Source organism: Schistocerca americana, chromosome 4 (genome assembly GCF_021461395.2).
Source record: "Schistocerca americana isolate TAMUIC-IGC-003095 chromosome 4, iqSchAmer2.1, whole genome shotgun sequence".
In the NCBI taxonomy this organism is placed as follows: domain Eukaryota; kingdom Metazoa; phylum Arthropoda; class Insecta; order Orthoptera; family Acrididae; genus Schistocerca; species Schistocerca americana.
Genome location: NC_060122.1, coordinates 27793621 through 27865709, shown reverse-complemented (window position 1 = coordinate 27865709; position 72089 = coordinate 27793621). Strand labels below are relative to the sequence as shown.

Sequence of the window (72089 nt, the reverse complement as noted above, 5' to 3'; positions counted from 1 at the left end):
AATGACGTTTTGCCATTCGTGCACCCAGGTTCGTCGTTGAGTACCCCATCGCAGGCACTCCTCTGTCTGTGATTCAGTGTCAAGGGTAACCATAGTCATGGTCTCCGAACGGATAGTCCATGTTGCTGAAAACGTCGTCGAACTGTTCGTGCAGATGGTTGTTGTCTTGCAAACGTCCCCATCTGTTGATTCAGGGATCGAGACGTGGCTACACGTGGCCACGCGGATAAGATGCCTGTCATCTCGACTGCTAGTGATACGAGGCCATTGGGATCCAGCACGGCGTTCCGTATTACCCTCCTGAACCCTCCGAATCCATATTCTGCTAACAGTCATTGGATCTTGACCAACGCGAGCAGCAATGTCGCGATACGATAAACCGCAATCGCGATAGGCTACAATCCGACCTTTATCAAAGTCGGAAACGTGATGGTACGTATTTCACCTCCTTACACGAGGCATCACAATAACGTTTCACCAGGCAACGCCGGTCAACTGCTGTTTGTGTATGAGAAATCGGTTGGAAACTTTCCACATGTCAGCACGTTGCAGGTGTCGCCACCGGTGTCAACCTTGTGTGAATGCTCTGAAAAGCTAGTCATTTGCATATCACAGCATCTTCTTCCTGGCAGCAAAATTTCGCGTCTGTAGCACGTCATCTTCGTGGTGTAGCAATTTTAATGGCCAGCAGTGTATGCTTTAGACGATAAAATAGATACATTGCCATGTAACCTCTTCTTCATTATCACTGACCTCAAAATCAGGAATCTCTTCTTCTTTTTCCACTTTAAAAGGAGAATAGTATAACTCAGGTTTTTACGTACCATTTCAGCTATGTCCCCAACAATATAAATCCTTACAGGTTTTTTGTTGCTGTTTTCTGAGTTGTCTGTCTGTAATGTATAAAATTAAATTTTAATAATAAATACTTTTTTCTGAATAAATGGAGCCCCTACTCAGGGAGCTCAATAATGCCAGCAATTCTAATTTGCTTAAAAAATATTAGTGAGCTACAGGTAAATATTTTGTATAACATTATTGGATATGAATGTTTCAGTACTACATATGGGGAGAAAATTTCTATGGAGCTTAATAATGAGTTTAAGGTTCGTTTACGAGATAGATACTTCAAATTAATAACTGACTGGGTTATCATTTTTTTGCAGATAGGCAGGTTAAACTGGGATAAAATGGAATGTATAAAATCTAAAAATTGTAGTAGTAACGTTTGTGAGCTAGAATTTTTAGTGAGAATTCCATTAAAATTTTTACCTTGCGTACCTTGTCTGAAGAGAAAAATTTGTATGGAATCTCACAAGGAGTGAGCATCTTCCTGGAATTACTAAAAATATTATGAAATGAAATATAAAAAATATAAAAGTAAATAAATATAAAATAAAAATATGATCCCTAAAATTGATCATTTCCCCATTTATTTACTTATTTATTTTTCTTAGGATTAAGGCGACTGAGGTGGGTGACTGGAAAGGAAGTAGAATCCTTTTGTAGGTTCTGGGTTATTTTTGTATAAAAAAGACATAAATCACGAAACTCTCACAGAATTCGAGGGATTTTGTGATTTATGGAGACTTTTTCCTTAGAGTAAAATGAGCTAGTACCTACAAAAGGATAGTAGTCTCCAAATCTATCTTCAAGCTGATGGCAGTCTTCAAATTAGAAAATGCAGTTTTGGCTTCTCGATTCCTTTGATTATTCTTTGATTGGGTTTGCCTTGTCTGAATTTGTTCAGTGGCGCAGCTAGGAGAGGGTGTGTTAAAGACGAAGTGGCGATAATACTTCGTGACACCAAAGAACTGTTGTAGTTTCTTGATTGTTGTAGGTCATGGGAAATCAAGTATTATGTCTACCTCCTCATCTGATCACTGAATTCCTTGAGCATTAATAGTATAGCCAAGAAATTGACACTCTGCTGCCCCAAGACGCATTGGAATAGATTAATAATGAGGCGATACTCACACGGACGGGTAAAGAGTCGTTGTAGATGTGACAAGTGCACAGCTTCTGAACGGGAGATATATACACAGCAACAATCCAAGTCGTGTGTAGCCTCGTCCATAAATCTTTGGAAAGTCTGAGCAGCGTTACGTAGCCCGAAAGGCTTGTGAGTGAACTCAAACGACCAGTGCACACAGCTTTCGTTTAGTAATGATGATGATGTTTGGTTCTTGGGAAGCTCAACGGCGTTGTCGTCAGCTCCCATACAAAGTCCTAATTTTTTCACAGTCCAATTTTTTTCACAGTCCAATCTAGCCATTGTCACGAATTATGAGGATGATGATGAAATGATGAGTACCGAAGCAGGGAATCGAACCTGGGACCCCCGTGATCCAGAGCCAGCAATGCCAGCCACTAGACCACGAGCTGCAGACTGTCGTCTAATGCTACAGATATTTGCTAAAAAGGTCTAACGAGGTCCAGCATAGAAAATATGCTCCTACCGTAGACATTGGACTTGAAATCTGTGGTTCTTTTTCAGTACCAAATGGAAGGGGGAGATCCCAGCTGCTGCTTGACAGATGGTAGATCCCTTGCATGAGCATGGGTGTGAATTCCTAATGAGCCACTTTCAGTTTCTGTAACATTAAACGACAAGTTCCAGTATAAAGGGGTGGCTCTGGTGTGATCAAAATGTAGAACACTATGAGAGTGGTGCATGAGAGATAATGTGTGGGCTTGACATGATCTCATGGAACCATTTCAAAAGTTCGATAAATGGAGAATCTCCAGTCATCTCCCAGATACCAACATCTTACACATAACATACTAGTCGTCTGCTAATGTCCAGCAGACACCAATGCCGAAGGTTGGGCACGATCTATAAAACGATAGCAGATCTGCTCCCAGTATATGATGTGTGATGTCTGCTACAACAAACTGCCACTGAAGCCTGCATCGTGGCACTGGGTTTAACATCAATGTAGTACAAACACATGTAGCTATTGTAGGGCTGCATTGAATGTGTAACCAGCACATTTAAAGGTGGCAAATGGGCGTACAGGTAGACTGATACGTCTGGACCCGGGTTTACTAAGAACTGCAATTTCATACCTTGATCTACGATAAACAATCGACGGATGTCGTTCGGAGCACAGTGGCCGTCATCAAAAGCTCCTGTTTGTTTTCCTGCTCGGAATGTGGGCTTCACTTCCATGCCTCAGACCCAACATGATTTCGTAGGCATAGGTGAGAAGCTGCGTTTCCCGGGCGAGCGATAGCGACGACATCGGTGAATGTTGCTCTGAGTTCACAGTGCAAAGACTTGCGAGGTTAAGTTCAGTGATATGAGCTTGTAACGCAGCAATTTTGCTGTCTGCAGTTGTGGGCTAACTGCTGCAACACTCACAGATGGATACATTTCAAATATTCTACCGGCGATTTGCGCTAGTGCATCAAGTCCGCCGACACAGACATTTAAAATCTTTCACCCGCCAGGTGGTAGGCGTGATAGCCAAATGTTTTGCAGAATGACATCGCTTATTGTGTTGCCAAAGTACGTAAACGGCCCAGCAGCTGTAATTGCATGCGGTCACCCAGATCTTCGACCCGAAGTCATTTTTCTAGTCTCATCGCCTCAGACAGCGAAAGTCGTGTGATTAGGGCGTACTTAACTGCCGGATATCGGTCCGAATTTGGCTTGACTGCGGAATATTCTACACCACCAGGGCCATTTTTTCACTGAGTGCTGCCACAACATAAATATATCCTGTATAGTCTCCAGTGACCTGGGCTAGGACAAACACAGCACAGAATTTTGCTCCCAGAACGGTGGTGGTTTTACTGCGACGCGGTTTATCAATGCACCTGCAGGTGCATCTGCAGCTAACACAGGAACTCGATCTGCCGTCGTAGTAGCACTGCAGAATCAATAGACTACAGACGCCCGGCGCAGCTGCCTTGGAGCGCGGAAGACGAGCGATGTTGTTGACACAACTGTACTCTGTGTGACATGGGGCAGTAAGGAGTGAAGACGTGTGTTGAATTTAACGTCTGTGACCGTCGTGTATCACATCGGAGTCACCAACTGTTGCAGGTTAGCAAATCTCACTTTATTAGCTTTGAAACAACCTGTAACAGAAAATGACATTCAAGTGATAGAGTAAACAAAACAACAGCATAATATACCAGGAAGAAGAAAAGTAAATGTAGATCATAGGGGGTAACACTCATTTCACAACACTTTCTACAAAGGTGACGTCAATTTGACGTCACACGCCACATCGACGATTGCATGATTGACTATAGAGCTTCGACAATGAAGAATATGAATGTTGCTGCTCCTCAGTTCACTCACAGTAATTTAAGCTATCCTCTTAGGTTCTTGCCTAACCGCACACTCAGATGTGACACATATTCGGAAATAAACAGCCCAGTATTTGTGAGAAGGATGAATATGATTCTTATTGCAGCTCGTTTCAGTTGCAGCAATTTTAACTGGCCTCTTAGGTTCCTACCTAACCACACACTCGGAAATTGCTAAATATTTATTTCATCCTTCGTTCTCAAATCAGATAGAATGTCAATAACATCAAATATTGCAGAACATACATGTATTACATTCATAAGAGAATACCAGAATGCCTTACCAACGGTAACATGAAAAAAATCTGCATGGGAAGAGAGAGGCCACGACATAATCTCTTACGCTAGTCCTTTGTTATATAATATCTGTCTCCTGCCTTGGTTATCAAGGTGACTCTTGAAGGTTTATATCGTTGATGTATTGTAAGTGACACTTAATGATAATAGTGACAAGTTTGTGATAAATTTTCAGTGCTCCTTTACCTTGAAATGGCATACTTCACATTATAATACAAACTATTTCATCCTCAATTTGTAAGTTATTGATTATAACAACTCACTCCTGAGAGAACAGTCTTCTATGATGGCATTAAATGTCGATGAATCATTATTTGAAATTTAATTAATGCAATAAATATAATAAATTATTCCAAGAATGATGTGTTTTTATAAATCTCTAATACATGTGCATGAAGTCTTGTGAGAAGCCTGTACTGAACGCTAACAAAAGCTGATAACCGATTATGAGGTCACTGATATTGTGTGTGATGCCAAAGTGATATCACATTTAAAGGAAGTGTTACAAAAGGAATGTTCCCTGATCGTAGGCTGAGCCAAAGATGATCTTGCACAGAACCTCCACTTGTACATAGCACTACACCATATACACACACTGTACACTAGCTTGTGTACACTTCAGTGGAATTCAATTCGTTTCAGCAAAAGTATTTCTTCCACAAGTCCATTGGATTTCTTCTATCACCTTTAGAAATCGGTATAGCTCATTTTGGCATGGTTTGGGTACACAACCTGTTATAGAAAAATTGAATATGACTAGCACAGATTTACTTAAGATCAATTTATTCATGATATGCAAATTACAAATTACTGAGGTCATTTATAAAAATCGAGGATATGTTTTAATATGAATAGTGTGTGGGTTACTTTCCATTTTGTGATGAAGGTCTTCAAGTGTATAAATCAAATAGATTAGAAAGTTAAAAAGAGTTCTTCAGTGTTGTGATAGGAATCTGATTTCAGTCTACACACTACTTTTAATCATTGACTAGTATTAAGGTAACACAGTATCATTTGCATTTTGCTGTAACACTGTGTATTCTCAAAGTATTGTAACTAAGACTATGATCTTGATGAGTTTCATCTTATAGCACAACTATCAATAGTAGTAAGGCATTTTGATTTTTGTATAATGAAAACAATTTTTGCTGTGGTCATTTAATGTAAATGTTCCAATTAACTGGAAATAGAATATTTATTTTTCACTTCAAGGATTTAAGGCTCTACTTGACTCAAAATAAAATCTCATGGAGACTTAATAGTGTTTTCAATGTATTGTACAATATTATATTTGTGACAGTAATGCGAGATATTTCTTTTGAATTATTTTTAATTATTTTTTCCATTTTCTCATTATTGTTGGTTACTCATTCCTGTGATGTGCAGTGCACTATACCATTTATTGAATTGACTGTCAGTGCTGTTATTTATTTTTAATTAAGCAGTGAACAACCATTCATACAAAGAGTGCATGCTCATGCACACAACAGTCAGTCATTTAAACATTCTGCCATTCCTCCAAGTATGAAATTTCCATGCAATGTGCTCATCAGTATTTAAGTATGGGTACTTCTAACCGTGTAATAAGAAGAATAAATTACCAAGATCCTCACATTTAATTGATGGTCCAGTAACTCTTATATGATACAAGGTCATGGAATTGAGAAAAATGCCTTTCATTCTGGAAAGTTGAACTGCAGCCACAGTAAAAATTTCAAGCTCAGAGCATCTCTGGCATTCACTGGTGATAAATTATTACCCTGATGTCTCTCAAAAAGCAAGCAACAATTCTTCAAGGGCCAGTTGCACAATTACAGGCTATATGATGCTAACTATAGGTTAACTTGTAGTTCGCGTTGTATGACGCCATTTTATTCCCCAGTTATTTACTCCGGGAACAGTATTAATGTCCAGTTGAGTTATCAACAACTGAAGAGCACTCTGGGGATTTTCGGATACATCATTTCATATTCACTTATGTTAGTCGCCGTCTGCGGAAATAGTGTGTCAAACATGAGTGATAAGCGTTCCACATCACAGAGCTACTCGCTTGTGGGTACTTTGAGGCTCCTAGATGCTGCAAGTGGTTTCAAGAGTGTACTAGAAAACACGAAAACTGCTCCACTCTCATTCAATGAAAATATGAGTACAAAACATTTAACTAAATTGGTAGGATGTTTATAGGCATAAGAATACAAAAATCTGCCTTGATATTAATGAAAGGCTCAGGTATTTGTTGTTTGACCAGTAAGAGATTTTTGTAGATTTCCGAATGAAGTTCGGGAAAAAATGTGCAACGTTAGAAAGATGCAGAGAGCAGCTATGACAGATGTATAATTTTTTTAAAGAAAGAAACACGTAAGTATGATGCTCAGAAAATGTAACAGATGTAACAGATTGGTGGCACCCAATACATGGAATGTAAGTTCCAAATTGTGTACAATGAAATACATGATTTGATAAAACTGTCAACAGAAGGACGTCATAGACAGTTCGATTCAGATGCAACTTTTCTACACCTGATAGTATTCCATGAAATATAGCTGTATGGTAGATGGTGAATTGTAAGTGAGAAGATAATATTGAAGCGGCTGTGAAATGTGGTTTGCTTTTTAGTTTCTCCAAGAAACTGTGACAACACAGACAACATGAAGATTGATTTGACTGAAAATTCTGAGAGGCATTACTGGTTAGCTTGTTCTTGTATTTGTCTTAGGATGATTACTTTGTTACAGCAGTAACGTGTGTTCTACAAAGCTGCCCTTGCTGGATTATTGAACACTATTTGTGCATTTTGTTTTGCAGTTCTTGGGCAAATATAAATCCTGTTTCTATAATGTGGCGATTATTAATGATATTGAGGATGTATATGAAGACTAAGATGCTAACATTTACAATAATCAACCATTGTTTTATTACAGTCCAGGGGAATAAATGTACCAATGGTACATATCTAACTGGAGGTTATTGTTATTGTATCTCATCCAAATAGTTTGAGGAACAGTAGACCTTCACTGTGTTCTACCTTACGTTCTATAGTTGTCTCAGCATATAACGGTCAGTTTCGTTTTCAGAATAAAAATACCTGCTCCCAAATGTGAAAGAACTACCAGAATTGCAGATGGTGCTGCTTCAAAAGTTGCTTGACAAGAACCAGAGAGGGGAGGACGTGCTGTATTGTTAACAAATGAGCATAAAGCTCAACATTAGGATCAGAAAATAAAAAATTAAAACAAATGATTTCAGAATAAAAATATATTAATCCATATATATTTGTTTATTTTATTTTCATATAATTACATCAGAGAAGTGAAATAATTAAAAAAACTCTCTCTTGTGCATATTTTCCAGTGTCATTAACACCCTTTTAGTAATCCTGTTGGCTGTCCCCTTGCCAGTACCAATGATGTCTCCAGTCGAAAGAAGAAAATCACCAGAGGCGAAATTTGAGTGCTCATAATAGTTGGTCCATTGGTGGAATAGTGTGATCTCTGAAAGAAAGAAAAGAATGCCATGAGACAGTTCAAGAAAAATTTAAAAACGTAGGTTCCCAGCCACGCCTTCCACTGTTATGATTATGTAGATTCCATAACCAAACATCCCTGTTAGCTAACGACAAGTACCTATGTTCTTATAACACAAAGAAAACAATTACTTTATGGTAAATATGGATGTGATCATGTGGATAATGCTAATAACTGAGAAATACAACAGCTGTCTGCTGTAGCTCTGTTAAAAATCTTATTTTCCTGTTAATTTTACCATGTTAAACTTAGCTTGAGTAAGCACAAATAATTTACATGTTCATGAGAATAATGCTGGATGGTGGATAATTTTGTTGTTCTGAAGCAGTTACTAAAAGACAGTAAGTTGTCATCAAAGGGAGGTAAGAGTGACAAATATTTTCTGCTGTAGATGAGACTGAATGAACTCAGAACATTACCGTACTATTAAACTTTTTTTACATTAAACAATCATAATAAGCCACCAATTTCAGAAGAAATGGTACTTCATACAAGTACAATAAAGGATAGTTGAATTTAAGTTACCTTAAACTAGCTGAAATTTGACATAAAGGAGGACACTGAAAATAACTTGATATTCAACAAAGTTAAAAATTTAACATTCCAGGCACTCTTTCCTCATGCTGCAGCTATGCAGCTTCAATAACTAAATTCCTATTCTGCTCTTATAACATACACATACAGCTATTATTTTACGGCAAGTCTCAGTGGGCTTATGAGGATAATACCAATAACTGAGGAACACAATAGCTGGTGAAGCCTCACATACACTTTTTTTTTTAAAAAAAAGAAAGAAACAATTTTATGTTTCGTCTTAGTCTTACTGTGTTAGACTTGGCATGAGTAATCACAAATAGTTCACAGGTTTTAGTGAATAATGTTAGGTGGGAGACAATGTTGCTGCTCTGAACCATTAACGGGTCTGTGATCCTTAGATTTTTACTAAAAGGCGGAAAGTTGTTATGATCCTACTACGGTGTCTAGAAAAAGGGGTATTCCCAATGGAAAACGGAGACGAACAATATTTTCTGGTACTGACATAATGGGGGTGAATTTTTTTATTTTTTTATTTGTTTATTCCTGTTACATGGATCCAGTATACAAAAGAATTGCATGGATATGGAATTAGTCACAATATAAATTAACGCAGTAGCCTACTTTTATATGCTAACAAATGTAAATTGAATTGGTGTATTGTATGTTAATAGTAGTAAACAGCATGTTAATAGTTACAGGCTTAAGCATTTTCTATCATAAAACTGAGGTATAAAACGATAAAATAATAAATTACAATTTTCCATTTTACAAACTGTACATTAGCAGTGCCAACTGCATGAACACGAATTCCCATACTGGTGTAAGATGTATTAAGTTACAAAGTGGCAATACCAAATATTACAAGTAAAGTATTACATCCAAGTTACAATGTTACATTAAAGAATTGATTATGAAAGTTAAACGCTTTTTCCAAAAGATATTCCTTCAATTTACTCTTCAATTTTGGCATTTCACTGGTAAGATTTTTTTGTCTCAGATGGAAGTGCATTAAACACCTTTATGCTTGAGTAGTATACTCCCATTTGTATCAGACTCAAGTTTTTTCTGTCAACATGAAAGTCATGTTTTGTTCTTGTGTCATAGTCATGATAAGAAGTATTGGTTTTGTACATGTGTAGGTTCTTAGCTGAAAAGCACATAAGGGATAGGATATATTGTGAGGTCATTGTTAATATTTTGTGTGTTTTAAAAAGATTTCTACATGAATGATTCCTGTTAGCTCCACATATAATTCTAATTCCTCTTTTCTGAGTTACAAATACTTTATTTGCCATTGGTTGGTTACCTCAGAATATTAAGCCATAGGATAAAAATTAAGGGAAATAGCCAAAATAAGCAGCATTAACAGCATCACCATTATCAGCTGTTGCTATAATACGTAGAGCACAAGTTGCTGAACTACGTCTTTTTCTAAAGTCCCAAATATGGCAAGACCAATTTAATTTATGGTCAATGTGGAGATCTACAAATTTTGTTGCATAAACTTGACGTACATCTTGATCATCACAGCTTAGACTTATGTCATCCTGTACTTTGTGAGGCCCATGGAAATGTATGAACTGGGTTTTTTTTAGATTTAAACTGGTTCCCTACAGTTTTCTAAAAACGCTTGGCATCATGAAAAATCGATGTTTTGTCTAAAACAGAAAAAGCTGTTAGTACAAACAGTACACATAACAGGTGTGGTTTCTCGATTTGTTTAAATCTATTATAACGCTGTCTGCTAAATAAAACTAAACAGTCATTTCCACTGCTGCAGCGAAAATAACAGATGTCAGATAAACAAGACAATTTTTGCACGAAACGTCATTTTAATGTGCTTGATTTACACATATAACACGATGGAATTCGCAAAGTACTGTAATTAAATTTATATTACTACAAACAAACAGTATTATTTAAGAAAACAGAGAAATAGCTCCCTTGTCCGTCATATGCTCCAGTTTCACATGTAATAGATTGAAAAGACGACCTATGGCTTCCTTTCGCAAGCGAAATATGGATATCAATTCGGGATTGGCGTCATTCCACTTTCTTCTCCTTCCTCACTCTCGTGAACAGTTCAGCTAAAATTTCGTCATCACTGTCTGCATCTGTCACTATTCCTGCTGTCTTGATATGATTTTTTTATTTATGCCTGTTGGTTCCATATTCTACAAAGGGTGTATTCGTAATATAGGGCAAGTCAAATAATACAAGATCATGTGAGCATTATATATATCAAGCAAATACTAATTTTCTATAAACGATTGGTTGCAAACAGTATTACAACCTGCATTTTACTGGTGTAATTTCAAGTGAATATTTAAAACAGCAGAGTGAATAGAAGTACACACTTTTATCCCAGTACCACAAATAAATAAATAAAGTTACATTTTTCATTATGATTTAAATTAAAATACAAAATTTTTATTTTCATCACATAAATAAGTTCAAGTTACTTAACAGTGTAGAAAATATAGTAGTACACATTTTAACCTACGGTATAAATAAATTTCCATTTTATCATTATAATTTATGTTAAGAATTCACAATTTTGTCTTCATGATGATATAGTAAAGATTTTCTTTTAACAGTGGTTTTTTAATCTAAGTGTATTCCTGTATTTTTGCTCGTGTAGTTGGCTTATTACTCTAGGAATTCGTTCATCTTATAAAAAGAACGTTTTTAGTTTCCCTTTGAATGTGTGGAAGTTATTAATTTCCTATTTTATATTGATGAGGGGCATGTTTGTTATGGGTGCAGGGCCTAGGTGGAAATTTTTCGTTTGTCTGTGTTATGCTTCTGAATGTTACAATTGTTCTCGAATAATTCCTTGTTGCTGGTTACAAACTTCATCAGTGAGTATACTTAAATTGATTTGCAATAGTAAATATCCTGCTAATCTTAAAGAGACCTCTGTGGGATATTCTGTTAGAGACCCCCACATATTAACCTGAATGATCATTTGGGTAGTCTGAAGACTACTTCAACTCCTGAAGCATTTCCCCAGAAGATAATGTCATAGGAGACTACAGAATCCACAACAGGCTGATTTCATTTTAATCTGTCTTTGAGGGAAGCAGGTTACAAGATGTTTGAGAAATAATTCCAGGAATGAATTGAATTTCTCGTTCATTGTGTCTACCTGGTGCGCTTCTTCCCATTGTTCGTGGTGTAAACTGTTTCTAAACAAGCTAGTAGATTACATATTTATTATTCTAATATGTTTAACCTTGGTATGACCACTTACTGTTTTTCTATTGGCGAATTTTAAGGTTCACAATTGATCATCGTGATCAGAGAGGCCATTTAATATGGCTTGTGTTTTTAGGTCACTGTAAATTGTGGAGTTCTTATTCCCCAGTTAAGCTCGCTAATAGGCCAGAAATCGACGGTTAAGTTATCCCGCGTTAATTCTCCAGTTAGGTGTTATTCCAGATTCTCACAACGCATTTCTCGCGCTATTCCGAGATTGGAGCTTAACTGGCTGTCATGCGGAGTTGTACAACTGGCCGTAAGTAAACTAATAAGTCTTTAGAGATATTAAAATAGGCTGAATCATTGACTGATCAGAGGTTCTTCTCAATAGTATAAAGTTTGGTTACAAAACTAAGTATTAGTACAGGGAATGCTAAATTTACAACAGTTCTGGCCCTGACCAACTCTAGGAATTAGAACAGAGCATAGCTGTTGAAATAAGAAGTTATTTCCCAAGGTACTCACAGGAAATGTAAACGGTTGACTTTTGTATACAGGAAGAGATGCTGCCCAGTTGGTATTCAAACTTAGGTTCATTCAATCGAAGATGTTTTATGGATTAGATTTCTTCCCCTGCCGATTAGTCTACGATCAGTGTGTTTCAGGCTACCGAAAGATTTCTACGAGAAATTCATTTTCGCACTCAATATTTGTACGGGCGTCTTCATTTAATTAATGTTTCTGTAAGATCTAGGACTAAAATATGTAGAACAATATTTATGCCCGCACGAATTATTTCGGTTGATGCCATCTAGAAAACGATGCCAGTAGAAATACTTATTACACACGTGGAAACTGGCTTCTGATGTCATGGCATGTGCAAGTTTTCATTGCCAGTGGTGGCCCAGTTTCACAGTATGGCGACAAATCATGTCTTTTTTTGTATGTTGGTGCTACTGTCGGAACCTGACAATAATATTATTGTTTACATAGTAGTGAGTGTTACGTGTTTAGAGGTATGTTTGGATTCATGTCGTTCATGTAGATCGTTAATTTCCCGCAAAATGTAAATCAGACCATACGATGAGATATCTCTTATCGTTGACGTTGTTTGTAAGTAAACCGTTGTTCTCATATTTTTTCAAGCGTTTACAGATAAGAATCAGATTCATCTTGGAGACTGCTCTGAACTGTACATAATCAAGAATACAGAATGTTTACGCTACTGAGCAGGAGATCACTGAAATGTTTTCAACTTACCGCATTGAACAATAGAACATTTACTGAATCATTTTCCAAATCAAGAGGAAATGTTTATGCTGTAGAAAATCTTACGCAACGTGGGCTTCTGAAGGTGCAAGGAGTTGATGTTCACAACTTTTTGCAAGGACTAATAACAAATGATATCCGTCATTTAGAAAGTATGAATTCTATTTACACGTTGTTTCTGAACGTAAAAGGACGTGTTATGTGTGATACAATAATTTATAAAACTAGAGAAGAAAATGTTCTTTTGATTGAATGTGATTCGTCTTACATTCATTTACTTCAAAAACATCTTAAGTTATACAGAGTACGCAGGAAAATCGACATAGATGTTGCTGACGATAAATTGAAAGTATGGGTTTTTTATAGACCGATTGATGAATTAGATTTCTCACAAGGGAAAGTTTCGTATGCCAAGGATATCGTATCACCTGAAACTCTTGGACTTTACAGTCATCGTGATGATGTGATCATATGTCGCGATCCAAGAGTAGCGGCACTGGGATATCGTGTTGTTGCCCCCGTAGATGAAATTGTTCGTGATACTTTTGCAAAAGAATTAGGTGGTGGTTCATTATATGATGGATTCTTGAATTACAGAGTCCACAGATACGTTTTAGGAATAGGAGAAGGCATATGTGACCTACCACCTGGAGTGTCTTTCCCTTTGGAAGCAAATAGTGATTATCTGCATGGTGTAAGCTTTCACAAAGGTTGCTATATAGGACAAGAACTTACAGCACGAACGCACCATACTGGTGTTGTTAGGAAACGCTTGATGCCAGTGTTTTTTAGGTCCAAACCAGAAATAGAAATACCATCTGATGCACCTATACAGCTACTAGACTCTTCCAAAAAATCAGTCGGTAAATTGAGGGCCGTGGAAGGTAAAGTTGGCCTGGGGCTGTTGAGAGTAACAGAAGCCATAGCAGCAAAAAATATTACTGTGATGGGCATTATAGGAGAGACTTGCAAACCACAGTGGTGGCCACAGGAAGCTCCGAAGGATCGCCTTGCTGTGAGCCGGGAAGCATGAGTGAGTTTTGAAAAATGTTGTTGTATGTATATTTTGTTATATATTTGATTTTTCCTGTTTGCTCGATTGTAACCTTCAATTTTAATGGTGTTCAGTAATGCCCTACAATGGTGTTATACAGTTTGCTGAAAACTGCTCCTTTGGAAGTAAAACATCTGTTTTATCATCTTACTGAGAAGTTGTTCTCCCCTCATTTTCTTAATATTGCAGTAAGTATTGTGAAAACTGTCAGAGAATAAAGTTTATATACTTACTGCAAGAACTGAGGTCTATTTAGAGGGTTGTTAATGGTTCAAACAACAGTTTTCAGTCAACATGCCATTGTGGATTGACACACATTGCAATACATTGATGAGTATTTGCATCTGAAACTGGCAATAGCTCAAAACCGGCTAGTTGTGCGTGTTCCAGTAAATCAAACAGCCTAATGCCAAACATAATTTTCCACAAAAATCGGCTTGATTGCTGAAAATACCAGCTTTTATATCAGAAATAATGTAATATACGAACAGGTTCCTAGCTTTTAGTGATTTAATGACCTTTGTAATCACCTTAATGGTTGTGTGTTTGTAACTAATTTCTGTTGTTGGATACACAGTGTCTGTTGAGTACTTTCATGTGCTTGCATTTAATTTTAATTTCTGTGGTTACTGCCACTTTTTAGAAGAATTACATATTTAAATGTTTCATAATTTCTGTCACAGTTTGTAAATGTATCTTATTTAACAACACTCAAATTCATTTTTAATTTGCTCTTATATTGTTTAATACTTAGTGCATAGTGTATGACTTATACTTTCTTTAATAACAGGCTATTCTAGCAATATGTAGTTTCAACTCTCAGTTACAATCTAGCCTCTAAATTATCATTCTCTCATTATGACAAAAAATAATATAGTATCAGATGTTCCATTTTCTCATCCTGTTCCTGCCCATTTTTTTCACAACTGTCTTAAGAAAGAGCATGATTCAGAATGACGTGGGAATGTCAATGTCTCTGGATGGTTATTCTTGCAGGACTGGTTGTTTTGTACTTTTGGCTGTCCCCTTGTAGCAGGCTTCAAAGTCCCTACTGAACACTTTCAGCTCTGGGGAAGCAACATATACCCAAACTATAAAGCAAAGCAAACATAAAACATCTCAAATATATTCTCACTCCTCTCCCACCTGGAACATTTCACATCGTCGTCAGTGCAACCTCATTCAATACCGTAACACAAATGGCCTCTTAGCCACCTGACTGGCTCCCGAACTTCATGCTTACCCAAAACTGCTTCACATCTGTGGATCAGAGTTACAAACATATAAGAGGTTTAGCTGCAGGAACCAGGATGGCCTCAACTTGCTCATGGATTTTGTGGAAGAGAGATTCATCAGTACCCAGAGGCTGAGCCCTCTGGTTCGGTATAGATTTATCGTTGTAATCATTTTGTGTTGGGAACTCTGGTGAAGAAACCCTTTGCTTTGTGCAGTAGTTCAGTTCCTTTTCACAATTGAAATTCAACTTGTCCTTTTCCAAACACAAAGTGACCTTCCTTAGCACCGACTGCAGAAAGACAGCTAAAACATTCTTCATAAGGATAATGCATACTACACAAGCAAAGATTACTTAGATGATTCAGAGTAGTGGTTCATCCTGCCACATTAAAATTATTGATCAAAGAAAATCATGTGCGAAGATCTATAGAACATGATAATAATATCTTGTCATTTCTCTTCTTCTTCTTCTTCTTCTTCTTCTTCTTCTTCTTGCATTATGGCCTCTGTAGGGCCATGGGTAGCCCCTTCATGGACTGCATTTTCCTTTTCTTCTCCCAGAACCTCTTCATTCTTTCTCTTCCACTCTTCTTCCGAGACCTTCAGTGTCCTTTTCTCCTGTCGGCTCCACTGGTGACACTCTAATCTTTTCCTGTATTCTTCTCTGTCGTTGATCTCTGGCATATTGGTCAGTGTATATTTGTTCCTCCAATTTTCCTTTCCTTCGACCTTGATCCGCAATTCCAACCAGTCCTCCCGAAGTTCAACAAACCACTTGGTTCCTTTCTTTCCCCTTGTCCTCCCTGTTGTTTCCCACTCTCTCTTTGTCATTCTGTCCATACTCATTCTAACTACATGTCCAGCAAACCTTGCCCTTTTGAGTGTGATTTCCCCAGATATTGTTCTCATGTTCCTGTACAACTCTTCCCTATGTCTTTGCATCCACCTTTTTTGGGACCTAGTATATTTCTCTCTTCTTTCTCTAGTTGTTCTGGCCATTTATTCCTAGTCTCATCATCTCAGCAGCATATAATACTGCATTCCTCACTGTTGCCTTGTAGTGGCTTACCTTTGCCTCTGTGGATATATTCTTTTTATTGTATATCTCTCTCGTCATACAGGAGGCTGACCCCATCTTCTTTATCCTCTCTGTTATTCCCTCCTTGCTCCTGTTCCTTCCTTTTATAAATATCTTGTCATTTACTTACATTGGGTTGGGGGGGGGGGGGGGGAGGGTTGTCTTCAGTGTGATTACACTATTTATCCACTAACAGTCAGAAAAAAAACAGGAATTTCTACTGAGCTAAACATGTCATTCATCATTAGGTGATGCTAACTCTGTTTTAGGCAGATCAAGAGGGGTACATGAAGACATGCACAGGTCATAGTTGCATATTTATGGGCCTGAGTCTGTTTTCTGAACAGACTATAGTTAGTGCAAAGGGCATAGCAACATGTTTGTGCTCCAGGAGTCATCAAAGGGTGGTTTTGGTGTGTGCACTGATGAAGTGAAAACATATATTTTATTATATGTTATTTGGAGCAGATTGTGTGTAAATTAAAGAACATTTAGGGACAAACCGACTGAGGCAGTGCAGTTGTTAAGAAAGTGGCATTGTATTCAGGAGGATGGAGTTTGCTCTGTACAGCCCTCCTCATTTAGGTTTCCCGTATTTTCCCTAAATCATTTCATTTAAATGTCTGGCTGGTTCCTTCACAGTGGCCTTGGCCAATCACCTGTCCTCTCCTCATAAATGCGTACCTATATATTCTGGGTGTATGCATATTTTGAGCAATTTATTTTCATTGTATAATGATGAGAAATCATATGTCTAAGTAAGATTATCCTTGATGGATAAATAAATGAAATTGAATCTCATTGGTACTTACCACTGAACTTCAGTCAGTGTAGAACCAGACAATAAGCAACACTTCCTCAAAATTGCCTGTTACCTTCCCTTCAACATCAAATACTCCCTCTACTACAACCTAGGCATTCGTGACGAATGCATTTACTCCAACGCCAAGACCCTTAATACCTATACCAGCCACCTGTTTCACGTGTTTGTCTTGAGCAACTGTTTCGTGGACCCTGTGTTCTCCTGCTTTCCCTTTCCAACAAATACAGCTTCAGCTTCTAGAAGCACGCCCCCACCCCCATTCCTTTTTCACCCAGTACCACACAGACCCCAGGTGCCTCAATATATTGACCTGCGGAAGCTGTGAGTTTCTCACATGTAACCTGGAAAATAATAAATTATGTCTTTCCAGTACCATCCACTTCCACCTTCATAACATTCTTATCGAACTGTACGACATTACTATCCCTGCAATCATTTATGCTGTAAAACCTTCTTCCTGCACTCAACCACTCCAATCCCACTGTCATGAAAGGCAGAACAACATGTGATGCCTCACACCTGCTTTAACATGTATTCACTGCGTAGCTATTGATGTAGGAGTGACCATTAGTAAGCTGATTTGAGTGTGCAAAACAACAAATAGTCACAAAAGAGCTGTAAGCCTTAGAGTAGGCTCCTCCAATGCTGCCTCTTGGGGACAGATGCCTGTAGGCACCCATCAACTCAGCCTCATACAGGCACAGGTAATGTAGACTATCTGCAAGGTAGATCTGTTGCATGCTTTCTGCACTTGCATAAGCTACTTCACTGTCCCTGCCCTTAAGTGTTCAGCAAGGGCAGTAATATTATGTACGAGATCAAGTTTCTGAGATTAGTATGTTGTTACTGATGAAGACAATGGAGGATGTCATCGAAGGTTGAGGCTTTACTCATATTTGACCCGATGTGGATCAGTTGATACTGTATTGATACAGGATGTTGGTATCATCCCATGGCATAATTATGTTTTGGTGTACATTGTCATATTTTCAAAAACAGTGAGAAAACAGAATGTTAAATATTTACAGATTTGTTTTTCCTACTCGTCTGCATTAGCTAACATTTTTCTACACTTAGAGGTAGCAGCCATTCATCATACCAGCTAGAAACTTGGTCTAAGTTATCTTGTATCCACCTACAGTCACTCAATGATGACACCTTCCTGTTCACCACAACACTATCAGCAAACAACCACAGAATGCTACTTACTATGTCTGCCATATCATTTATGTATATAGAAGATAAAGGGTGGTCCTATCCTCCTCCTGTGGGGCACTTATGGCAATGCTCTCGCCTCTGATGAACACTCGCCATCGAAGACAACATGCTGGCTTCTGTTACTTAAGAAGTCTTCTAGCCACTCACACATCTGGGAGGCTATTCTGTATACTCATACCTTCGTTAACTGTTCGCAGTGGGGTACCTTGTCAAATACTTTTCAGAAATGTAAAAATATGGGATCTGCATGCTGTCTTTCATCCATAGCTCACAGCATATCATGAGAAAAGAGCAAGCTGAGTTTCGCATAAGTGATGTTTCCTAAAACCGTGATGATTCGTGGAGAGAAGCTTTTCCATCTCTATGAAATTTTTATATTCGAACAGGGAGTATGTTGACAAATTCTGCAGCAAACCAGTGTTAAGGCTATTGGTCTGTTCTTGTATCCTTCTTATATACAGGAGTCACCTGTGCTTTTTTTCCAGTTGCTTGGAACCTTGTCATGGACGAGAGATTCATGATAAATCCAAGATAAGTAAGGGGCGAATGCTGTGGATTACTCTTTGTAAAACCGAATTTGGATTGTGTCTGTACCTGGTGACTGACTTGTTTTCAACTCTTTCATTTGCTGTTAATTTCTTGTAATAAGTTTCCACAGCATCTATAAATTTTTTGAATGAAGTCATCTTGCTTGCAGATGTCAGTATTTAATTTTACAGTTGCAATTTTGGCATTAAGCCATTTTCAGAACTAAGATATTGATGTGAATAAGTTTATATTACACAGAGATAACAATGTAATAGGCAAATGAAAGAACAACTTTGTCTGGGGTGCATATTTACATGTCCTCCATCCAGGAGTCTGAGGGACGGTCGGATGAATGTGTGTGTGTACGATTGCCCAGTGTGAACGATTCCTTAAACTTGAATTTTAAAACTTCCTCTTTCCTTTTGCTGTCTTCCACTGCCCCATCAGACTGTTCAAAAAGTGACTGAATTAGACCCACTTAGTGATTTTATGTAGGACCAGAATTGTCTCATGTTCTTGGCAATATATTTTGCTAAGTTATGACAATGATAGTAGTTGTACACTTAACACATTAATCTTTTTACAACTGCATGACTCTCTGCTATTGCCTGTTGTCACTAGCATGTTCTCTTTTGAACCCATAGTGCAATGGGTTTGCTTCCTTAGTATTTACTGAATTTCGCTTAAAACCACGGTGGGTCTTTTCTGTCCTTAATCCACTTATTTGACACATATTTCTCCAGAGCACGATTTACAATCCATGTAAGCTTTGCCCGTAATTCATGCGTGGCCATCATACTTTAACTGAATATCAATTCATTGTCTGAGTGGGATGCTAGCAACTGCTTATCTGCTCCTTCTAGCAGAAGTACTTAACTGCTTCTGTGCTAGCTACAGTTAGTCTCATCTTACCTTCATGATCCTTACAGTAGTGATATGTCTGGGGCAGCAATAACCACGCAATTGAATGCCCCGCAAACCAAATAGCATCACCATTATCATCAGTGATATGTCTGGAGCTGAAGAATAGCTCTTCAATCCTCACTTAATATAAATTCTTCAAATTTTGTAAGTTGGCTTTTAAGGGATAATTGACATCTTATCTTCAAGCTCCTGCCGGTTCAGGTTTTTCCACATTTCCAAGACATTCTTCAATGAGTCGGACAAACTTGTGACCATTCTTGCCACTCTTCTTTGTATATGTTCAGTAACCTCTGTTTGTGCTATTTGCTATGGGTCCCACACACTTGTGCAGTATTTTAAGACTGGGTGCAAAAGTGATTTGTAAGCCATCTCTGTGCAGCCTGCCTGCATTCTCCCAGTGTCCTCTCAATGAACTCAAGTCTGGCACTTGCCTTACCTATGACTGAACCTATGTGGTCATTCCATTTTGTATATATACAAAGTGTTACACAGCTGTGTGTATGAGTTGGCTGATCCCTTTTGTATTGTTGTCATAGGATACTACATTTTAGTGTTTTGTAAAGCACACAGTTTCAAATTTGTGATTATTAGGTCACAGCAAAACTGTGAAAAAGTTTGAGATTACTGTTAATAGTTTCTGGCAAGTCATGAATATACAGCACACCTGAGGCAACAAGTTTCATACGATACCCCATATAATCACACTTTTCAGAAGTCTAAAAGTATTGCATTCACCTGACTGACCTGATCTATTACTTTCAGGATGTCATTTGAGAAAAGTATAAGTTGGTTTTCCCATTATCAGTGTTTTCACAATCCCTGCTGTTTGACATGGAGGAGGTGATTCTGTTAGAGGTTGTGTGAATTCAAAATGTGTTCCGCACTTCAAAAACCAGTAGATGTCAATGACATTGGGTGGTACTTTTGTAGATCACTTCTGCTACCATTGTTGCAAACAAATATAACTTGTGTTTCTTCCAGTCATTAGGCACAGTTTTCCATTTAATGAATCTATGATATATTGTGGTTAAAATGCATGCTAATTGAGCTGCATATTCTGTGTACAATCTGATGAGGGTTACATTGAGCCCTGGAGTCTACTTTAATTTTCGCAATTTGAACTGTATCTCAAAGCTATGAACACTACTTCTTATATCACTCATCTTTGCAGTTCCGCAGGAAGTGAATTGGGGGAGTACTTCTGTACCTCCCTTAGTAAAGGAACATTTGAAAAGACTGTACACCATTTCTACTTTTACTTTGCTATCTTCAGTTTCAGTTCCTGTGTCACACATGAATGTGAAACCTTTGGTTTCATTGACATCCTTTATGTGTGACTTCGGTATCTTTGGGTTTTGTGAGAGATCTTTTGATAAGATTCTTCCGCAGTAGTCATTGAAAACTTAACGTGTTGGTTTCTTGACATCAAAACATGTTTTATTCAACATCTCTCTAATCTAATCTTCATAGCTCTACTATGCAGTAGTCATTGCTTGGGGAATTCCATTACAGTGACTGTAAACGGTGGAGGATCCCTCCCATCATTAACTATTCTACTACTTACGTATCTGTCCAATTCACATTCTTTGAAACTTGAGCCCCAGACTTTCTACATGCGCCTGCCAAAAGGTAAATGTTTTGAGTTCCTCTTTGAGACATGACACATCTGCCTCTTTATCTAGCTTACTCAACATGTAAATCTTCTTACTTGATTTAGCTGCTCTTTATGCACAAGTAATTATTGTTGCTGCAACAGCCTCATGAGTTAGTGCAGATTGTAGTATGTAATGGATTCCAATTGTGTCATGGATGGGTTAAGTATGTGCTTACACTATGCTATCATTTCTGGCAAACGGCTATTCTGTTGTCACTACCCCTGCATGCTTTCTAGAAACGTTTCCAGATCCCTTCAGCTACATGACTTTTCTAGATAATCTTCAGTATTCTTGTGCAGCACCACATTTCAGAAGCATATAGTCTCTTCATGTCTATGCAGATTTTAAATTGTAAGACATTTCCAGGGGCAGATGTGGACTCTGACCACAATCTATTGTTCATGAACTGTAAATTGAAACTGAAGAAACAGCAAAAATGTGGGAATTTAAGGAGATGGGACCTGGATAAACTGAAAGAACCAGAGGTTGTACAGAGTTTCAGGGAGAGCATAAGGGAACAATTGATAGGAATGGGGGAAAGAAATACAGTAGAAGAAGAATGGGTAACTTTGAGGAATGAAATAGTGAAGGCAGCAGAGGACCAAGTAGGTAAAAAGACGAGGGTTAGTAGAAATACTTGGGTAACAGAAGAGATACTGAATTTAATTGATGAAAGGAGAAAATACAAAAATGCAGGAAGTGAAGCAGGCGAAAATGAACACAAATATCTCAAAAATGAGATTGACAGGAAGTGCAAAATGGCTAAGCAGGGATGGCTAGAGGACAAATGTAAGGATGTAGAGGCTTATCTCATGAGGGGTAAGATAGATACTGCCTACAGGAAAATTAAAGAGACCTTTGGAGAAATGAGAACCACTTGCATGAATATCAAGAGCTCAGATGGAAACCCAGTTCTAAGCAAAGAAGGGAAAGCAGAAAGGTGGAAGGAGTATATAGAGGCTGTAGACAGGGGCGACGTTCTTGAAGACAACATTTTGGAAATGGAACAGGAGGTAGATGAAGATAAAATGGGAGATGCGATACTGCATGAAGAGTTTGACTGAGCACTGAAAGACCTAAGTCGAAACAAGGCCCTGGGAGTAGAAAACATTCCATTAGAACTACTGACAGCCTTGGGAGAGCCAGTCCTGACAATACTCTACCATCTGGTGAGCAAGATGTATGAGACAGGCGAAATTCCCTCAGACTTCAAGAAGAATATAATAATTCCAATCCCAAAGAAAGCAGGTGTTGACAGATGTGAAAATTACCGAACTATCAGTTTAATATGTCACGGCTGCAAAATACTAACACGCATTCTTTACACACGAATGGAAAAACTGATAGAAGTCGACCTCGGGGAAGATCAGTTTGGATTCTGTAGAAATGTTGGAACACATGAGGCAAAACTGACCCTAAAACTTATCTTAGAAGAAAGATTAAGGAAAGGCAAACCTACGTTTCTAGCATTTGTAGACTTAGAGAAAGCGTTTGACAATGTTGACTGGAATACTCTCTTTCAAATTATGAAGGTGGCAGGGGTAAAATACAGGGAGTGAAAGGCTATTTACAATTTGTACAGAAAGCAGATGGCAGTTATAAGAGTCAAGGGACATGAAAGGGAGAAGAAATAAGAACTTTGAGGTTCGCCGATGACATTGTAATTCTATCAGAGACTGCAAAGGACTTGGAAGAGCAGTTGAACGGAATGGACAGTGTCTTGAAAGGAGGGTATAAGATGAATATCAACAAAAGCAAAACAAGGATAATGGAATGTAGTCTAAGTCGGGTGATGCTGAGGGAATTAAATTAGGAAATGAGACACTTAAAGTAGTAAAGGAGTTTTACTATTTGGGGAGCAAAATAACTGATGATGGTCGAAGTAGAAAGAATATAAAATGTAGACTGGCAATGGCAAGGAAAGCATTTCTGAAGAAGAGAAATTTGTTAACATCGAGTATTGACTTAAGTGTCAAGAAGTCGTCTCTGAAAGTATTTGTATGGAGTGTAGCCATGAAACATGGACGATAAATAGTTTAGACAAGAAGATAATAGAAGCTTTCAAAATGTGGTACTACAGAAGAATGCTGAAGATTAGACGGGTAGATCACATAACTAATGAGGAGGTATTGAATAGAATTGGGGAGAAGAGGAGTTTGTGGCACAACTTGACTAGAAGAAGGGATTGGTTAGTAGGATATGTTCTGAGGCATCAAGGGATCACCAGTTTAGTACTGGAGGGCAGCGTGGAGGGTACAAATCGTAGAGGGAGACCAAGAGATGAATACACTATGCAGATTCAGAAGGATGTAGGCTGCAGTAGGTACTGGGAGATGAAGAGGCTTGTACAGGATAGAGTAGCATGGAGGGCTGCATTAAACCAGTCTCAGGACTGAAGACCACAACAACAACAACACTCCACTTCCATATAAGTTTACACTCCTCCTCCATGTTTTAATAGTGTAATGACAAAGTTCTGCCTACCATATAACTCTTTCCTATTTGACCTGAATTTACACCACCAAGCAAGGAGGATCATAGGTTAAGGCGCTGGAGTCATATTTGGAGGTATGGGATGAATTACTTTTCCAGTGAATTTCAGTCTGGCGTCTGCTTTCCCTACGTGTAGTTTTATGTGGTCATTTCACTTTAGGTATGCAGATTCATAGCTATTTTGCAATTAGTTGGTTGCATGTTTCATTGATCAATCGCCTGGTACGGTAGCTGTTATGATGTGGAATGTGTCAAGTGCACAAGAAATGCACACATGAAAAAAGATTTTTATAATATATATATTACGATACAGAGCCAAAGATGAATATTTCTTTTATTTATCCCATTCCCTTAAGTGGCACAAAATGCATATACTATATTTATGGATTTATTTATTCCTATTCACCTATGGTATAGAAGGAGTTGTCAATTAGATATGATTTCAATTTATTTTTGAAGCTATTACTGCTGTTGGGTCAGCTGAAGCATCCAATTCCACCTGTCGGCTTTGACCTGTGACATAAGGCTGTTGTGGTGTGTGACATGGCGACAGCGCGGAGTTTATTTTGTGAGAGTGGCGTGTTTATAGGTGTCGTTCTGATGTGATCGGTGGTGCTCTCTTGTGGTGTGTTTATGTGTTGTGTGTTAGGTGATGTTTTAGGTTTAGTTTGCGTGTGTGGCATGTTTATAGGTGGCGTATTGTTGCGGTCAGTGGTTCTCTCTGGTGGTGTGTTTATGGTTAGCATGTTATGTGGTGTATGGGATTCACTTCCATGGTAGCATTGCACGTGTGTCGTATCGGTGGTGACTGTCCCTTCAGCGGAATATTTTTCAGTGAGTTAACGATTTTGGTTTTGTTATGGCGACGTTATTGTAGTTTCTTTTTTTTTTTCTGTTCGTCATGTGTGAATTTTGCTAAATCACTTTGTTTATGTCTTTGGTAGGTATGGATATGACTGACAAGGTCAACAGTTTTCGGTTGTCGGTGATGGTGGGGGACAGTACGTTGTCTCTAATAGAATTTCTTAAGCTATTCGGGCTGTTGGCTAAAGTCATGGAGTGTTCAATGTGTTATGAAAAAAAGGGGCTTACTAAAGTTCCAGCGTCTCAGATCAGGGGCGGTTGTATGTGGAGATGACGTAAGGATAACAGGTCAAGGGAAGTGTTCGATTCCAATTTTGATTTTCTAGCGTTTTTTGTAAGATTATGGTTGGTGATGGTGAAAGTTTTGAGACTTATAGAGCGGTATTGGTAGTTGCTGTTGACCTATATAGGTCAAGGGAAGTGTTAGATTCCAATTTTGTTGGTTTGTTGTGTTTTTTGAGGTAGTGATGATTGTGGACGTGGTTGTAGTTTTGGGTTTCATGAATTGGTATCGATAGTTACTGTTGACCTATATAGCTCAAGGGGAGTGTTCGATTCCAGTGGATATTGTTTTTAGTTGATTTTTGGAAGGTTATGGTCATTTTATTTTATCATTTTTGTCGTTTGGTTTAGTGGCTTGTGTTTATTTTTAGTTTGTCCCCACCCAAAAACCACCAATTTCCCTTGCTTGTTCCATTAGTTTCATTATATTTTTAGCAGAATATGTATGTGATGGTTTTTCGATCTATTTATGTGTTTGTTGTCATGTTTACTTCATGACATCATAGTCACGATAGGGAGTTGTTGTGAATGGTCCTTTTCGCCATATTGGTGACCTCATCATTAGTTATGTGATCTATCCATCTAATCTTCAGCATTCTTCTGTAGCACCACATTTCGAAAGCTTCTATTCTCTTCTTGTCTAAACTATTTATCGTCCATGTTTCACTTCCATACATGGCTACACTCCATACAAATACTTTCAGAAACGACTTCCTGACACTTAAATCTATACTCGATGTTAACAAATTTCTCTTCTTCAGAAACGCTTTCCTTGCCATTGCCAGTCTACATTTTATATTCTCTCTACTTCGACCATCATCAGTTATTTTGCTCCCCAAATAGCAAAACTCCTTTACTGCCTTAAGTGTCTCATTTCCTAATCTAATTCCCTGAGCATCACCCGACTTAATTCGACTACATTCCATTATCCTCGTTTTGCTTTTGTTGATATTCATTTTATACCCTCCTTTCAAGACACTGCCCATTCCGTTCAACTGCTCTTCCAAGTCCTTTACTGTCTCTGACAGAATTACAACGTCATCGGCGAACCTCAAAGTTTTTATTTCTTCTCCATGGATTTTAATACCTACTCCAAACTTTTCTTTTGTTTCCTGTACTGCTTGCTCAATATACATATTGAATAGCATCGGGGAGAGGCTACAACCCTGTCTCACTCCCTTCCCAACCACTGCTTCCCTTTCATGTCCCTCGACTCATGCTTTCTGTACAAATTGTAAATATCCTTTCTCTCCCTGTATTTTACCCCTGCCACCTTCATAATTTCAAAGAGAGTATTCCAGTCAACATTGTCAAAAGCTTTCTCTAAGTCTACAAATGCTAGAAACATAGGTTTGCCTTTCCTTAATCTTTCTTCTAAGACAAGTTTTAGGGTCAGTTTTGCCTCATGTGTTCCAACATTTCTACAGAATCCAAACTGATCTTCCCCGAGGTCGACTTCTATCAGTTTTTCCATTTGTGTGTAAAGAATGCGTGTTAGTATTTTGCAGCCGTGACATATTAAACTGATAGTTCGGTAATTTTCACATCTGTCAACACCTGCTTTCTTTGGGATTGGAATTATTATATTCTTCTTGAAGTCTGAGGGAATTTCGCCTGTCTCATACATCTTGCTCACCAGATGGTAGAGTTTTGTCAGGACTGGCTCTCCCAAGGCTGTCAATAGTTCTAATGGAATGGTGTCTGTTATATCCTAGCCAGCAATGCCACCCGAGCCCGCTGCCAAAAGGTTGGCAGCATCAAAGTCCGGACACCGTCCGCATAAGCAGCGCCAGTGATACAGGAAATCGCCGCAAGTCTGCGCGCGCCACCGCTGGCTTCTGGTTTCTTAAGGGCTGGAGTCACGAGCGCTAGGACAGTTCTGTATTCGCCGCTCAGTTGTATACTCGCCACCGAATTGTGTACTTGCTAGTCAGTTGTGTGTTCATCGCAGCAGAGTTGTTGTTTGTCGTCAGCCGACGCTGACCTAGCCGCTCCGACTCGAACTAGACAGAGCTCTGTAGACACGGAGTTCACTACTGTTTCTGTATCTTCGTTAATAAAGATAAGTACCGACTTTTATTTAATCAGAGTGTTTGGGTTTTCATCTTTCTGTTCACTGTTCCAGCGGACCGGTCGGCCCGCTATTAAAAGTGTGGCGGTGACTTCGTAAGCCGTTTCTGCAGCGAATTGCTTGTCGCTACGAACGCCGCCACAAAAGTGTCTACTCCCGGGCCTTGTTTAGACTTAGGTCTTTCAGTGCTCTGTCAAATTCTTCACACGGTATCATATCTCCCATTTCATCTTCATCTACATTCTCTTCCATTTCCATAATATTGTCTTCAAGAACATCGCCCCTGTATAGACCCTCTATATGCTCCTTCAACCTTTCTGCTTTCCCTTCTTTGCTTAGAACTGGGTTTCCATCTGAGCTCTTGATATTCATGCAAGTGGTTCTCATTCCTACAAAGGTCTCTTTAATTTTCCTGTAGGCAGTATCTTTCTTACCCCTCGTGAGATAAGCCTCTACATCGTTACATTTGTTTTCTTGCCATCCCTGCTTAGCCATTTTGCACTTCCTGTCAATCTCATTTTTGAGACATTTGTATTCATTTTTGCCTGCTTCACTTCCTGCATTTTTGTATTTTCTCCATTCATCAAGTAAATTCAGTATCTCTTCTGTTACCCAAGGATTTCTACTAGCCCTCATCTTTTTACCTACTTGATCCTCTGCTGCCTTCACTATTTCATTCCTCAAAGCTACCCATTCTTCTTCTACTGTATTTCTTTCCCCCATTCCTGTCAATTGTTCCCTTATGCTCTCCATGAAATTCTGTACAACCTCTGGTTCTTTCTGTTTATCCAGGTCCCATCTCCTTAAATTCCCACCTTTTGGCAGTTTCTTCAGTTTTAATCTACAGTTCATAACCAATAGATTGTGGTCAGAGTCCACATCTGCCCTGGAAATGTCTTACAATTTAAAATCTGGTTCCTAAATCTCTGTCTTACCATTATATAATCTATCTGAAACCTTTTAGTATCTCCAGGGTTCTTCCATGTATACAAACTTCTTCCATGATTCTTGAACCAAGTGTTAGCTATGGTTAAGTTATGTTCTGTGCAAAATTCTACCAGGTGGCTTCCTCTTTCATTTCTTAGCCCCAATCCATATTCACCTACTACGTTTCCCTCTCTTCCTTTTCCTACACTCGAATTGCAGTCATCCATGACTATTAAATTTTCGTCTCCCTTCACAATCTGAATAATTTCTTTTATCTCATCATACATTTCTTCAATTTCTTCATCATCTGTAGAGCTAGTTGGCATATAAACTTGTACTACTGTAGTAGGCGTAGGGCTTTGTGTCTATCTTGGCCACAATAATGCGTTCACTATGCTGTTTGTAGTCGCTTACCCGCACTCCTATTTTTTTATTCATTATTAAACCGACTCCTCCATTACCCCTATTTGATTTTGTATTTATAACCCTGTATTCACCTGACCAAAAGTCTTGTTCCTTCTGCCACCAAACTTCACTAATTCCCACTATATCTAACTTTAACCGATCCATTTCCCTTTTTAAATTTTCTAACCTACCTGCCCGATTAAGGGATCTGACATTCCACGCTCCAACCCGTAGAACGCCAGTTTTTTCTCTCCTCATAACGACATCCTCTTGAGTAGTCCCTGCCTGGAGATCCGAATGGGGGACTATTTTATCTCCGGAATATTTTGCCCAAGAGGACGCCATCATCATTTAATCATACAGTAAAGCTGCATACTATTTTGCTAATAACCAGGTAAAAACCAAAATGTCAGTTAGCCACAGCAACAGTGCTGATTTTGTTTTTTTGTTTTTCAATAAACTATTTTTAAAAAAGGAGCAATTTTTATTCATAAAGTTTGCATTGATTTGAAATATTGTGGTGTTATAGAATATGGGAAAAGTGATCAGTGCTATTTAAGTAACAGTGCCAACAGAAACAAGTGTCAAACATGTGGCATAAGAACTGGTACAGCGTCATTGAGACAATAATGTTCCTGTTGCCATGTGTCGTGGCTTAACGTATGCGTGTAGGTGCAGTGTGCAAGAGTTGCTCTTACCATTTCTATATGGTAGCTTTTTGCTGTCATCACCAGACGTCCATAGAATTGCTTGATGGCATCAACCCTATTCTGGAAATATAAGGGGCATTCAAATGAAACCCGATCACTAATGTAAAGTAACGGCAATGATTTTTTTAACTCAAAAAAGGAGCTATATGCAGTACACATACTCAAAAATAGTCACCAAAACTATTGGCGCATTTATCCCATTGCAAGACTGGCTGGTCGATTCTATCCTTGAAGAAGCTAGTAGGCTGCTGTCAGATCCAGGCCTCGACTGAGTCCCACATTTCAACGTCCGTTGTGAATCAATGTCCATGAATAGCTTGTTTTAGAGGTCCAAACACATGATAGTCACACGGTGAAAGATTGGAACTGTACAGTGGATATTCCAGCAGTTTCCCACCAAAACTGCTGTGATGTTGTCTTCACCTTATTGGCCATGCGTTGCATTGATGGTGGTTCCCCGTTCCAGAACTCGACAAGCAGTGGGCCCTTGTGGTCAAAAAAGAAGGACATCATGACCTTACCAGAACTGGTGTGCACAGCCTTTGATTTCTTTGGAGGTGTTGAAGTCGCATGTTTCCAGTGCTTGCTCTGACGATTGCTTTCCGATTCAAAATGGTGACACCATGTTTCATCACCTGTGACATTACGTGACAGAAAGCCATATTGGTGGCAGAGGGAGTTGGAGGTGCAGATGACTCAAAGACAGTGCCATACAAGTACTGCGCTGTTTGGCGGTCAGTTGGTGGGGAACCCACTGTGCACAGATTTTTCAAAAGTTCAAGTGTTGATGCACTACGGTGTGGACAGTGCCCCACGCTAATACCCAGTAACTGATGGATCCCGTCCACGGTGATTCTGCAGTTTTCCAAGACTAAAGCATTCACTTCCGCAACCATTTCCAGTGTGATGACATGATGAGCCTTTCCAGGACGAGCATCGTCTTCCATTTACTAGTGCCCCTCAAGGAATCATTTGCACCATTCCGCAACACTTGAACAACTCAGGCTGTACTCACCCTACACACTGAGCGAGGTGGCGCAGTGGTTAGACACTGGACTCGCATTCGGAAGTACGACGGTTCAATCCCGCGTCTGGCCATCCTGATTTAGGTTTTCCGTGATTTCCCTAAATCACTCCAGGCAAATGCCGGGATGGTTCCTCTGAAAGGGCACGGCCGACTTCCTTCCCCATCCTTCCCTAATCCGATGAGACTGATGACCACGCTGTCTGGTCTTCCCCAGACCAACCAACCAATCACCCTACACAACTTTCATCCTTCAATACATTTCACAGCCTCCAACTCCCTCTGCCACCAAAAATCAAATCACTTCTCATTGTTCCTGCTTACTTGCCTGCATGTTCGGTAGTGGATGATAACTTGTGTGACCAGTTTCTCTTCGGTGTGAAACCACACTGGCACTATGCAACATCAAAGAGCGCGCACGCATCACTCTCGCTACCAATAGACGGCGCCACCATACCTGCAGTTACGTGGTGCCACCTTATGTGTAAGGCAAAGGTAGACGCACTGACCAGATTGCATTTGAATTAACCTCATAATTTTAGGTAGTGACCTAGCAATGAAGTACAATGCTTCATTTGCTTTAAAATATTAAAGATTTGCCTGCTGTTTCCATGACATAATAGAAGAGGAGGGAAATTATTGTAATAGTAACACATTAAAAACTTAACAGTAATTCATTCAATGTGTACAATAAAAATAGAAAGTAGCTGATATGCTGCCTGTGTCCACATAATATGCCTTTATCTTCTTGTAGCCCTAGAAAAAAAGACACATTAAGATGAGAAAACAGTTTTTCAACCTCAGTTTTCACCCTTTATCACTGTCTGTTTGTAACGCCCAAATAGTGGTATGATCCCCAATCACAAAATGATTTTTGAGCAGAGTTTAAGTAAAAAAAATTAGATTCAATAGGTGAAACTGGTCATTGTTTTTGGTATTCAACAACTTATTACTTTTTGACAAAAGCAGTGAACGGTGAATAGACTAAGCTTTTGATTCTTGATGCTATGTATCTTGAAACAGTGTCAAATTTTTCAGTTTTTTTTTTTTTTTTTTTTTTTTTTTTATTTATTTCTACATTTGTTAGAAGAAATAATATGAATAAAAAACTGAAAACTGGTCATATCAGAAAATGGTTATTTTGAACATTTTTAAATGTCACGTTAAACTGATGTGGAAGAAAGCTGATATAACCAAAACCTGGTTGTTTCAGCAATAACTGCCATCCCTAAACCCCACAATACACTTACAATCAATACTGGCCTCTTAATAGCAGCTTCAAGTTCAAAAGATTTGTTTCTCAGACTATGGATATTACAGCTTAAAATATGAAAACCACTAGATTAGAGACTGGTGACAGTTGTATTTGGTCAACTTGTTTGTGAATTTTCGACCAGAAGGTATCATGGTTTTGTTTATATTCTGGAGTAATTCCTGCCAGTTTCATGTCAGTTTTGACCTTGCCAACTCATTTCATCGTGTCTATTTTGGCCGTACACTTGTTTTAAATTGACTATTTGTTTTGTAAATCTGTCTAGATTCATTCCTTTAATGTGCTCTTAGAATCTTAGCCATCATTTTCTAATGTCAGTGTGAATATTTGTATATTGTTTGATTTCCTGATTGCTTCTGAATTGGTATGATCTGTCTACAAATTTTGTCATCATCGTTCAACAGTTCCAGTTTCTCAGGTACTGGTAATGAGCCTCTTCCACTTCGTCCTGTCCAAATACACCTGTTCACGGAGAAAGTCATCCACTGTCCATCCTCTGATCACTAGATTTGCCTTAATCTAGTCCACCCATCGAGTTTGAGGTATTCCTTGAGGTCTGTTCTTATCCACCTGTCTTTCCAAATTTATTTTGGCTGTTCTAGTTGGCTCCATTCTTATCACATGCCCATACCATCGAAGTTTAGATGTGCCAATTCAATCTAATCGGAATGTCTTTACTCTGTCTTCTTTCCTCATCTCCTCATTCCTTAACTTGTCCATCTTGGTCTTCTGGATGGTGGATCTAAGAAATTTCATGTCTGATGCTTGCAGGCTTGATGATTCTCTTGTTTGTGAGGGTACATGTTTCGATACCATAGGTCAATATTGGTATGAAATAGCTATTAAACATCAACAGTTTGGCTGGTTTTGGAATCAAGTCATCCCATAAAAGTGATCTTACTTGTTGAATAGTAGTGGGGACCGTACACTTCCTTGCTGAACTCCACTCTTGGTCTCAAGCCATGATGATCGTCTTTTCCCAATTTGTAAACAGCTAGTACAATCGTTGTACAACATCTGAATTTTTCTTATTAGTCCTTCAGGCACATTCTTTTTCTTCAGGCATTCACAGATCTTCTCTCTTATAACACTATCATAGGCTTTTTCTATATCCAGGAATACAGTGACCAGGTTCTTGCCTTTCTCCCAATACTTTTCCATCAACATGTTGGTGCTAAAAATTAGATCTATTGTTGCTCTGTTACTTCTGAAGCCATATTGTTCCTCCTCCAGCTGTGGTTCTACAATAGTTCTGTCTGTTTTCTATGATCTTCTCAAGTATTTTCAGTCCATGAGACAATATGGCTATTCCTCTATAGTTGGTGGGTTTCCGTCTGCTACCTTTCTTAAACAGGGGAGTTATTACACCCTTGCTCCAATCTGCAGGTATTTTGTTATGTATCCTTATGGCATTGAGTACTCATTGCAGCCATTGTATGCCTTGAATACCTGCTGGCTTTATCATGTCTGCGTTCACTTCATCTGCACCTGAAGATTTGTCTTTAGGCATAGATTTTAAGACTGCCTCTGTTTCTGTTCATGTGATGGGAGTTTCTGCATTGTTAGTGTGTATTTCCAGTTCTGTATTTGGTTCTTCAACTGATCTTTTCGACTCTGTAAGTGCAGAACAGGGTATCAGTGACCATAAGGCCGTTGCAGCATCCCTGAATATGGAAGTAAATAGGAATATAAAAAAAAGGGAGGAAGGTTTATCCGTTTAGCAAGAGTAATAGGAGGCAGATTTCAGACTACCTAACAGATCAAAACGAAAATTTCTGTTCTGACATTGAGAATGTTGAGTGTTTATGGAAAAAGTTCAAAGCAATCATAATATGCGTTTTAGACAGATACGTGCCGAGTAAAACTGTCAGGGACAGGAAAAACCCACTGTGGTTCAACAACAAAGTTAGGAAACTGCTGCGAAAGCAAAGAGAGCTTCACTGCAAATTTAAATGCAGCCAAAACCTCTCAGACAAACAGAAGCTAAAAAACGTAAAAGTTAGCATAAGGAGGGCTATGTGTGAAGCGTTCAGTGAATTCGAAAAGTAAAACTCTATGTAACGACTTGACAGAAAATCCTAGGAAGTTCTGGTCTTACGTTAAATCAGTAAGTGGATCGAAACAGCATATCCAGACACTCTGGGATGATAAAGGCATTGAAACAGAGGATGACACACATAAAGCTGAAATACTAAACACCTTTTTCTGAAGCTGTTTCACAGAGGAAGACTGCACTGCAGTTCCTTCTCTAAATCCTCGCACGAACAAAAAAAATGGGTGACATTGAAATATATGTCCAATGAATAGAATAGAAATTGAAATCACTCAACAGAGGAAAGTCTACTGGACCTGATGGGATACCAATTTGATTATACACAGACTACGCAAAAGAACTTGCCGCCCTTCTAACAGACGTGTACCGCAAGTCTCTAGAGGAATGGAAGATTCCAAGTGATTGGAAAAGAGCACAGGTGGTTCCAGTTTTCAAGAAGGGTCATCGAGCAGATGCGCAAAACTATAGGCCTATATCTCTGATGTCAATCTTTTGTAGAATTTTAGAACATGTTTGTTGCTCACGTATCATGTCATTTCTGGAAACCCACAATCTATTCTGTAGGAATCAACATGGATTCCGGAAACAGTGATCATGTGAGACCCAACTCACTTTATTTGTTCCTGAGACCCAGAAAATATTAGATACAGGCTCCCAGGTAGATGCCATTTTCCTTGACTTCTGGAAGGCTTTATATACAGTTTTGCACTGTCGCCTGATAAACAAAGTAAGGGTGTACAGAACATCAGACCAGCTGTGTGGCTGGATTGAAGAGTTTTTAGCAAACAGAACACAGCATGTTGTTCTCAACGGAGAGACGTCTACAGATGTTAAAGTAACCTCTGGTTTGCCACAGGGGAGTGTTATGGGACCATTGCTTTTCACAATATATATAAATGACCTAGTAGATAGTGTCGGAAGTTCGATGTGGCTTTTCGTGGATGATGCTGTAGTATACAGAGAAGTTGCAGCATTAGAAAATTGCAGCGAAATGCAGGAAGATCTGCAGCGGATAGGCACTTGGTGCAGGGAGTGGCAACTGACCCTTAACATAGACAAATGTAATGTATTGTGAATACATAGAAAGAAGGATCCTTTATTGTATGATTGTATGATAGCGGAACAAACACTGGTAGCAGTTACTTCTGTAAAATATATGGTAGTATGCGTGCGGAACAATTTGAAATGGAATGATCATATAAAATTTATTGTTGGTGAGGCAGGTGCCAGGTTGAGATTCATTGGGAGAGTCCTTAGAAAATGTAGTCCATCAACAAAGGAGGTGGCTTAAAAAACACTCGTTCGACCTATACTTGAATATTGCTCATCAGTGTGGGATCCGTATCAGGTCGCGTTGACAGAGGAGATAGAGAAGATCCATAGAAGAGCGGCACGTTTCGTCACAGGGCTATTTGGTAAATGTGATAGCACTACGGAGATGTTTAGCAAACTCAAGTGGCAGACTCTGCAAGAGAGGCGCTCTGCATCGCGGTGTAGCTTGCTGTCCAGGTTTCGAGAGGGTGCGTTTCTGGATGAGGTATCGAATATATTGCTTCCCTCTACTTATACCTCCCGAGGAGATCACGAATGTAAAATTAGAGAGATTCGAGCATGCACGGAGGCTTTCTGGCAGTCGTTCTTCCCGCGAACCATATGCGACTGGAACAGGAAAGGGAAGTAATGACGGTGGCATGTGGGGTGCCCTCCGCCACACACCGTTGGGTGGCTTGCGGAGTATGAATGTAGATGTAGATCTATTTAAAAGGTGATGGAAATGGTTTTTCAGGACTTCTCTCATGTCACTTTCTGTCCTAACCAGATTTCCATTTTCGTCTTCAAGTGCTTCTGTGGTTTTCATTGGTTTCTGTTTACCTCTGATAACCCTATACAACAGTTTCTTATTGCCTCTACTGTCCTCCTCCAATTTCTGAGTGAATATCTTCCATGCCTTGGTCTTTTCTTCTGCAACTGTTCTTATAACTTCCAGTTTCTTGATTCGGTGCATTTGTTTGAGGTTTCTGATCTTTGCCTCATCTCTAATAAGTTTGGGTTTATTTTTCTCTCAATCCCTCTCTTTCCTGAAGAGATTTCTTTCCATGGTTACTGCTCTCACACTTTCATTCCACCAAGGTGTTTCCTTCTCTCTTGTCATCATACTTGTCTTCCCACAAACTTCAGTGGCTTCCTTTACCAATGTGTACCTTAATGTGGTCCATTCTGCCTCTCCATTTTTCCTTTCATCTCTTGGTAATAGGGATTTTATCTGATTCTGATATTCAGCTCTCTTCTGTTTTCTGGAGTTCCCATACTTTGATTTTTGGCATTTTCTTGTTCTGTACTTTTGGCACATGGAAGTTTCTCAGGTCTGCTACTAATAGACGGTGGTCACTGTCAAGGCTCTCACTAGGGATTACTCTGACATCAGTGATCTATGACGACATAATCAACTGCAGTCTTTTGTAATCCATCCCAACTGTATTGTGTAATCTTATGGATCTCTCTCTTCTCAAACCAACTGTTTTTCACCGCCAACCCATTCCTCATACAGAAGTCTAGGTGATGCTCACCTTCTACATTTCTTCTACCATATCCATGCGGTCCCATTACATTTTCATATCCTGTTCTATCTGTCCCAGTCTGTGCATTTAGGTCTCCTATAATGATCTCTCTATCTTTACTAATCACTATTTCCAAATCTTCAAGAAACTGGTCTTATCCTCTTGACATCCAGTTTGAGTTGCATACACCTGTACGAAAGTTAGCTTTTCTTTCCCTAAATGTACAGTCATCTTTATTATTGTCTCCCTAATGTATTCAATGTCAGTGACTCCTTCTAGATCTTTATTCGTGATAGAACCAACACCATTCTTCATCTCTTTGTTATTTCCATGCCAATGCAGTGTGTACTGTTTCCTTAATTTCTTCATGCCTTTCCCTTTCCACTTTGTTTCACTCGTCCCCCAGCATCATTAATTTTCTCCTTTCCATAAGGTCCACTATTTCTTCACATTTTCCTGTGTGGCTGAGTTGTGGCTGAGTAAGTTGATGGTCCCAATTCGTGTAAGTCTTCTCCATGATCTTTGCATTTTGCAAGACCCTGGCTATTATCAGGCCTTAAACCATCATCCCTGACATGAGTCTGCTCATGCTGGTATCTTGAGTTGATTGCGTTCTGAGGCTCTTATGTGTCTTGAAAGCAACTACAAATAATCTCCTTTACTGGCTTCCCAGGCCTAACTTAATTGAGGATTTTCTTTCAGGGTTAACTCACCTCAGACTTTGATAAGCCAGTATCATACTACAAGGCAGCAACTGCTGGTCTTGGTCCACCTTGGGTATTTTATTTCCCTGGTACCCACCATATCTGGTGAGCATTCCCCTATCTGCCACAAGGGGAGGTGCTCAATGGGAGACCAGCAAACTCCACGTGGGCCTACAATTTATACACAATAAATATGACACGAAATGTATCTACAGACACACAAAACTAAGACATTACAATACAATAATTAAACCAGAATGCCTCTATGCATCAGTAACGCTAATTTGGAAGACAAAAGTAGACATTGAAAACACTTAGGGGAAGGAATGCAAAACTATAAGAAAAATTGTAGGTAGAAAACTTGTAAACAAAACTCTACAAGTTTTGTACCTAGAATTTCTCTTATGACCTTCTCTGAATCCTCTCTTATATCCAGATATTCTCCAATTTTTTATTCAAGTTGTCCCTGTGCTCTATCAAGAAGACACTGGGATAGAATTTTGTATGCAATTAATATTTGTGAGTTCACTGTAGGTATTTACATCTGTTCTGTCTCCCTTCTTCTGTAACGTATGAACTAATGCATTTTCACAGTTGTCTATAATTTGTTCTGTTTTCCAAATGTCTCGCATGATTTTTGTGATTTCTTATGGCATTCGAGTCTGCTGATTTGAGGATTTCTACTATGATTCCCTCTTCCCTTCCCCAGTGCTATGATTGTTTTTGAGTCTTTTGTTCTGACTGACAGTTTCTACTTCATCTGATGGTAATGAATTTGGATTAGTGTCCTCAGGTTCTTTTGGTGGGTCTCTTTGGGTTGGCTCTGGGCAGTTAATTAGCTCTTTGAACTATCAGGTGAGTTCATTGCAATGTTCTTGATTGTTAGAGCAGATTGCCCATTGTCTTTCTGGAATCAGAGACTTTGTGGTTAAAACTCTGTGGGCTTAGTTTTGAAGTTTCTATAGCAATTTCATGTGTTGTTTCCCTCAGAATATTTCTCAGTATCAACTAGCTGATCCTTTTCATATTTCCTTTCAGTCTCTCTGTTTTGTTTCACACTGTCTGGAATGTTTTGTACTTCAAATGTAAAGGAGGACAGCGGTCAATCACATAATCTGTAATTTATTGCAGATCTATATTTCGATTATAACATTGTCACCATTAGTCCGTTACCAAAAGAGTCGTGTAGGTATAACCGTGTCAGAGCATAACTGTTTGACAATTGATGCTAGCATTTACATGGCAGAAACATACCCCTCATTAATGAATCTGTAATTCACAATCCTCAATTTCTAGTTTTTATGAATCATTATGGCTACAACAGCTTTTGCATTACCTTTATTTTATGCCAATATAAATAATATTATTTAGTCTGTGAGTTCATTCACTCAGGAATGAAGGACTTTTAAGTTTCATTCGTGTGTCTGTAATTACTACTGTTGTTTGTTTCTTTCCAGCAATATTTTTGTGGTTTCATTTTATTAGAGCCAAGTTTTCTCACACTTCAGATGGCAGATTATATGCAATCTGTTTCATTTACATTAAGTCTCAACCTGTTTGCATCGAATCAGTTTCACTTGAGCAGTATTTGTATACCAAAATTCTGTTGTGCTGCTTACTGTTACACTGTCATCATCAATGAACAATGAGAATTTCCAGAACTGTCCTGAGACCAGTACACCATTTATGTACAAGGAACGCATAGGATCTGAAACATCACTGTATAGCTCTACTGTATCAAATGCTTTTCATTTTATGATAAAAATGAACTGATGTGATTTTTACAACCTTTGTTCAGTATTGGAAATATGATTTGAACCACATTTCTCCCCTCCTATGAATTCCTAAACCTCCTAATTTGCCTGAAATAATTTTGTCATTTAATTGAAGCATAAACTACCAACAGTTTAGTGCTTTTGTGGATAGTGATATCAGTGTTGGAATTTCAAATCTCTGGGAAAGCACTTATTCGTTGTTGATGACTTCCTTCACATTATATGAAGCATTTATTTTTGATCACACTGATGCTTCATGTGCACCTGGTGAAATTTTGGTTTTTAGGCCCATAATGAGATACATTTACAGAAAATAATTTGTACAATTTTGCAATTTTATTCCCAGTCTTAGTTTTTTTTATTTTTATTTTATTTTTTTATTATTTAATGCATTGAATTTTCACATGGAGATAAAATTACGAAATGGCTTGAGTTACATAAAGCACACATGTAATTTAAACTTTAAATGAAAGGAATATCCTAAAGTGTATGAAGTTTTACACAGAAGTAATATGTGTCTTGTTCAAGATTGACAGTAATTCAAATTGTCTGTGGGGCTCTTTTCTAAGAATTGTAATTTCAGTAAACTATGAGACCTCTGCTACTCTGCCGATGCATTCAGTCTTTGAGTCTGTTTGTGTTTAAAATTATTATATGTATCCCAACAAGAGTAATTTGTGTGATGCTGATTATGTTAACAAATTGTATATGATTTTCCTCTTTTATTCTACAGATGCTGTTGCAGGTGGATAAACAAGTAGATTTCTCCTGTTGTCATCAAGAAATAATAGGAAACTAATGTAATAGTGTTTGTTTCCATGGGTATGTTGAATTTTTTGTTCACATTGAGATGTACTTTGCTAAAATGGATATCTTGACATTCTCAGTTCAGTTTCATTTGTGTGTGTGTGTGTGTGTGTGTGTGTGTGTGTGTGTGTGTGAGAGAGAGAGAGAGAGAGAGAGAGAATGAGAATGGGGGTGGGGTGGCGGTGGGGGGGGGGGGGGGGTAGAAGGGTGGGGGGGTGAAAGTTCTGGGTGGGTGATTGGGCAGGGGTTTGAGAATCAGGGATAATAAAACTAAAAAGTAATATACAGTGAGATTGTAAAAAAGAAAAGAATACAAATTGTGGTGTCACCGCCAGACACCACACTTGCTAGGTGGTAGCCTTTAAATCGGCCGCAGTCCATTAGTATACGCCGGACCCGCATGTCGCCACTGTCAGTGATTGCAGACCGAGCGCCGCCACACGGCAGGTCTAGAGAGACGTCCTAGCACTCGCCCCAGTTGTACAGCAGACTTTGCTAGCGACACCACACTGACAAATACGCTCTCATTTGCCGAGACGATAGTTAGCATAGCCTTCAGCTACGTCATTTGCTACGACCTAGCAAGGCGCCATTGCCAGTTTATATTGAGATTGTAATAATGTCTAAACAAGAGCGATGTTCTCCAATTGTGGATTAAAGTTAAGTATTCCAAGAACTACGTTCTTTTCTTTATAGGATAATTACTTTACCTGGTTCCAGACCTCACACCAATCTGCGTGAGATTAAAAGCGTGCATTTCGGCCTCCTCTAGCAACACGGTGTTGGCTCTTCTGCCAACCCTTCACAAATTAACAATAAACTAATAGGTTACAGATTGAGTTTTTGTATTTGGAGCTGCTGAGGAAGACAGTTGGATGTGTAGAGGAAGACATAAATGTATGAGTAAAAAGTAGCCTGGAGTGGTTTTAGTAAACTAAATAGGTTTTTATAATGAAGGCTTCATTGTGTCTGAAAAGGAAAGTTTGCAATCAGTATCATTGTTTTTTCTCCTGGCAAAAGGCCTTGGACTTTTAAGTGTGAAAACTATACCAAACCTGAAGGTAATTGAGAGGTGCATGTCAGAAATTACAAGTAGACACAAAAAAAATGAACAAAAGGACAAAGGAACAAAGAGCAGTGGAAGATGTAATCATATTTAATTAATAAAACAATGGAAAGTCCAGTTTGGAATATCAGTACTTCTGAAAAGGATAGATTGCTACTCACTGTAAAGATGATATGATATTGCAGTCCCTGTTTTATTCTGATTACGATGCAGAGTTCCTCGGGTCTGGCATGCAGGCGTTGCAGTGACTACAGCCGCTATGAAATACATTAAATGTATTTGCACTTGCGAATAAGGGCAACTATCAGTTGTAGAATGGAATGACAACAGCGAAAATTTGTGCCCATCCAGGAATCAAACCGGGATTTCCCACAAGCGGTTGCCTTACCATTTGGCTATCTGTGCTCAACTCATGGCCCGGTTGACAATGTATGGAAGAGTGGGTCAGGCTGCGAGTCATGCCCAGATAGACAAATTGTAAGTCACCTTGCTTGCGATAAGTGCGAAGTCCGGGTTCGGGTCATGATCTGGCACAAATTTTCGTTGTCGTCATGCCATTCTACAGCTGTTGGTTGTCCCTATTTGCAAGTGCGAATATATTTAATGTAATATGTCTAAAAACAAAGAAGCTGTAATTTACCAAGCGAAAGCGTTGGTATGTTGGTAGAGACAATAAAAACAATAAAAAACACACAAACACACACACAAATTTCAGGCTTTTGCAACCCACGGTTGCTTCATCAGGAAAGAGGGAAGGAGAGGGAAAGACGAAAGGATGTGGGTTTTAAGAGAGAGGGTAAGGAGTCATTCCAATCCCGGGAGTGGAAAGACTTTCCTTAAGGGGAAAAAGGGACAGGTATACACTTGCGCGCACACACACACACACATATCCATCCGCACATCTGTATGTAAGTTTTTTCGAACTGAACCTGGGGAATTTTTGATGTAAATAAATCAATGCAGGGCCATTAAAAAAAAAAAAAAAAAAAAAAAAAAAAAAAAAAAAAAAAAAAAAAAAAAACACCCCTTCGTAAATCACAGTCTTATGTGTAGTGCCAGAACAAAATATTTGCTTGGATACATTGATAGTCCACGCACGACATTTTAAGGAGTTAAAACCTCTTTCTGTGGCTGACTTTTCTGCAAGTAATGTCTGTCACAAGCACAGTGGTTTCCTCTTGCACAGGAAACAACTGTGCTAGGTGCATCAGGCGTACGGACCTAGTAATATGGCAATAGCTTTGAAACCCCCACACATTTTCCTCTTGTATCTAGCACAGTCATACCCAAATATGATAAATAGCCTGACTGGAGTAATTTCTTTTGTGTTGGTACTGTTGTGTAAAAGTACGGCTTTAACCCTTTAACTGCTCTGGACGTGTTAACGTGCGTGTCTTTGTACCTGTTCATGTATGCTCTGAACTTGTTTACGCGCACCTTCTACCTGGTACTCTGAATGTGTCTACTCATAGACATGTTCAGAGTACCATGTAGAAGGACTGGTGGTGCGCATAAACACGTTCAGAGCACACAGGGACAGGTACAAAGGTGTGCATGTTAACACATCCATAGCAGTTACAGGGTTAAGACTTATCTTCAAAGCATCAGTGAAGGATCTCCACAGATCAGGACTGTACATCTATATCTTTGCAGTATGAGAGGTCATTCAGTTTTAAAGAACTTCTCCAAATCCTTAGTTCTGTTTCAAAATGTAGTCACTTCGGCAGAGTCATATAGATAATTTCACTGTTTCAAATGTAATACCAAAAGTTTTTCCTTATTTGTAAAATGTTCTAGACTCCCAGTGAAATCATTGAACTTACCATGCGTCATCATATGTATCCAGGATTACATGCTTTAAGAGAGAAGTTTACATTTCTTGGACTGAAAGGATTTTCACCTTCAGTTAAACATTCGTTACAGTTCACTTCTTGGTTCAGAAAGATGGTGTACCTTGTCATAAGGTACGGGGGAAGTTGCGGAGGTATTTTTGTTCAGGGAGACTCATTTTTTTAAAATGGGAATTACACAGAAATAAGTCATCAGTGATGATTGGTGATCGCCCTCCAAACCGTTTTGAGGTTTGATGAACGTGTAGTGCATCCCATGTCCTGGTCTCCTGTCTTATAGTCAAAATACGGTAAATATGCCTTTCTTTAAATAGGTGATGTAATTGATCACTGCTATGAAGCAAATGTAATTGCACCACAAATAAAGTAGAACTTATCTGCATTATTAACACACTGACAATGTAGTGTTCTGTGTGTTTGTTAACAGTAGTTTGCCAGCTGGAAGTATATAAAAACACACTTCTTGTGAAAGCCCATTGAGAGGCATCAAAATGCTATGACTGATTTATAACAGTTCTTAGGATCTATAGACCTTTTTATACATCTACACCCATATGCTGCAAACCACTGTGCAGCGGATATCAGAGGGTACATCCAATTACACCGGTTATTAAGGCATCTTCCCATTCCGTTCTGAGTGTGAAACCTGGGAAGAATCAGAGTTTAAATGCATCTGCACACACTGTAATTAATCTAGTCTTGTCCTTACAATTCTTACAGGAGAGTATGTACAGAGTTGTAGAATATTTATAGATTCATCATTTAAAGGTGAGTCTTGAAACATTGCAAGTTAGTTTTCCTAGGATACTTTGTATCTATCTTCTAGTGTCTGCCAATTCAGTTTGTGCAGCATCTCCATGACACTGTCCCATGGGTGAGACAAAACAGTGACCATTTGTTCTGCCCTTCTCTATATACATTAAATATCTGCTGTCAATGCTATGTGGTATGGCTTCAACACACTTGAGCAGTATTCTAGAATGGGTCACACCAGTATTTTGTAAGCAATCCCCTTTGTAGGCTTATTGTATTTTATTGGAAATCCACCAGTGAACCCAAGTCTGCCATCTACTTTGCCTATGACTGAGCCTATGTGATCATTCCATTTCATATTTCTACAGTTTTTACACCCAGGTATTTACCTTTCTGAATCTTTGAAGCACCACTTTCAAAAAAGCTGCAGATCTTGATAAGATTTCATACAGTGCTACGTCATAGCTGCCAACTAGTATGGATTGTCTGTAATTATTATGGATTTATCACCTTCATTAGGGAGTTACGGAGACGTACTAAAAATTATGGAAATGGACATAATCGATTTCATGTTTAAAAAAAAGAAAAAAGAAATGGAAAAGATACTGTTTGCTTTCCGCCAGTCATATGCTGCTAAATGTTGTACAGATTGTAATGATTTCTTTGTAAAGTATGTAGTTAACCTGTCTATGAATGATTTCAACGTACAAGTTTAATGTGACAGCCATCTAGCAGTGGAACTAAGAAAATTGATAGACACATCATCCATGTGTGCAAGTTGTAACCACCTGTAAATCTGTGCATACATACTAGGTGGTGATAAAGTGTACATACATCCAGAATGTAGTTCCCTGATTTTTCGTAAGAGAGCAAAAATTATGTAATGAATAATAATAATAAACAAATACTTAATAGATAGGAACCGTGAACTCTTTGAAATATTTAAATTCAGATGAGTGACTCATGCATGGAAACACAGCAGGACTGTACGACATGAATTGTGTATAGACTGATGGTATTTTTGGTAATAGTTACATTGTGTTTGGTGGTAATATTCGTCCATTTGGCATTCGAATACACTGTGGTAGCTGCTAAGGAAAGTTTTAATTGTTTGTTAAAAATGCAAGGAATTAAGAATTTTTTGTTTCTTCAGCAATTTTTAATAGTGTCTGTAAGGAAAGCATAACAAAACTGATGATGTGAAATTAAACTGTGTGAAAGATATCCTGACTGCAAGTGAGAAAAACACTGTACCAAATTCAGACAGTAATATTGTGGAACACCAAAGTGTTAGTACAGTGGATGGCAGTGTGACGAAAAATGTAAAACTGGACAGAAATTTCAGGAACAGTATAGTAAAGAATGATCATGTTTGGTAAAATCAAATAAATCAGGCCAAAATGTTTTTTGTGTAGTGTGCTCAGTAGATATTTCTATAAAGCATGCCGGTCGTGATGACTGCTGTCATCATGTTCTGTCTGAAGTATTTGTAGAGCTAGCAAACCTTCAGTCTTCAAATGCATCGTTGTCATCATTTGGAATAAAATCTGGTGAGGAAGACTCTGTCCCCAATGCTTTTTGGTTCATTTATTGTTGAACACAGCTCGCCACTTTCTTATGCAGATTATATTTCACTGCTGTTCAAAAAAAATGTATCCTGATTCTCACATTGCTAAAAATAAAGTTGTGGAAGAACTAAAACAACTGAATTTATAAATTCTTTGTCATCTGGAACACAGAGTGATGTACTATAATACTTACAAGAAAACCCCTTTTGACTTGCAACTGATGGTAGCACAGATGTTAAAGATGTAAAAGTATATCCAGCTCCCATAACTTACTTTAATGTTAAACAGGGAAGGAACAAACACATTGACCAAATTTATCCAAACATTGTTCACAACTGTACCAATCTGGACTGGCTATATGAAATGACAATTTTACCAACTGAAAATGCACTGGGCAGTCACATGACACTGTGTAATCAGTAACAGTCCAGCAGCAGTTTGACACAGTTGTTCAGTACGACATAGCCACAAAGCACTCACAGTTCATCCCAAGCCAACTGTTTTGTCAGTAGATCAGATGTGATTATTATAATTTAAAGCACTATTTTTTTGTATTGTGGTAAAAGGAGACTAGAATAACCAGCCAGTAACATGGAGTGGGAAGCAATAAGAATTATTAATAACTAACTGGGATATCCGGCTTCAGTCAGGAAGTTGATATGAGATTGTATGGTAGTTCGAATAAAAGCATAAACTTTAAAGTATAAGAGGTAAAAGAAAATTATTGAAAACATATTCTAACTATTTACAATACTTGTTTATAAACAACATTTTCCATTTTGTTATCCAGGATATATATGTAGAAATTTTTGAAATTCCTGCTCAAGAGCAAGCTACGTATAGTTGAAAATTAGAGAAGCAGAAGTCTTTGAGGTTGATACAACAGTTTTTTAAATTTGTCCTTGCATATTGTTAATTGTAAAACTAGGCTAATTTGATTGGAAATTGTAGTCTTTTAAATTGGAATGGCATTTCAGTAGAGATCAGAGGTATTCCAGGAATAAATAGTGTGTGTCCTTTGTAGTTTCCAGTCATAAGTTCAGCTTCAGTGATGTTATTTGATAGCTGTTTGATGATCATTCTTGTTCCATTACACAGTTTTGGTGAGTTGAAATTTCTGAGTCGTATGATTGGAGAGCGAATATTAAGTCAAAGGCAGTGTAATGGTATTACTGGTACTTGCAAATAGTTTAGAAATTCTGTGAGGGAGTTCACACTTTCTTCAGTGTTTACCATTGTGTCAATTGATTTGTATATTTTCTCTTCACTGGGAATGTTGTTTTGAATATTCAAATTGATATCATTGATAATATTATTTTTAGTTGCCACACTCATCCTTAAAATATTGAGTGTTCGAGACAGTGGAAGACCGAGTGTCTCTAGAATTCACCCCAAAATTCTCGAGGCACTATATATCCCTCCCCTTAGCTCGAACACGCGATTGTTTTGATAAATGTGGTTGATGAGTTTGTTTTAAGCAGTTGCCATTTAGTAGGAATCACTGTTGAGTTTAATGAGGCCGGTCATCTAGTTAGTAGGATATGTGCCTTCGCCTATTTGTAAAATTTATTGAGCAAAATGTGGTGGTGTTTTATGTTTTGATAAGTCAACTCTAGATGATTAATGGAAAATCTCATATAAAGATGTGAAACAAATACTAACAGAGAGATAGAGGGGCTGGCCAGTACTTACCTCAGCTCAGTACAGTTGATAGATACACATAAAACAGAACCGAAAATTTACGTTCCTAGCTTTCGGAACAAATGTTCCTTCATCGGGGAGGAGAGAGGGGAAAGAAAGGGAAGAAGGGAAAGGAGATTCAGTTACTCATAACCTGGGTTGTGAGTAACTGAATCTCCTTTCCCTTCTTCCCTTTCTTTCCCCTCTCTCCTCCCCGATGAAAGAACATTTGTTCCGAAAGCTAGGAACGTAAATTTTCGGTTCTGTTTTATGTTTATCTATCGGCTGTACTGAGCTGAGATAAGTCAACTCTCTTATTTTTTGTTAGTTGCAGCATTTATATGTGTGGCCAGAGATGCGATTTTTTTAAAGCATGTATTGATCTCATCTGCTGGGTGTGTTTGTTGAAAATATCCTGAGAGTATGAGTATAGCTCCTCCCACCATTTCAGAGTTTCGTCACAAGTACCGTAATGTTCTGTCCATGGCTTTGAGTTATGTTTTATGTGCTATCATGCATTCATCCCAGAAGATAATTTTAGCTTGCTTTAGAAGTTCACCCTGTTCAGAAGCTGTTGAGATTTTGCGTACCGGGAATTGTTCATTGGATATATTCAATGGCAGTTGGGGCGGACTGGGCAGTTAGTCCTCCTGTCATGAGTGTGGCTGCAATGGTGACGATTTTCCTATGGTACAGGTCAGTCCCCTTCTTGGTGGCCCTGTCCGCACAGTATAGGTCAGCCTTTCTTAGATCTACATACCTGCTCTTTTATATCCAATTCATGCTGGGTGCACCCTCCTTATCCTTCCTGAGTAGGCACCATGGTTCATTACCCTAGTATACATCTTTATGTACACTATAATTAAATATTGTCTGGAAACTAAATCTGTTTCACACTTAACACTCACTTCTTAATACTTCATTTAGTCCCCTAGAGTCCTCCGTTACACTTCCACTCCTATGCTTCCAATATACACCACAAATATATTATTCAATATATCATACATTTACTTATGCTATACTTGTCCCACTATCCTACAAATCGTCAAAACAAATGCTTGACTAACATTCCTGAATAATTATCACAATTAGTTCCTCCCTGGCCTATGCTTATTAGTTCATCCTTGGCTTATGCTCATTAGTTCCTCCTTCGCTTATATTCTCCTTAACTACTCACACTTCCTTCTTATGTATTTGCATTGTATTACATTGTCTGTTAACTGGGGGCCTAGAAACGATGGAGAGGCTCCATCCTCGCTGCAGCCGCAGTGGTCCACAACCCCACGACGACTACCGCAGTCCACTTCACCCCTCTGCCACCCCACACCGAACCACCCTTTCAGGGTCATTGTGTGGTTCTGCCCCCAGTCCCCCCCCCCCCCCACCCACCCACCCCCTCTCCCCCCAGGGAACGTCTCACACCAGATGATTGTAACCCCTATGGTTGCGTGGTAGAGTAATGGTGATGTACGCGTATGTGAAGAACTTGTTTGCGCAGGTTGCCGACATAGTGTAGCTGAGGTGGAATAAGGGGAACCAGCCCACATTTGCCGAGGCAAATGGAAAACTGCCTAAAAACCATCCACAGACTAGTTGGCTCACTGGACCTCACCACAAGTCCGCCAGGCGGATTCGTGCTGGGCACCAGGCGCTCCTTCCCACCTGGAAAGCTGTGCATTGGACCGCATGGCTAACCAATCGGGCTCTTACGTATTTACTCACACTTCCCTCTTATGTATCCCTGATGTAGAATTATCATAGGTTTTATATCCTTATGTACATATGCGATATAGAATAGTCATTGTTCTTATACATATATTTCCTATGTATATGTATATGTATTAATAAATATCTACTTGATAGTTTTCTCAAGTAACTAGGCGATGTAGAACCATCACAATAAACAGCCATGTGTGCATATTTCTCTACGTGCACATTCTTTGCCCCCCTACAACACTTGATGGTTCTTACATCATTTTTATCTGTACTTCGATTGTTTGCATCTTCGTGTTTCGTTGTGTGTACACATAAGTGTGTCTGTGTATCCTGATTCTTCGGCCTACTTATATGAAATAAGTTGAAGGGTATTGGAAACCATGGAAAATAAGAAGGACTTCAGTGATAGAAGTATATGAATATGTAAAGAGGGAAAGATAGACCGGTACTCAGATGAGAAGTAAGAAAGGAAAAAGTAGAAATGGTTGTTAAGATTGAAGAAGAGAAATAAGATAGTCCTAAAGACAGGAAACCCTTCTCACCCCATTCCCCAGGATCCCTACTTCGCCAGTACTTGAGGGAGAAGCTGGAGGAGGTATGGTGTTAAACGTCTCCTACAGAACGGACATTCTCACCTTAGCAACCCCTATGGAATGGCAGACGGTGAAGAATCAGTCACAAACATTTGTGAGAGTCGTTTGAAAGGTGTGGTGTGTGTTCTGTGTTAGCCTTGATTTATTTGTTAGTGTAAATCATGCCTTGATCTATAATACCCACCCCTTCCAAAACCAATACAAACCCTCCCCTTTACATCACATCTCGTGAAAGGTATAAAATGTTCTATAAAAATAGAAAATTATACACTGCAATCAAATAGTTGTTTAGTTAATCACTTTACACTATATTTTACACGTACAGATAAAACACTCTGTTCAGTTTATGTCACCTAGACATCACTCAGTTTAAATAGTATCATCATATTATACCTTTCACCCAAATAATATTTTATTCATTTCATTTCATGTTTAGAGATCACTGTTCATTTGTGGTTCTCTTAAGTTTTCTACTTTACCATCATATCCGATTTTCTTCGTACTAAACTTATAGGATAGTTTAAGAATTCAAGAATAGGTTACAGTATAGTTCAATATTTGAAGGGAATTTGGTGCAGGAAAATATAGCACAGAAGAAACACCGAAAACAACTAGGGATCCAAAGGTCATCACTCCGCCTGTTAACACAGAACGTTAACATCCCTGGGAAATATACAACTTTATGTCTTTTATATTGTATTTTCCTTCGCCTGATCCTTTTATAGGATCTACTAAAAGTAAGGCTTTGGGATGTATTACCGATTGTACTTGGTAAGGTCCTTCATACTTTTGGAAAAATGTATGTCTCCTTCTTCAGGGCAGAGCTCTGAAGATGCTGTTTTACGAGAACTAGGTCGTCGACCTTGTACTGAGGTTCAATAGCCTTCTCATTATGTTTACTCACTCGTTCTTGTGCTTTGTCAACTAGATTTTTAGAGACCATTTCCTGTTTAACTTGGTAATCGTCAGTAGGTTGTTCAGGCTAAATGAAACATTTAATAAGAGGTTCTCCTGCAAAGGGTTTGCCTATTACTTCTAAAGGTGTTAATCCTGTTGATAAATGTGGTAGTTCATTTAAAATAAGTTCAAAGTCTTTGCTCTTCGTTGCCCATAACGTATGTTTTTCATGGCAGAAGGTGCGACATAACTTCCCAATCTCTTTCATTACTCGTTCACATGGATTTGATGATGGGTTATAGTTGGATTTTAGTTCTTGATAAACATCTTCCCACCCTAAAAATTCTTTAAATTCATTACTGACAAATTGTGACCATTGTCTGTTAGAAATCGTTTTGGTTTGCCTACCTCGAGAAATTATTGTTGCAGACAGTGAATCATGGTTTGTGTATTTACTTTCTTAATAGGATATAATTTAACATACTTTGAGCAACACTCTATGAGGTCAAAAATGTATGATACTCCTCCCTTCCCTTTTGGAATTGGTCCGAAAAAATCTACTGCTGTGAGATCATGTAACACCTTAGGAATGATTGGATACATTTTGTATTTAACATGTGTGTTACTCTCTTTTACATTCTGACAGATTTCACAAGTCCTAATTAAAGATGCTACCTTCTGTCCTATCTTCTTAAAATAATAGAACTTATTCATATGAGCTATACATTTCTTTATTCCGAAGTGTCCGTGTCCCATATGAACATGCCACACAATTTGATCCTCCATTCACTTCGGAATACATATGCACCAACGTTGAGATGTTATACTGTCCCTCCAAAATAAATTATGTGCTATAATTTGGCACCTCCCTATTTGATTAAGAGGTAAGGAATTCTTGTTACACATAGCATATATATCTGTGAAGTAGGTATAAGATGAATGTTTTCGGTTATTCTTCAAGCCTTATCTTGTACCCCATTATGTGGATATTCTACTGTCAAAAAATTAATCACAGAAATTACGCCGGGCCCTTCCATATGTTTCAATTCTTTCATGTCTACAGGTAACCTAGACAAAGCATCAGGTACAATATTTTCAGAACCTAATATATACTGTATTTTAATGTCATATTCCTGTAGGAACAAATCCACCACATTAATTTACTATCTAGTAATCAATACCCATTAAAAATGATAGAGCTTGGTGATCCCCATACTAGTGTTTGGAATTTTTGGATACCCTATGCTATTGCTAATAGTTCCTTTTCTTTGGCTGTACAGTTTAATTCGTGTTTGTCGAAACTCCAGCTAGCAAAAGCTATAGAACTGTGATTTGTACTTTCCAGACCTGACTCTCCTTGGAAAAGTTTTGCTGCTATACCATAGTTGGATGCATCTGTTGAAATTTTAAATGGCTCACCCTGCTGTTTTTACATTTTCAAATGCATCATTGGCCTCTTGGTCCAAAACCCACAGTATTCCCTTCCTTAAAAAAAAAGTAGAAGTCTTGGGCCATTCGGCTCTTGACTTCGTGTATATTGTCTATAGTACCCGGCCATTCCAATAAATCTCTTCAACTGTCTTATGTTTCTAGTGGGTGGACACTCCTTAATGACCTATATACGTTCCGGGTCTGGTCTAATTCCTTGCACTCCTACGATTTGCCCTAAAACTTAAGCTCTTGCCTCCCATAGTGCGGTTTAGACAATTTTATTGCAATACCTTTTTCTTTAAAACTTTTTAGAGTTTTACTCAAGGTAGATGAAATTATATCATCTACATATATTGTTAAATCTTTTAACAATTCCCTTCCTAATGCCTCATTCAGTGCACGTATAAACATGGATATTTAGCCCAAATGGTAACACATTAAAATGATATGATTTCCCATCAAATAGAAGCACTGTATATTTCTTTGATTCAGGATGTAACCAAATTTGCCAATTTCCAGCAGTCAGGTGCATCATGCTAAAATACTTTGTTTTCTGAATTGGTCTGTCTCATTCCATCTCTATATGCTTATTCAAAGTACATGCGCCTAGCACTAATCACACACCTCCTGTAGCCTTTCTTACTACTGCTACCAAGGGATTATTCATGATGCTAGAGCTACGTTCTATTATGTTACTGTCAATCATCTCGTCAATTTCTTCCATAACCGCTTCTTTTAGACTTAGTGGTATGAGATATGGCTTACAGAAAAATGGAGTACTATCTTTGATTTTAAATTTACATATGTAATCACTAATACTACCGGGGCGATCGGAGAATACTTCTTCATATTCCATTAGAATTTTATATAAATCTAGTTTTTGTTCACTGGTTAATATTGGTGATTGATTTACTTTGCCCTGTATGTCAACTCAATGTGTCACGTGACTTGCCTTTTCAATCTCTGGTGACAATTGTGCTGTCGCTGTTAATCGTAAACATTGACTCTCGGTTGTTTGTTTACCAATATAGCTGTCCGTTGCAAATGGTACACAATATTTGTAGCCACCTTTACCATAATAAAGAAGATTCTCCTCAAAATTCAATATGATGTTAAATTCTGACAGCCAATCTTGGCCATACAACACATCCCTATTGATATTTTCTACTGCTAACAGTGTCTGATGAAATGGGATATTCCCAATGTTTCAGTTCACCTGGGTCTTGTGTTTTAAGACTTTGCTTTTCGTTCCAGTAATACTGACTACATAGACCCCCGTTACTGGCAATAGCGGTAAGTGATGTTTAGTTCGTAATGTGCTAAAGAAAGCGCTAGAAATAAGTGACACTTCACTCCCGGAATCTATAAATATGTTAACTTCAAAAGCCTATTATTATTGGTTGTGGATTAATGGTGGTTAAGCTCGGTTCTTCCAGTAACAACTATTCTTTGGTTGGTATTTTATGCGTGAAATTAACATACTTATTATGGACTAGCCCCCCTAATGTATTTCTACGACCTGGGTCCTGGCCCTGGATCGAGATCGCACTACATTTTCCTCATTATTGATAATCACTGGTTGGTTACTGAATTGGGTTATTACATTACCGCTTTGTATTTTATTACTGAGTGGTACAAATTCTTGCAATGCCACTGGGCCTATATTCAAAGTTGGATGTTTCTTTTGGTAATTTTCGCTACTCTTGTTCTGGTTACACTGGTGTACTCTAGCTGAGTTGGTCTCATGTCTCTTAAAATTACTATTACAACTACCTCTTCTGCAATTCAGTTTTTCACTTTGATGTACGTTTTCGTTGCGGTCTTTGTTTAAGGCATCAAGTGCATCTACAAAAGACAACAGTTCTCCTACTGTTTTCCACCCACTACACAGTATATCTTTGCTGGCATAAATGGGTAGACGTCTTATTAAAATTCGCACCAACCCTTTTTCCACCATGGGCTTATCTAAGTACTTCGCACGTGTTAAATGCCAGTCGAAATACTTTCTCATCGTACCCCACATACTGTTATAATACTTAGGGTCCCACAAATGAGATATTAATTTTTTCTGGGCACTAGTTGACCAATACTTCTCCTTAAAGTACTGCTGGAAGTCTGCCCAAGACAAAAAGTTCTAGATGTTCCCTGTGCCCCACTACAAAGCTTCTCCTAAAAGGTACCCTACTCCAAATTCGATATTTTTTTTAATCTTTCCAGTTTTTCGGCAAGGCTTTGTTAAACCAATTCAGAAAATGAGTAGGATGTACTTACCCATCCAGCTTAAACTTAGGGAACTGTCTAGATAACCCTGAATTTGCTCCCCATTGTAACTCTGTCATGACTTCACTAGTTGATACTACATTGGGGGGAAGTCACTCTATTATCTACTTTGCCCTGCATAAGTTTGAACTCCTTCCACAGTTCATCTACATCCTGCTTGGTATTACTAAATTCAGAAGATAAGATTGGAGATACATTGTTGGAGGTTACTCTCGCATCAGCTTTTCTGTCTATCATCTCTTCTACCTGTTCCTCATGATTACTGATACTTATTATATCTGAAGTGGCTAGTTTCACTTTAAAATTTCTTTCCACGTTATCAACTAGCGTGTTAACGCCTGCAATTTGCAATTGGACTACAGGAATTACTTTATCCTGCTTTTCAATACTTTCCTTTAAAGTGTGTAATCTTTGTTTCACAGCATCAAATGTACATTGCATATGCTTTGAAATGATACTAATTTTTCACTAAATTCAGATCCTACATTATTACATTTATGTTCAATATCAAATTCTAGTTGAGCATTTACAGCTGCTGACTCTGCCTGCTGGGCTTTAATTAAATTCATTATTTCAGACCAGTCTGGCATTTCCCTAGTCACTTTAACAGCTGTTGCTGGTTCTGCTAGGCATAGAGTCTTACCCTGCATTGGTGAGCAGGTGTTGAATTGGCGCTGGTGAACAGCATGGGCGCCGGCAACGTTGAAGGCTAGTTTCAGTGGCAGTGTCGGTTAACAGATTTGTAGTCAGCACCGGTGAGCAGCAGTTGGCGCCAGCGCCGGTGAGCAGCAGTTGGCGCCGTTGGCATTGGTTGCTGGTTACTGTGTCCACGCCCCCGCGATTTGTATGAGGGCTGCTTACTCTCCACACTGGAACCTCATCACATAGATCCCGTCATAACTCTTCTTAGTTTAAACTGTTGAGATTTTCCTTACTTCTTCTTTTGTCTGGTATTCATCAACTTTCATCCTTTTTGCCATTTATGCAGAATCCAACTCTGCAAAACAATTTCTCTGTCCTGTTACTATTCGTTGCTATGGCAACTCACAATATCTTCTTACCTTGATTTCGTTTTAAAAGTCCTCTTTCTTCGAGTTCTGATCACATCGGTGACCACGTTCTGACAGTTTGGTGACAAGAAAAGTGGTGCAAAACTGCATTGCATACTCTCCTTTTCTCTTATTACAATTGACTTACTTGAAACGTTCAGCCGATCCTCTTCTCTGGATACACGGCTGCGTCAATCTCCACAACTTCTTCTCCAAAGAAATAATGCTGGTTAGAGGGATTAAAAGAAAAACTCCCCTCTCCCATCTCCACAAGTCTCACATAAGTATACAAATTCTTGCAAGTCAATTGCGTCTTTAACCGTCAGATACAATTAAGTATATTTACAATGTGGTGAGTTTAATAACCACCAGAAATTCAAAGACGGTTCTCGCTTCTAGAAAATCTAACACCCGAATTAAGAGTCTCTGGTCAAATCATATTTCATTTTTTCATAACAATTACAATCATTACACCATCAAAGAATAACGCATGCTTGCTCCTTTTACGTCACATACAGCTTCTATGGCGTGAGCGGCAAACACTTGGCTGCGCAGATTGACGTGTATTCTCCTGATACACGTCCATCCCGCACACACAAAAACCGGTGGTGTGGTAGACACATCTCCACTCTCCCACACTCATACTTAAAATATTGAGTGTTCGAGACGGTGGAAGACCGAGTGTCTCTAGAATTTACGCTGAAATTCTCAAGGCATTACAATGTTCCTCCCACTCTCTCACCCTATATGCCCTTGGGTATGGTTATGCTGTCTTCCTCAGGATGGCAAGTATACTTTTCGTGCCTTGAAAAAAGACAACATGTGGTTTAATGTTTGTTTTTCCGTGGAACATATTATGAAAAAGTTGTTTTATCTACACAGAATTTGCAGAGTTTTGTGTGCTTAAGTTTTTATGCTTGTAAGTGGTCATAAGTGGTGGAGATTTTTGGTCTCCTATTGTTTTAATACCAATATTGCTGTTCATTTTTAGGGATTTTTTTTCATGCTACATTGCATACAACTTTGTGATACACACCGTAAGTGGTGCTGTTTTGTTTTACTGCCCAGTGGTTTTGAATAGTTAACTGTTTTTGGTAATGGATTTAAAAAGTAATAATTTTGTTGTTGGCTTGCATGGTTTCACATTTAATGATTTTTATGTGCCAACATGGCATACAATTTTGTAATACACACCTCATATGATGCTGCTCTTTTTGGTAAAGATTTTAAAAAGTTTGGTGAAGATTTTAAAAAGCTATTCAAGCAGGCTGGAGGGTCATTTAGTAATGTTTTTGTGAATGGATCCGTTTGGCACAGTTGGTAAAAAGCTGTTAATGTTGTGTTCTAAGTTGATTTGCTTGCAACTTTTCTGGTAATATCTTTTATAAAGTAAACTCTCTATCCATTCTCCAAATGTACTGCTAAATGTTGCACGGTTGGTTTGTGTTCGTGTATGGGAAAACTGAAAAAATGCCATGCTGCTTTGTTATGTATCTTCCCATTTCGTGCATGACATCCTTGTTGTTTGTTTTGTTGTTTACAGTCTTTGGCTATTTTAAATTCTGCCATGTTACTGCCATTGTTCACATACTTGCAGACATATTTTGTGGATTTCTTTGAATTGCAGTATTCTACGTTTATGTGTGCTTGGAACATTTTGGAAAATAATGTGTTGTGTGATACTACCCATTGAGTACCTATTTTCAGTTCGTTGCTGCCTGATATTCATATTTTTACAGTGTAGCCGCCATTTTTGGGTGATCATCTTCTGTATTTGGGATAACTATCAACTCTGGTTTGTGCGTTGTCCAAGTATGGCTCTGTTTTCTGTTTTTTTTTTTTTTTTTTTTTTTTTTTTTTTTTTTTTCCCCCCCCTCCATCACTCATACATGACGAATTGGGCTTTAAATGCCAGCGTGGTCGGTGAATAATGTTTTTCACTACTATGTAGCACAGTTGCGGGTCGTCTTGTGGATTGGGAAATTCAGATTGGATAATTTTGTCGATATCTATGGGATGAATTCTGTCATGTAGACATGTGAGATTGTGTGAGTGAGGCTGTCCTCATTTTTGCCACTCAATTGTGGTCATCCAGGATCTGACGGTTTCCAAGATGTGGTATTTTATGATGACTTCAATAAATCTCATTTCTTTTTTGTTGGAAAACTTGTGCTATTATGTCGTGGTGATACATAGGGGCTATTCAAATCTTAGTTGTTCTTTGCTTTCTGGCCACGATGAGTTGCTTGTGAATGTTATGAAGAGGTCAGGTCATCAATATTTTCTTATGTAGGTCATGGCATCTTGAGTGTATTTGTGCTTGTGTCTCGGACTTCTTATGTGTGAATAGGGTAAGATTACCACTGTTCCAATGCCGTCAATGTTTCCGTCATTTATGATTGCGTCTTGAAGATGGATGTGTTCTTCTGTGTGTAGTTTTTTTCTGATTCAGTCTTATGTAAAGCATCTGTTCTGCTTTTATTTTTGCAGACATATCTACCAGGAATTGTTGGTATAAATGGTGAGTGTTGAGAATGTGATCATATATTTCATCGTCTCTGATCATTAAGCGGTAAGCATACAACTTGTTGGAAGTGACTTTTTTGTTTGTTTTTTTGTTGTATTTCAGGTTGGATTTGTTTCACATAGTATGATATCCTTCCTCACCATACAGAAATATTGGAGGCCATCCTATCAAAGTTGTCTCTGCAATGCGCTGTAGTACTTCTTTCTTCATTGTACAATTACATGACGGCTTGTGTTTTCATCATCCACAGTTGTGATGGTGACTTTGTCTACCTGAGGTGCATTAAATCAACATTCATATTCTCCAGGTGGTCTTTTATTGGCTTCAATTATAACTTTATAGTCATCAGAAATCATTCAGTCTAGTGCTGTTGTGAATATTGAATCAGCCGTTTGTATTTGTGTAATATCCTCTGTACATCTTGGAATACTTCTCCTTTCAACCCAATGATATTTGTGCATTGTTGATCAATTTCTTTTCCCTCATTTTTGACGTAATATACTTGCAGAAATTTATGGTCTTCATTGGGTAGTGGTAATAATGGTCCTGCATTTTGATAGACTTGTCCTTGGATGGAAAAAAAAAAAAAACACAATTGATTTCATCTCTGTTAGTATTGTTCAAAGTGACACCAAAAGAAGTAATTTGGAAGCAGTTGTTGTAAGCTTTTATATTTTGAAGGAAGTGTTTTGATTCTGGAGTTTCCCCAATCATTTAATATAAAAATTTCTGTGGAGGTGCTTCTAGTTGTGGTAATCCAAGCAGCAGAATCCTGGTTTTCTCTACTGAACATTTTTGCATTGCAGAATTGGCAGACATTATCCTTTTTTCCAATTACGACGTGTTTATGTTCATTATATTCTTTCATCACTTACTGGAATGCTTCATTTGTTAGGTTGTACTGTTTACTTTCCTCATCTTGTTGAGTGATATATTCATGGCTAGCTTGAGTTTGCCATCTTTTATTATAAAATTGTGTTACAATTCTTGATTCTTCAATCTGTTAATTTCGTTGATCTTTGGTTGCCGTTCGTTGGGAACTTACACATGCTTTGTGTTCTTCTTTTTGTTTTCTCCATTTGCTTCAGAACTGGCAATATCTTGTCCTCTTTTACATTTGGGCATCGTTCAAAACATAAATGAAATCAACTTTTTAGTAACAGGTACACTGAGTACACTTTGCACAGTTTTCATGCCTTGTTTTCAATTTACATTCAGTCACTGTATCACTTTGACTACTCACACTTCACAATTTTTTTTATTCAGTCACTGCACTATTTTTTTTTGTTCATCCTTTTGTCTCTGATATGAAACTGATGTTTGAACCTATGACTGGTTTTGCTGTATATACCCCTACCAATGGGTAGCCCCACCAGTGGTGAATTCCAGAACATACCAAAAAGACTTTGAATGGTCCACTATGTTCCAGAACATTCCACAATATTCGAGAGTGTTCTGGAATCTTCCACAATGATTTGGGATGTTCCTTTACATTCTCGAATCTTCTTGAATCTTCCAGATTATTCCCAAACATTCAAAAACATCCCAGATCATTGTTGAATGATGTGGAATGCTCTCTAATACTCACAGATGTTATGGAATGTTCTTGAATACGCTTGAATGTTCTGGAAATTTCTAGAGGGTGAAACTTCCCAGCCCTTCCCTTATATCTTCAAAAGCATGCCCTTCAGGTAAAAATGAGAAACTCCTTCATGGATGGGGGCAGAGGGCTATCACACCATATAACTCCCTTGATCGTTCTGAGATTCGTTTCTGAGTTTTAGTGGCACACACATTGTACACTTACTTTTATGGTATACATTGATTAACAGTATGATAATACACTGAAGTACTGAAGAAACTGGTATAGGCATGCATATTCAAATACAGAGATATGTAAATAGTAACAATATCATTTTTTGAGATATGCAAACAGGCAGAATATGGTGCTGCAGTTGACAACAACTATATAATACAACAAGGGTCTGGCACACTTGTTAAATTTGTTACTGCTGCTACAATGGCAGGTTATCAAGATTTAAGTGACTTTGAACAAGGTGTTATAGTCAGTGCAGGAGAGATGGGACACAGCATCTCCGAGATGGCAATAAAGTGGGGATTTTCCCGTTTGACTATTTCATGAGTGTAATGTGAATATCAGGAATTTGGTAACATAAAATCTCCGATATCGCTTTCGCTGTGGCTGGAAAAAGATCCTGCAAGAACAGGACCAGTGATGACTGAAGAGAGTCATTCAGTGTGACAGAAGTGCAACTCTTCCACAAACTGCTGCTGATTTCAGTGCTAGGCCATCAACAAGTGTCAGTGTGTGAACCATTCAACGAAACATCATTGATATGGGCTTTCAGAGCCAAAGGCTGACTCGTGTACTCTTGATGACTGCACGACACAAGGCTTTACACTTTGCCTGGGCCCATCAACACCGTAATTGGACTTGATGACTGGAAACATGTTGGCTGGTTGGACGAGTCTCATTTCAAACTATATCAAGTGGATGGACGTGTAGAGGTATGGAAACAACCTCATGAATCGATGGACCCCGTGTGTCAGCAAGGGACTGTTCAAGCTGGTGGAGGCTCTGTAACGGTGTGGGGTTTGTGCAGTTGGAGTGATACGGGACCCAAAATAGGTCTAGATATGACACTTGACAGGTGAGACATACGCAAGCATCGTGCCTGATCACCTGCATCCATTCATGTCCATTCCTTCAGACTTGGGCAATTTCAGCAGGACAATGCGACACCACACACATCCAGAATTGCTACAGAGTGGCACCAGGAATAAGTTTAAACATTCTGCTGGCCACCAAACTCCCCAGAAATGAACATTATTGAGCATATCTGGGATGTCTTGCATCATACTGTTCACAAGACATCTCCACCCCCTCATACTATTACAGATTTATGGACAGCCCTGCAGGATTCATGGTGTCAATTCCCTCCAGCACTACTTCAGACATTAGTCAAGTCCATGTTATGTCGTATTGTGGCCCTTCTGTGTGTTCGTGGGAACATTACGTGATATTAGTCTGTTTTTCCAGTTTCTTTGGCTCTTCAGTCTAGCATATGCCTATGTGGACTAGGAAAATGGCCATGAAAGCACAAGGAATATATATGATGACTTTATTTGTGAAATTGTCAGAGATGTTCAACAACTAAGAGGATAGTATTAATAAGAAAATACACTAAGGAGCCAAAGAAACTGGTACATGTGCTTAATATCGTGTTGGGCCCGCCCGAGCATGCAGGAGTGCCGCAACATGATGTGGCATGGACTCAACTGATTCTGAAGTAGTGCTAGAGTGAATTGACACCATGAATCCTGCAGGGCTATCCATAAATCTGTAAGAGTTTGAGGGGGTGGAGGTCTCTCCTGAACAGCACATTGCAAGGCATCCCAGATATGCTCAATATTGTCAATTTCTCGGGAGTTTGGTGGTCATAAGAAGTGTTTAAACTTAGAAGAGTGTTCCTGGAGCCAGTTTGTAGGAATTATGGATGTGTAGGGTGTCACATTGTCCTGCTGGAATTGCCCAAGTCTGTCAGAATGCACAATGGACATGAATGGATGCAGGTGATCAGACAGGATGTTTACAAACGTGTCACCAGTCAGAGTTGTATCTAGACGTATCAGGGGTTCCATATCACTCCCAATTGCACATGTCCCACACCATTACAGAGCTTCCAAAAGCTTGAAAAATCCGCTGCTGACATGCAGGATCCATGGATTCATGAGGTTGTCTCCATACCCGTACACATCCATCCGCCCAAATACACTTTGAGTAGAGACGTGTGTGTGTGTGTGTGTGTGTGTGTGTGTGTGTGTGTGTGAAATCTTGTGGGACTTAACTGCTAAGGTCATCAGTCCCTAAGCTTACACACTACTTAACCTAAATTATCCTAAGGACACACACACACACACACACACACACACACACACACACACACAAACACACACATGCCCGACGGAGGACTCAAACCTCCGCCGGGACTAGCCGCACAGTCCGTGACTGCAGCGCCTTAGACCGCTCAGCTAATCCCGCACGGCTTTGAGTAGACACATGTTTCAACCATTCAACCATCAACAGTCCAACATCAGTGTTGATTGGACTAGGCGAGGCATAAAGCTTTGTGTCATGCAGTCATCAAGGATATACGAGTAGGCCTTCAGCTCCAAAAGCCCATATCGATGATGTTTTGTTGAATGATTTGCATGCTGACACTTGTTGATGGCCTAGCATTGAAATCTGCTGCAATTTGTGGAAGGGTTGCACTTTTGTCATGTTGAACGATTCTCTTCAGTTGTTGTTGGTCCCGTTCTTGCAGAATCTTTTTCCAGCCATAGCAGTGTTGGAGATCTGATGTTTTACTGGATTCCTGATATTCACGGTACACTCGTGAAATGGTTGTATGGGAAAATCCCCACTTAATCGCTGCCTGGGAGATGCTGTGTCCCATCGCTTGTGCACCGACTGTGACACCACATTCAAACTCAGTTAAATCTTTATAACCTACCATTGTAGCAGCAGTAACCAATGTAACAACTGCGCCAGACACTTGTTGCATTATAAAGGTGTTGCCAACTGTGGCACTGTATTCTGCCTGTTTACATACTTATGTATTTGAATACACATGTTTATACCAGTTTTTTGGCCACTTCAGTGTAAAAGATAGTAGTAATAAGATTAGTAATGAACTCTCACTACCACGAGACAGTAATGGTAAGATTAGTAGTGAGCTATCACAAATGCGGGCAGTACAGGGTGCAAGCAATCGAGGAGATGTTCAAAAACTAAGAGGATAGTATTAATAAGAAAATAAGATGATGATGATGAGAGGTTCCATATGCCGAGGAGTGTAGGGAACGATGTGGGAGACCCGCACTGCCGACTAGGCAAGGTCCTAGCAGAGGTGGTTTACCATTGCCTTCCTAAGGCAAGGTCCTAGCAGAGGTGGTTTACCATTGCCTTCCTATGACCATAATGGGGATTCATGATGATGATGAAGATGACACAACAACACCCAGTCATATCAAGGCAGGGAAAATCCTTGGGCCTGCCGGAATTGACCCCGGGACCCCGTGCACGGAACACAAGAATGCTACCGCAAGACCAAGAGCTGCGGACATAAGAAAATAAAATATAGCAATAATAAAATTAGTAACAAACTCTCACTAGTATGAGATAGTAATGGTAAGATTACCAATGAGCTATCACAAAGGTGGGACAGTACAGGGTGAGTCAAAATTTGGATACACTGCTATAAAACTTGAGCAGTGTAAGGAATCATATGGCATCTGGTATGGGGTGTCCTTAGGTGGAGGCACAACTTGTAGAAGCTGTGGTGACAGTGGAGACCATTTTGAAATTCGCTATCTTGGATGTGAGTTACATGTTTCAGATGAGGAGGAGGTCATGTGGCACATCATTTTGAACTACCTCTTTCACAGGAAAACACGTGTGAAATCTGTTTTATTATTATTCACATATGGGCCCAGTAGGATCACATGAGGTACAATCCATCAATGTCATGTTTGATGGTTGGCCTTTCTTTGTGCCCAAATTTGTTTCATCCTTTCAGAATGAAGTCTCTTTCTTTCATCAGATCATGATGTTCCAGTCCATTTTCTAATTTCCCTCTGACCAACTTTCCAGTCAAATATCTTTTGTCTGAATGTTTTCCTATCTGTAAGGTCTGTCTGAGTTATACCGGCTGCTTTAAGATCCTCCTTAATTGCAGCAATCCATTTCATTGGCTCAGTTTTGGCCTTACTTCAGTTTTTGTAGAATTCTACTATTTGTTTTGTCAACCTAGTGGGTGCCATTCTTTAAGTCTTCATTTTCTCATGTCACCATATATGTCTGTGTGTTCTTCTATTTCCTTATTACTTCTCAGCCTGTAAGTTTCTCCATCAGTAATTTTCGGGCCTAATATTTTCCTAACAATCTTTCTTTCTTTCTTTCGAATTTCGCCAGTATCCCTCTTCCTATTAAATTAAATTAAATTAAATTAAATTTAAGTTTATGCTCCATAAAGACATTCATGTTTGATTACAGTGCTGTAATGTCTAAGTTTAGTGGATTTAGAAAGTGATTTTTTATTATAAATGTTTTGTGTTAATCTGAATGCAGTTGCCATCTTTTGACAGCAGACTACATTTGCAGCTTTTTCCAGACTGTTTTCTTGCAGGATTTCCCCCAAGTATTTAAACTGAGACATCCTTTATATTTTTCCATATTTTGTATTCAAAAACTTTGGTGCTTGTTTGTTGCATGTCATGTATTTTGTTTTTTTGAATGATATTTGTAGTCCTACTTCTTTAAGAATTTCAATTTGTTTTTCGGATGTGGTAACATACCTAGTTAAAATTGCCAGATCATCTGCAAAGGCAAGGCAATCTACTCTAATATAACTTCTGCCTAACTTGATTGATTGGTCTATATTTCGAATTGACTTTTGTTCTCGCCATTCTGTAATTACCTTTTCCAAAACGCAGTTAAACAATAATGGAGAGAGTCCATCTCCCTAACACCAGTCTTTATTTGAAATGGTTCAGAAATCTCTCCTATGAATTTAACTTTAGGTATACTGTCGGTTAACGTTTCCTTAATCAGTGTTAGAGTTTTATTATCTAGCCTTGTTCCTTTAAAATTTGGAAAAGAGACTCATGATCAACTGAGTCATAAGTCTTTTTAAAATCCACAAATGTACATACAATATTGTTACTAGAAATCCTTTGGTGTCTGAGGATTAGTTTTAAAGAAAGAATTTGTTCAGGGAAGGATCTGTTTGGTCTAAAGCCTGCTTGGTATTCACCAATTTTAGGTTCTAGCTGTTCTTGGGCTTGATCAAGTAAACACTGTGAGAGAATTTTGTATGTCACTGGGAGGAGAGAGATTCCTCGGTAATTATTAACATTGGTCCTATCCCCTTTTTTATGCAATAGATGAATTAGGGCAGTTTTCCAGTCCTCTGGTATTTTCTCAGTTTGCCAGACATGTCCTATTAGTTGAGGGATCTCTTTTAAGTTGTTTAGTTATTTCAATTTCGTCAGGTGCTTTAAAGTTAGGGTTGGTGTTATTAATTTGCTGTGGGTGGAATTTATTCGCTGGTTCTGGACGTTCAATAGTTTTTCAAAATAATTAGCAAGTACCTTACATTTTTCCTTGTTCTTAAGAGCCAAGCTGCCGTTTTCATTTTTGAAGCAAAGAATTTGAGGTTGGTAACCAGTTAGTTTTGTTTTGAAATGTGGGGAAATGCTCACTCAGGAGAATTTGTGTCTTGGAACAACTTCCAAGAAAAGTTTAAATGGAAGACTTTGTCTCAATGTATATAGGAAGAACTAACATTAGAACTGCTTGACCCTAAATATTATAATAGTTCATGGGGGAGCTTTAAGAAGTATATCTAGCAAAAGTGTTAGTCAGAAGACTACCCTACTATGTAAAGAGATTTTATGTAGAGGATGGACAACAGTAAAAGAGTTGTTATCCTGTGTAGAAAGTTTAGATACGATGAATAGTGAGAGAGCCAATAATAATCACGATGATATAAATAGTAACTGAATAAATAGTAAATCCCAGAAAAGGAGAGAAGCAAACTTTTGTCAAGTTACAAGGTTTGTCTATGGCAACAATAAACAATGTAGCAGTAGGTGAAGAATAACAACCCTCAGATGTTTGTTCACATGACAACGCATAACACAACTCCAAGCATTTGTACCACCAAAAACTGTGGTAGCTCATAGCATTTGTACCAACCCTACTTATGAAGGAATGGTTATTAGATAAAGAAGAGCAGGATGAGAGTCATGTGAATAATAAACTTATAGTAACAGGAGCTGAAAGCAAGGGGAAACTACAGCCGTAATTTTTCCCAAGGGCTTGCAGCTTTACTGTATGGTTAAATGATGATGGCGTCCTCTTGGGTAAAATATTCCAGAGGTAAAATAGTCCCCCATTCGTACTTCTGGGTGGGGGTACTCAGGAGAACATCGTTATCACGAGAAAGAAAACTGGCATTCTACAGATCGGAGCTTGGAATGTCGGATCCCTTAATCGGGCAGGCAGGTTGGAAAATGTAAATAGGGAAATAGATAGGTTAAAGTTAGATATAGTGGGAATTAGTGAAGTTTGGTAGCAGGAGGAACAAGACTTCTGGTCAGTTGAATACAGGGTTATAAATACAAAATCAAATAAGTGTAATGCAGGGGTAGGTTTAATAATTAATAAAAAATAGGAGTGTGGTAAGCTACTACAAACAGAATAGTGAACGCATTATTGTGGCCAAGATAGACACAAAGCCCACGCCTACCACACTAGTACAAGTTTATATGTCAACTAGCTCTGCAGATGACAAAGAGATTGATGAAATTTATGATGAGATAAAAGAAATTATTCAGATAGTGAAGGGAGACGAAAATTTAATAGTCATGGGTGACTGGAATTCGAAAGCAGGAAAAGGAAGAGAAGGAAGCGTAGTAGGTGTATATGCAATGGGGGTAAGAAATGAAAGAGGAAGCCGCCTGGTAGAATTTTGCACAGAGCATAACTTAATCATAACTTACACTTGGTTCAAGAATCATGAAAGTAGATTGTGTACGTGGAAGAGGCCTGGAGACATTGGAAGGTTTCAGATAGATGGTAAGACAGAGATTTAGGAACCAGGTTTTAAATTGTAAGACATTTCCAGGGGCAGATATGGACTCTTACCACAATCTATTGGATATGAACTGTAGATTAAAACTGGAGAAACTGCAAAAACATGGGAATTTAAGGAGATGTGACCTGGATAAACTTCAAGAACCAGAGGTAGTAGAGTGTTTCAGGGATAGCATTGGGGAACGATTGACAGGAATGAGGGAAAGAAATATAGTGGAAGAAAAATGGATAGCTTTGAGGGATGAAATAGTGAAAGCAGCAGAGAATCAAGTAGGTAAAAAGAGGAGGGCTAGTAGAAATCCTTGGGGAACAGAAGATATATTGAATTTAATTGATGAAAGGAGAAAATATAAAAATGCAGTAAGTGAAACAGGCAAAAAGGAATACAAACCTCTCAAAAATGAGATCGACAGGAAGTGCAAAATGGCTAAGCTGGGCAGCTTGAGAACAAATGTAAGGATTTAGAGGCATATCTCACTAGGGGAAAGATAGATACTGCCGACAGGATAATTAAAGAGACCTTTGGAGAAAAGAGGACCACTTGTATGAATATTAAGAGCTCAGATAGAAACCCAGTTCTGAGCATGGAAGGGAAAGCAGAAGGGTAAGAAGGAGTACATAGAGGGTCTATACAAGGGCTTTTCACTTGAGGACAATATTATGGAAATGGAAGAGGATGTAGATGAAGTTGAAATGGGAGATATAATACTGTGTGAAGTGTTTGACAAAGCACTGAAAGACCTAAGTCGAAACAAGGCCCCGGGAGTAGACAACATTCCATTAGAACTACTGACAGCCTTGATAGAGCAAGTCCTGACAAAACTCTACCATCTGCTAAGAAAGATGTATGAGGCAGACGAAATACCCTCAGACTTCAAGAAGAATATAATAATTCCAGTCCCAAAGGAAGCAGGTGCTGACAGATGTGAAAATTACTGAACTGTCAGTTTAGTAAGTCATGGTTGCAAAATACTAAAACAAATTCTTTACAGACGAATGGAAAAACTGGTAGAAGCTGACCTTGGGGAAGATCAGTTCGAATTCTGTAGTAATGTTGGAACACATGAGGCAATGCCAACCCTACGACTTATCTTAGAAGATAGATTAAGGAAAGGCAAACCTACATTTCTAGCATTTGTAGATTTAGAGAAAGATTTGACAATGCTGACTGGAACACGCTCTTTCAAATCCTGAAGGTGGCAGGGGTTAAATACAGGGAGTGAAAGGGTACTTACAATTTGTACAGAAACCATATGGTAGTTATAAGAGTCAAGGGGCATGAAACGGGAAGCAGTGGTTGGGAAGGGAGTGAGACAGGGTTGTAGCCTGTCCCCAATGTTATTCAATCTGTATATTGAGCAAGCAGTAAAGGAAACAAAAGAAAAATTCGGAGTAAGAATTAAAATCCATGGAGAAGAAGTAAAAACTTTGAGGTTCACTGATGATATTGTAATTCTGTCAGAGACAGCAATGGACATGGAAGAGCTCTTGAACAGAGTGGACAGTGTCTTGAGAGGAGGATATGAGGTGAACATCAACAAAAACAAAACAAGAACAATGGAATGTAGCTGAATTAAATCAGATGATGCTGAGGGAATTAAATTAGGAAATGAGACACTCAAAGTAGTAGATGAGTTTTGCTATTTGGGGAGCAAAATAACTGATGATGGTCGAAGTAGAGAGGATATAAAATGTAGACTGGCAATGGCAAGTAAAGAGTTTCTGAAGAAGAGAAATTTGTTAACATCGAATATAGATTTGAGTGTCAGGTACTCATTTCTGAAAGTATTTGTATGGAGTGTAGCCATGTATGGCAGTGTAACATGGATGATGAATGTAATTTACCATAATCTTATCATTAAGCATTCATTTCATGTACTCACTTTTTTTGCTTCCTCAAACTGAGAGCAAATAAAAGCAACTCGTGGTTGTTGCCAGAACTGCTACTCATGTTTGACATGCAGCAGCTCATTTACTCGCAATGAGCAGCATTCGATATATCGGTTGCTGCATCATGCCCACACTCTGTTTGACCCCAGCTGACTATGGCAGGCAACAGGATGGCCTGACTGCATGGTCAACCCGCTGTCTGTCTGATTGAGCCTTAAGTGTGGGAAGAGACTGACGCATAAAAATGATGGAAAGTGACTGAGTTCCGGGATTGATTGCAGATATTCTCAGTGATACAGGGTGGCGCAGGGAAACGGGAAATTTCGAAATAACGACATTTCCATGAATAAATTCATAAAACTAATAATTTATTAATGAAAGTGAATGTATTCAGTATACCATTATTCAGTATGTCTTTACAATCAAAATGTCCAAAAGTGTCTCTTTACTTTTTAAAGATGACATCGGAAAGATGTGCTCCCATTCGGCGTTCACACTCTAACAGCCTGTTATGAAAACTCTGGAGTGCGTGGTGTAGCAAATCCTGGAGAATGGCAGTCATTTCGTTTTCAATGTTCTCCTTCAGTTCATGGATTGTTGCAGGACGTGAACGGTACACCTTGCCTTTAAGATATCCCCACAGGAAGAAGTCGCACACACTAAGATCAGGGGATCTCGCAGGCCATGCAATGTCACTGTTACGTGAAATAATGCGTCTTCCAAACAATTGACGAACTGCTGCCATCAATTGTCAAGCAGTGTGTGACGTGGCTCCGTCCTGCTGAAACCACATGTTTTCGACGTTAAGATTAAGCTCGTACAGTCTCGGTGTAAAGAATGTTTGAAGCATTTCAACATATCGAGCGGATGTTAATGTCACTGCACTACCATCCTCACGTTCAAAAAAATAAGGGCCGATAACACCATGACATGATATAGCACACCATATTGTGACCTTGGCGCTATGTAGTGGTCGCTGGCGAAACTCACAAGGATTGTCCTGTGCCCAATAACGAAAATTCTGTTTGTTCACGAATCCGTTCAGATGGAAATGGGCTTCGTCTGATATCCATAAGTTACCAAGGAAATTCGCGTCCTCGTTGATTTTAGCCAATATCTGGCTACTAAACTCCATACGTGACGCTGGGTCTCGTTCATGTAAGTGTTGCAGAATCTGCAACTTATACGGATGGAAGTGTAATTCGTGTAGTATTCTTTGTAAGCTTCATCGCTTAATCCCTAGCGAAGATGCATGCTGTCGAACGGAGCGGCGAGGACTTCTCTCGATTGCAGCTCTAGCAGCTGCAAAGTTCTCTGGGGTACGTACCGTTGGAATGCCACCTGGAGGTTTCTTTTTCAAGGCAGATCCTGTTTCTTCAAAATTACGCACCCACGTTGTAATCGCATGCGCAGATGGGACACGTCCAAGCTGGTAATGCTGTCGAAATGTTCTCTGCGCGGCAGTCGCACTATCACCATTTTTGTAAAACGCTCTCATAGGTACTGTATGTTCCGCACCAGTCCAATTCTCCATGATTACTAAATGGCAATGTGTTCACATCAATTGTGCAAAATTTCGAACATCTGCCGGCGCTACAGTGGTGCCAACTGTAACGTTCAAAATTTCCCGTTCCCCTGCGCCACCCTGTATTTCCAAGTTTACTCCAGTAAAACAAACAGATCTCCTTAGAGCCTTTCAAAAGGGATGAAATACACATGATATCATTTTTATATTCCTTTATGAGAAATTGGCACAAATACACAAATAAGTAACTGGAGAACATATTGTAATCAGCTAGTAAATAGATAAAACGTTTGTTTTGTTGGGTTTCTCACAGAGAACAACTCTGCAAATATCCCCTTCAAGGTTATAAAACAGGCATTTAATAAAATACTAATTAGAACATTTTGCAAGAAATATTCTTTGTTTTAGGTGGTAAAATGGAAATTGTATCAGTGGTGAGATGACTATAATGTTGTACATGACATTGCCATTTTTATTTGAGATTATTTTTTTTACTTTTCATATTAAACGTTTGGTTGATATTTTCGTGATTCCAGTTATCACATGTTGTAAGAAGGATATAACAATAGTCCCACCTCTGCTGCACAATATTGTCTTTAATGTGCTTACTTCAGAACCAATTTGAGCTACTATTCATTTTCAAGCAGTACCTAAATAAAAACCAATGTTACGTAATTTACAGGGATGTTTTGTAAGTATCAAAATTACCTATAATCGAAAAGTAACTATTGTGAGATTCCATCACATAACCGAATAAGGTGGTGCAGTGGTTGGCACACTGGACTAACCTTCGGGAGGATTATGGTTCTGATACCCTTCTGGCTCTTCAGGTTTAAGTTTTCAGTGATTACCCTAAATTACTCCAGGAAAATGCCAGGATGGTTCCTTTGCAAAGGCCACCCTCGATTTCCTTCCCCATCCTAGTGTAATCTGAGGTTGTGCTCTGTCTCTAATGACTTCATTTTCTTTCTGCCAACAAGGCTTTTGACAATTTGTCGAACGAACACACACACACACACACACACACACACACACACAAATGCACATCATACAAACATGACATGCTATTTTCAGTGACACACACACACACACACACACACACACACACACACACACACACACACACACAACTCATACAAACATGACATGCTATTTTCAGTGAAGTATAATTTTGCCACTTACATATTATCAGTGTACACTTTGTAACATTGGCTTTTATGCCAGTGCTACTTGCAACCCACACACACCAATGTGTGACCAGTCTCTGGCTGCTGTTGTCATGTTTGTATGAGCTGCATTTGTGTGTGTGTGAGTGTGTATGTGTGTGTGTATATGTGTGTTCGTTCGACAAATTGTCGAAGGCCTTGTTGGCAGAAAGCTCTCTTTCTGACAGTCTTTTTGTTGTGCCTATCTGGGACTCAGCATCTCTGCTATATTCATAATATTGTTACATCCTTTCCTGTATTTTCCATTGTTTGATGATTCTTCCTCTAAGTATTCTTTTTTCCTTGTATTTCAGATTCACTATGATGGCAGAAACAGATGGACAGAATAGACAAAATGAAGGAAATATAGTGGAAGCTCCTGTTGCAGATAAGCCAGATGAAAGTGGCGTATTCTGTTGTTATATATGTGGTCTGGAAGAGCACTATGACTATTTTGGACAGAAACCACCATTTTTGAAAAAGATGTTGTTTACTGAAGACAGTTACATTATGAGGAACCCATTTACACCACCTAGACAAAATGATTTTCTGTTATTAGGTTCAAAGTGTTCCAGTTGTCACCAGCCTGTATGCCAATTTCAGAAATGCAGTATTTTTTATTGTAGGAGATACTGTACTACATGTGCTAAAGAACACATTGACAGTTTTCCTGGAGCTATTCAGAACAAGATAAAAAATGCATGATTTAGCAGTAAATAGTGTCATCAAATGTGCAAAATAAAAGTAACTGGAAGTTTTCGTGATTCTGTACTTCATCAGTGTGAAAGATAAAATTTCAGGATGTGATCTTGCCAAAAGATTTCTGACTGTGCTATTGTAAATATTTTATGATATCAATAAAAGAAATTGGGAGAAAAAGATTATAAAAACTGAGAGTGACAGACTGTGTCCAGAACCCCCACCCTTTACTCGCATCCCTCCCTCCCTCACTCACTCTATCTGTGTGTGTTGCCCATTCAGGACTTCTCATTATCAGAATTCACAGAATATTAGAGGAAGAAAGAGGGAGAGACAAGAAATCAAGAGATATGTGAATAAGTAAAACCATAAAGTGAAAGGTTCTTATACTTCTCCAGACACAATAAAAGGAGTGTTTAGTTCTACTGGGAACACATTGAAAATAGAAATTGTAAAATAGTGCACATTCATCACTCTAAGAAAGCAGTATCTCAGTGCTAATTGTTTCCCTGTTTAGTGTACTATTGTGTGAATGTGTTAGTGTGTTTTTTGAAAGAGTTTTTGCTATTATTAACCATAAATCTCATGCAGGAGTATGTCTGCAGAGATGGCAGCTTTAGGGTTCTGAAATATTGATTATTGGTCTATGCCGAGTTCATAAATGCACTGAAAAGTGTACAGGTGTGTTACTGCTGCTGCTGCTGCTGATGATGATGATGATGGTGATTGTTTCAAACAATGTGGCCCCATGGTATATGATCTTGTCTTTTAAAGAGTAACGAAAAATTGAAATGAGGAGCATAAAAAATCATGCTTATGAAATAAACATGAAAATTATTTTGCCCATAGTGCTTTCAGAAAGCACTGATTGCATGTACTGAGTTTTACTTGTGCTTTCCTTACAGTTTTCTTGTGTATGTTTTTCTTGAACATTATAATTGTGTCATTAGTTGCCATTAAGTAACCACTGCTATACTGTTAGTTTGTACATCATGACTTGCACCTTTTTCACTGTCCACTGCAGTGGGTGTAGATGTGAAAGCTTCTGTTTTTAAAAACAACAGAGAAAG

At 38.6% G+C, this 72089-nt stretch overlaps 1 protein-coding gene across 2 annotated transcripts; it reads left to right on the top strand.

Moving 5' to 3' along the window:
- The first annotated feature begins 12815 nt into the window (after positions 1 to 12815).
- LOC124612639 (putative transferase CAF17 homolog, mitochondrial) lies at positions 12816 to 70761 on the top strand. 2 transcript variants are annotated; one of them, XR_006979557.1, is made up of 4 exons: positions 12816 to 12895; positions 13026 to 14181; positions 39537 to 39625; positions 70635 to 70672. XR_006979557.1 is itself a non-coding variant. In XM_047140939.1 (2 exons), the coding sequence occupies exon 1, from the start codon at positions 13093 to 13095 to the stop codon at positions 14179 to 14181; it is 1089 nt and encodes a 362-aa protein (XP_046996895.1). In that variant the 5' UTR covers positions 12902 to 13092; the 3' UTR covers positions 70635 to 70761. The 2 variants fall into 2 exon arrangements, 1 of the variants encoding a protein (XP_046996895.1); XM_047140939.1 differs by lacking the exons at positions 12816 to 12895; positions 39537 to 39625 and having other exon boundaries at positions 12902 to 14181; positions 70635 to 70761.
- The last annotated feature ends 1328 nt before the right edge of the window (positions 70762 to 72089 follow it).

Bases quoted from the DNA above. Each gene is read 5' to 3' on its own strand.
- LOC124612639 (XM_047140939.1), top strand. From the start codon at position 13,093: ATGTTTACGCTACTGAGCAGGAGATCACTGAAATGTTTTCAACTTACC.